Source organism: Bos indicus, chromosome 23 (genome assembly GCF_029378745.1).
Source record: "Bos indicus isolate NIAB-ARS_2022 breed Sahiwal x Tharparkar chromosome 23, NIAB-ARS_B.indTharparkar_mat_pri_1.0, whole genome shotgun sequence".
In the NCBI taxonomy this organism is placed as follows: Eukaryota; Metazoa; Chordata; class Mammalia; order Artiodactyla; family Bovidae; genus Bos; species Bos indicus.
The window spans coordinates 22,795,548-22,867,636 of record NC_091782.1 but is presented as its reverse complement, the minus strand read 5'-3'; positions in this window follow the sequence as shown (position 1 = coordinate 22,867,636).

Sequence of the window (72,089 nt, the reverse complement as noted above, 5' to 3'; positions counted from 1 at the left end):
AAATCATTGCAGATGGTGACTTCAGCCATGAAATTAAAAGATGCTTGCTCCTTGGAAGAAAAGCTATGACAAACCTATACAGCATATTAAAAAGCAGAGACATTCCTTTACTTGCAAAGGTCCATCTAGTCAAAGCTACGGTTTTTCCAGTAGTCATGTATGGATGTGAGAGTTGGACTATAAAGAAGGTTGAACGCCAAAGAATTGATGCTTTTGAATTGTGATATTGGAGAAGACTCTTGAGAGACCCTTGGACTGCAAGGAGATTCAACCAGTCAATCCTAAAGGAAATGAGTACTGAATATTCATTGGAAGGACTGATGCTGAAGCTGAAACTCCAATACTTTGGCCACCTGATGCGAAGAACTGACCCATTGGAAAAGACCTTTGATGCTGGGAAAGATTGAAGGCAGGAGGAGAAGGGGAAAACAGAGGAAGAGATGGCTGAATGGTATCACCATCTCAATGGACATGAGTTTGAACAAGCTCTGGGAGATGGTTAAGGACAGGGAAGCCTGGCGTGCTGCAGTCCATGGGGTAACAAAGAGTCGGACATAACGGAGGGACTGAACAACAACAATGGAAGCTTAAATTTGTAAAAGATTTTTCTGTGTCTATTGTGTGGTAGTATAGTTTTTCTTTTATGACCTGTAATGTGACAAAATCCATTTGCCAATTGCTAAATGCTGAACCAGTTTTACATTCCTGTGATTGATCCCACTTGGTCCTATAGTATTATCCTTTTTAAATATTGCTGAATCTGATCTGCTAACAATCAGTTAATATTTTTTACATCTGTGCTCATAATCAATACTGAACATTAGTTTTCATTCTTTTGTATTAGGATATTTGTAGCCTCAAAAAAGAAGTTGAAAAATATTTTCCCCTAATCTCTTTTCAATAAGTATCTGTGTTTAATCCATTTTGTGCTTTTCTTATGTGTTTGGCAGAATTTGCCTATAAAGCCATCTATGTCTAAGAATTTCTTTTTAGGAAAATTCGTAACCACAAATTCTACTCTGTAAAATTTACTGCGCTGTTTTGACTATATACTTTTTCTTGAGTAAATATTTTTTGCTTCTCCCAAAGAATTTTTTGTCTTATATGTTATTAAATTTATTGCATAGTTAAAAATATTTTTAATGTCTATTGGATCTGTAGTGACTGCTAGTTTTTCATTCCTGCAATTGGTGATTTATGTCCTCCCTCTTGGATTTTCTTTATCAGTCTAACTAGTGGTTAATTGATTTTAAGAATATTTTCAAATAATCTCTTTTCAGTTTAATTTTTTCTACTGTTTTTCTGTTTTATATCTTTAGTTTGTCATTATTCTTATGATTTCTTCTTTCTCCTTGCTTTGGATTTGATTTTCTCTTCTTTATTTAGAATTAAAATTTGAATTTTATGTCATTGATTTATGACATCTCTTCTTTGCTAATATTAATATTTAATATGGATAATTCCACTCACTATAGTGTGGTAAGCTCAGTAGAGCCTATATTTTCCACTAATTACATCTAAAACTCTGGAAAAATATCAACAGCAACTATTTAAGGAATACTGGAAAGTAAATAAAAATGATAAGGAGGTGAGTTTCCTTTGTATTTTCTTATTCCTCTCACAGCCCACACTTAAAAGAGGGACCAAGTCATGTGACTGTAGGAAAATGGTGGCATTGGCAGCTAAACTCCAACAGAATCCCTGTTTGGGATTCCCTGGGCATTGAAATCACAGAAATATGAAATCCAAGTGTTGTCATGATATCAATGAGTATATGTGCGTGTAACTGTGTGTGCTGAGGAGTATGATAATGATTAAGGTAATATCATTTACCACCAATATCATGGACTTCACTAGGTCAACTAGGCACTAGATGTAAATGTAGACTGCAAATTAAAAAGTGTTTTTTTTTTTTTTAAAATGAGGACCACTTTAATAATGATTCTGTTGATGACGAAGACTGAGGACTTACACCTTGGGCAATTCTCTGATATAGAAATAGAAAATATGTCTCAATAACTCTGGAAAGGGAAAGGAGGTGGAGTAGGAGGATATGGAGCTCACCCACCACCATAAACATATCAGAAATACATCTACATGTGGAACAATCCTCACGGAAAAGACTTGTGCAACCAAGGCTGTAGGAAAGATCCATACAGAATCAGGTAGGAAGAGAAGAGAAACAATCAGATTGGGACCTCCACCCCAGAGAGAAACCTCAGAAGAATATGTTGGGCACCCCATACTTGGTGTCCAACACCAGGAAAATAAGTCCTCATAAGTGGTTTGAAAACCAGTGTAGGAACTTCCTTGACAGTCCAGTGGTTGGGGCTTTGCCTTCCAGTGAAGGGGTTGTGGTTTTGAACCATGGTCAGGGAGATAAGAATCTCCTCAAAACATAAAACAGAAGCAGTTTTGTAACAAATTCAATGAAGACTTGAAAATGGTCCATAAAAGAGTCTTTAAAAAAAGAAAACCAGTGGAACTAACAGGAAGGCTGTAAGAAGCACAGACTCTGTTCATGAAGAGCGTGCACACACTTTCGCACTCCCACACGAGGCAAAGGCAGGAGATTCAAACTCCCTCCGGCTCCAGAAAGTTTCCTGAGACCACCCTACTGCATGCCCAGCCTGACCAGTGTCTGCTCTTTCCCCACTTGTTCCACAGAGCAGCTTCGCAGTAGGGTAAGTGAACATCCAATGAAATAAATAATATTAGTTATCATATTAGAAAACATGATAACCTGCTGGGGAACAATTAATTTATGTATTGTAGTAAAAAAGCATGACTCTTTGAATAAGTGGAAGATTTGGAGCACAGTGAATGCAAGCATTTTAGTATATTTAATAAAATATAATTTGGGAATTTGTTTCCTTAGTGATAACAAATCCTTATTTCCCTTGTGAAATAATGATACGTACTGTATAATTGACATTGCATCCAACTTAAGTTAGCAGAAATTCCAAAAATTATTTATCCATTCATATTTATAAACTTCATCCAAGCAATAAAACAGCCCATATGGCATCCCAAAAGGACCTTGAAATGACAGTGAGACTACAAACAGAACAGATTAAGTTTGCATGTATTTATTTGCACAGTTTTAGCCTTTGTTGAGAAAAAGATTAGCTTCATGAAACATTCTTTTATCATAGTTAGCAACTGAAAGATGAAGTTGAATTGCTAGCAATTATGTAAAGCCTGGGCTTTCCTGATGGCTCAGTGGTAAAGAATCCACCTGCTATGCAGGAGATGCAAGAGACATGGGTTCAATCCCCGGGTCAGGAAAGATCTCCTGGAGAAGGAAATGACAATGTACTTCAGAATTCTTGCTGGGAAAACCCAAGGAGAGAGGAGTCTGCTAGGCTACATTCCACGAGGTCACAGAGTCGACACAACTGAGCATCTGAGCATGTATATACAGCCCATCCTATGAAATATAGGCCTATTTCATAAAATTTATGGATCCAAAGTAGAATCTCAAATTATAAACAAACAAGTTAACTATACTCTCTAACTTAACATTTTGTCTGTGTGCATTTGCCTTTAATCTGATCATCAACATAATCATTTATTTTTTTATTTTACAGAGGTCTAGTGTGATTGCCTTAGGAAGCATAATTACAAACAAAGCTAGTGGAGGTGACGGAATTCTAACTGAACTATTTCAAGTCCTAAAAGATGATGCTATTAAAGTGCTTCATTCAATATGTCAGCAAATCTAAAAAACTCAGCGATGGCCACAGGACTGGAAATGGTCAATTTTCATTCCAAGCCCAAAGAAGGGCAATGCCAAAGAATGTTCAAACTACCGTAAAATTGCCCTCATTTCACATGCTAGTAAGATTATGTTCAAAATTGTTCAAGCTAGCCTTCAGTTCAGTTCAGTTGCTCAGTCGTGTCTGACTCTTTGCGATCCCATGAATCGCAGCACGCCAGGCCTCCCTGTCCATCACCAACTCCCGGAGTTCACTCAGACTCATGTCCATCGAGTCAGTGATGCCATCCAGCCATCTCATCCTCTGTCGTCCCCTTCTCCTCCTGCCCCCAATCCCTCCCAGCATCAGAGTCTTTTCCAATGAGTCAACTCTTCGCATGAGGTGGCCAAAGGACTGGAGTTTCAGCTTTAGCATCATTCCTTCCAAAGAAATCCCAGGGCTGATCTCCTTCAGAGTGGACTGGTTGGATCTTCTTGTAGTCCAAGGGACTCTCAAGAGTCTTCCCCAACACCACACTTTAAAAGCATCAATTCTTCGGCGCTCAGCCTTCTTCACAGTCCAACTCTCACATCCATACATGACCACAGGAAAAACCATAGCCTTGACTAGATGAACCTTTGTTGGCAAAGTAATGTCTCTGCTTTTGAATATGCTATCTAGGTTGGTCATAACTTTCCTTCCAAGGAGTAAGCGTCTTTTAATTTCATGGCTGCAATCACCATCTGCAGTGATGACACTGTTTCCGCTGCTTCCCCATCTATTTCCCATGAAGTGATGGGACCAGATGCCATGATCTTCATTTTCTGAATGTTGAGCTTTAAGCCAACTTTTTCACTCTCCTCTTTCACTTTCATCAAGAGGCTCTTTAGTTCCTCTTCACTTTCTGCCATAAGGGTGATGTCATCTGCATATCTGAGGTTATTGGTATTTCTCCAGGCAATCTTGATTCCACCTTGTGTTTTTTCCAGTCCAGCGTTTCTCATGATGTACTCTGCATAGAAGTTAAATAAGCGGGGTGACAATATACAGCCTTGACATACTCCTTTTCCTATTTGGAACCAGTCTGTTGTTCCATGTCCAGTTCTAACAGTTGCTTCCTGACCTGCATATAGATTTCTCAAGATGCAGGTCAGGTGGTCTGGTATTCCCATCTCTTTCAGGATTTTCCACAGTTTATTGTGATCCACACAGTCAAAGGCTTTGGCATAGTCAATAAAGCAGAAATAGATGTTTTTTGGAACTCTCTTGCTTTTTCCATGATTTTCAGCAGTACATGAACTGAGAACTTCCAGATATACAAGCTGGGTTTAGAAAAGACAGAGGAACTGGAAGTCAAATTGCCAACATTTGTTGGATCATAGCAAGAGAATTCCAGAAAAACATCTACTTCTGCTTCATTAACTATGCTAAAGCCTTTGACTGTAGATCACAACAAACTGGAAAATTTTTTAAAAGATGGGACTACCATACCATCTTACCTATCTCCTGAGAAACCTGAATGCAGGTCAAGAAGCAACAGTTAGAACCGGACATGGAACAACAGACTGGTTCCAAATTGGGAAAGGAGTACAAGGTTGCATATTATCACCCTGTTTATTTTACTTATATGCAGAGTACATCATATGAAATGATAGGCTGGAGAAATCACAAATTGGAATCAACATTGCTGGGAGAAATATTGACAACTTCAGATATGCAGATGATACCACTCTACTGGCAGAAAGTGAAGAGGAACTAAAGAGCCTCTTGATGAAGGTGAAAGAAGTGAAAAAGCTGGCTTAAAACTCAACATTCAAAAAATGAAGATAACAGCATCTGATCCCATCACTTCATGGCAAATAAATGGGGGAAAAATAGAAACAGTGACAGATTTTATTTATTTTTTAATTCCAAAATCACTGCTGACAGTAATTGCAGCCATGAAATTAAAAGATGCTTGTTCCTTGGAAGGAAAGCTATGACAAACCTAACAGTGTATTAAAAAGCAGACACATCTCTTTGCTGACAAAGGTCTGTATAGTGAAAGCTATGATTTTTCCAGTAGTCATGTACGGATGTGAGAGTTGGACCATGAAGAAGGCTGGGCACCCAAGAATTGATGCTTTCAAATTGTGGTGCTGAAGAATACTCTTGAGAGTCCGTAGGACTGCAAGGAGATCCAACCAGTCCATCCTAAAGGAAATCAGTCCTGAACGTTCATTGGAAGGACTGATGCTGAAGCTGAAATTCCAATACTTTGGTCACGTGATCAGTCAGTTCAGTTCAGTTCAGTCACTCAGTCATGTCTGACTCTTTTCGACCCCATGAATCATAGCACACCAGGCCTCCCTGTCCATCACCAACTCCCGGAGTTCACTCAGACTCACGTCCATCGAGTCAGTGATGCCATCCAGCCATCTCATCCTCTGTCGTCCCCTTCTCCTCCTGCCCCCAATCCCTCCCAGCATCAGAGTCTTTTCCAATGAGTCAACTCTTCACATGAGGTGGCCAAAGGACTGGAGTTTCAGCTTTAGCATCATTCCTTCCAAAGAAATCCCAGGGCTGATCTCCTTCAGAATGGACTGGTTGGATCTCCTTGCAGTCCAAGGGACTCTCAAGTGTCTTCTCCAACACCACACTTCAAAAGCATCAATTCTTCGGCGCTCAGCCTTCTTCACAGTCCAACTCTCACATCCATACATGACCACTGGAAAAACCATAGCCTTGACTAGATGAACCTTTGTTGGCAAAGTAATGTCTCTGCTTTTGAATATGCTATCTAGGTTGGTCATAACTTTCCTTCCAAGGAGTAAATATTTTTTGATTTCATGTCTGCAGACACCATCTGCAGTGATTTTGGAGCCCCAAAAAATAAAGTCTGACACTGTTTCCCCATCTATTTGCCATGAAGTGATGGGACCGGATGCCATGATCTTCGTTTTCTGAATGTTGAGCTTTAAGCCAACTTTCTCACTCTCCACTTTCACTTTCATCATGTGATACAAAGAGTCAATTCATTGGAAAAGACCCTGATGCTTGGAAGGCTTGGAAGGCAGAAGAAGAAGGGGATGATGGAGAACATGATGGGTGGATGGCATCACCAACTTAATGGACATGAGTTTTAGAAAATTCTGGGAAATTGTGAAGAACAGGAAAGCCTGGTGTGCTGCAGTCCATGGAGTTGCAAAGAGTCAGGTACAACTTAGTGACTGAACAACAACGAACTTTGATTGAAAACTAATCATAAGTTTGATTTATAACTGACTTTAAATCACAAAATTATATATAATCAACTAAATAATCATGTGAAGATGATGGAACAGATATTACTGTTTCTGTTTTTCTTATGTGAACACTGGAACTCAGAAATATTTACTGATTTGTGCAAGAGTGGACAGTCAACTTTGGGTAGAGTCCAAATTCCATTCCATGACTTCTAATTTCAACTCCTCCATTCTTTTCATTCTCAATCTCCCACCAAAGCTGAATATTTATTCTTGCTCATCAATCTATTTGTCCCGGCCACTTTTCCTTCAATATCCAGTGAACCAAATACAACTTTTCTCAAGCCCAGGCTGATATCTTTCCTTCTCTCAACAAAAAATACTCTACCACCTGCCTGCTGAAGAAGATCCAGAATACCAAGCAAATCTCCATGCATTTGTCCTGCCATAAATCATCTGAACCACTCACCCTTTCCTTTTTCAGCTTCAGAACAAATAGTGTACCTTCTCCTGCTCAAGGCTGATCTTTCCACTTGCATCTTTAATATCATCTTCCCTCCTCCTCTTTGGGACAACCTGACATTGCTGTTGTTCTATTTTGTCCGTCTGTACTGGATTCTCTTCCATATAAAAAAAGGTGATGTGAGAGTCAAGAAAAATGGAAAAGAGTCCTACATTGGCTCTACCTACCAACTTGTGCTTATCTTTTCTGTAAAATACATGTTTCAGGAGAGAAATAATCTCAATTCCTCTACCCCTCCATCTTTATTTATACTTCAGGTCGCAACACTTAGGTACCACTTCAGTGAGTTCCTAATTGCCTGTCAAAGGCTGTTCTTCACCCCTTTTTACTCAAATCGTCTGCCAGCATTTGACACTTTATAATTTTCTGTCTCTTAAACTCTCCTCTGTGAGTTCACCTCACTTTCTGATTGTTGGTGCTTCCAGAACTTTGTGCTTGACTCTCTTCTATTTTCATGTAATATATTCTCTCTAAATCATTTCTTCCATTTGTATGTCAACAGCTACCATCTATAGATCAGTATCTCAGTGGCAGAAATACTTCACTAAAGTTCATGATCCCTCTGACCTACATAAATACTTAGATACAGATGCCACTTAGATACAGATGTACAGCTGGGTTCCACCTTTCTCAACTGTGTGAAAAGCACTGCCATCGCCATGTGGCCTTTTTTTCCTACATGCTCTCTTCTCTTACAATGACCTTCCCATGGCTCCGACACTTCTTTACTTCTATCTGCCTAAAAAATGCCTACTTGGCCTTTTTGGACATGCATGTAGCTTGTGTGATCTCTGTTCCCCAACCAGGGATTGATCCAGGGCCATGGCAGCGAAATTGCATAGAGTCCTAATCACCAAACTATCCCACTACTTGACTTTTAAATTTCAACGAGGAGTCATCTTTCCAGTGAAATCTTTCTTTGTTTCCACAGAATTTTTGTGCCCACATCTATCTTGGGTCCTATTATACTTTACTTTTTTTCTCATATTACCAGATTATAAGTCTTTCAAGGTCAAAGCTCACATATCATTTAGTGTTTCATTCCCAACATCCTTAGGCTTCCCTGGTGACTCAGATAGTAAAGAATCTGCCTGCAATGAGGGAGACCTGGGTTCAATCCCTGGGTCAGGAAGATCCCCTGGAGAAGGCAATGGCCATCCACTCAGTATTCTTACTGGAGAAATCTGTGGACAGAGGAGCCTGGTGAGCTATAGTGCATGGAGTTGCAAAGAGTCAGACACAACTGAGCAATTAATGCTTTTACTTTCCCAACATCTAGCAAAGTACATAGTAAAAATTAAACACTATTTGTTATATGAATGTTTTCCTATAACTTTTTCTGGCACAATAGTATGGACTCTCTAATAGAAATTGAGTAAAAGTGTTTATGTGGTTAATTCTGATCTCTCTATATAGTCCCTTTTGCATCCATTTTATCCCACGTAAAATTGCATGAAGATTTTTATCTATCCACAATATAGGAAAGAGTCCAGGAATGTGACAATGTTAAAAATAATATCAAAAACTACTAATTAATACGAATTACCTACAATATGTTAAAACAGTAAATATGAAAATTTCACAAATCCTGCCATTTCTAATTACATAGGATGATTAGAATTACAGGCAAAACTAGGGAGATGTTTCTTCTCCATCATTACTTAGCATAATTCAGCACTGTGTGTATATACCTTTACCTACTTTCTTTTCCAAGAGCAGTTTATGGGAAAAAAAGACCAGTAAAAAGAATCAATTCAGCAATCCTTGTGGGCAAAGAAGACCCACAAGGAAGATATAGATTTGTTTGATTTTCTCATCTTCTAATATATTGCTTGTTAACTCAATACATATGATGATTTTTTTTTATTGAGACTATCTAAAACACCACCATCAGTTATTATTTTCTAATCATTTGCAATTTTTTTTAAACTGAGTATAATCAATAATTATCTAGGGAATATGTTTATTCTCTTTAATGCTATATTTATCCATATATTTTTTACTTCATGTTTAAAAGTATAAAGTCATAGTACACTTAAAAGTCTATCCTTTAAGTGCTATTAATCCATTTTTTAATGAGATGACTCAATTTATTTATGGCTGTGTGATTTTGATATCTAGGAGACACTGGCATTTATTTGTGACCAGATATGGACTTACAAGGTTGGATTAACCTTGTGCTTGCCTCTTCATTACTAAAAGTCCTCATTTTTAGATAATTTACCATGCTGCTAGTTCTAACTCTAGTTGAGTGAGGATGCTTTAGGTGAAGGGGGAAAAGTGCACTGAAATGTCAAAGTTCAGCAGTTTTCTTGGTCTTGTGATTCATTCCCTAAGTGAATTTGCTGGATGTTGCTGCCCTGGAAGCAGAAATCTGATTCATAGGAAGAACATCATATAACTTGTGACATTTCTCTACTTTGAAGTACTGCCACTTTGAATCAGAAAATACTTTTTCCCATTTTTCAATCATCATTTGTTTGATGCCTATACATTAAAGTTGGTTTGAAATTTTTTATATTTATTTATTATTCTTATTTGCTATTTGTCTTTTCCAGGATGAAAAGTAGTATCAGAAGTTACAGAATATATTTAAGTGAAAAATTAAGGTCATCTCTTAATTTAAGAGAGTAAATGACCAAAATTATGTGTCACTATTTCGTAGCTTTTTAATTTTATAAATATTTGGTGTCCCTACCAATCTTGCTAAAGTCGGTCCGACTCTGCAACCCCATGGACTGCAGCATGCCAGGGCTCCCTGTCCATCACCAACTCCCGGAGTTTACTCAAGCTCATGTCCATTGAGTTGGATGGTAATGCCATCCAACTATTTCATTCTCTTGTCCAACTATTTCATTCTGTTGTCCCCTTCTCCTTCCACCTTCAATTTTTCCCATCATCAAGGTCTTTTCAATGAGTCAGTTCTTCACATCAGGTGGCCAAAATATTGGAGTTTCAGCTTTAGAAACAGTCTTTCCAATGAATATTCAGGACTGATTTCCTTTAGGATGGAATGGTTGGATCTCCTTGCAGTCCAAGGGTCTCTCAAGAGTCTCCTCCAACACCGCAGTTCAAAAGCATCAAAAGCATATTTCTTCATAGTCCAACTCTTACATCCATACATGGCTACTGGAAAAAATATAGCTTTGACTAGACAGACCTTTGTTGGCAAAGTAATGTCTCTGCTTTTTAATATGCTATCTAGGTTGGTCATAATTTTTCTTCCAAGGAGTGTCTTTTAATTTCATGGCTGCAGTCACCATCTGCAGTGATTTTGGAGCCCAGAAAAATAAAGTCTGACACTGTTTCCACTGTTTCCCCATCTATTTGCCATGAAGTGATGGGACCAGGTGCCATGATCTTAGTTATGTGTACTATTCCTAATGTATTCTGATAAGAATTACATTTATATATGTCCGTGGATGCAGTCCATGGGGTCACTGAACAACGGACATGACTGAGCGACTTCACTTTCACTTTTCACTTTCATGCATTGGAGAAGGAAATGGCAACCCACGCCAGTGTTCTTGCCTGGAGAATCCCAGGGACAGGGGATCCTGGTGGGCTGCCGTCTATGGGGTCACACAGAGTTGGACACAACTGAAGTGACTTAGCATGTCCACATTACCTATTTTTTTTTCAGGTGAACAAAGCATGTGTGATTTAAATACATATAAATACTATTTACTGAAATGGAAAGACTTTAATCGGCTTGATTGTTTTAGATGAAAGTCACAGGTTACCAGAGAAGGCAATGGCAACCCACTCCGGTGTTCTTGCCTGGAGAATCCCAGGGACAGGGGAGCCTGGTGGGCTGCCGTCTCTGGGGTCGCACAAAGTCAGGCACGACTGAAGCGACTTAGCAGCAGCAACAGCTGGATGGCATCACCAACTCAATGGATGTGAGTTTGAGTGAACTCCGGGAGTGGGTGATGGACAGGGAGGCCTGGTGTGCTGCAATTCATGGGATCACAAAGAGTCGGACACGACTGAGCGACTGAACTGAACTGAACTGAACAGGTTACCTTATTCAAATTGCCTAACTAACACATAGATATGGAACCTAGAAAGATGGTACTGATGAACCTGTTTGCAGGGCAGCAATGGAGACGCAGACAGAGAGAACAGACTTGTGGACCCAGAGTGGGAGGGCGGGGGTGGGCTGAGTTGAGAGAGGAGTATGGAAACATATATGTTACCATATATAAAACAGATAGCCAGTGAGAATTTGCTGTGAGAATAGCTCAAACCCAGTGTTCTGCAACAACCTAGAGGAATAGGATGGGGTGGGAAATGGGAGAGAGGTTCAGGAGGGAGGGTACATATGTTTACCTGTGGCTAATTCATGTTGATGTATGGCAGAAACCAGCACGGTATTCTAAAGCAAATATTTTGCTATACATTTTTTTTAAGGCAAAAAAAGAATGTTACCAAAAATCTGGTTTCTTTCTATCTCTACTCTCTTTTAACTCTGGCTTATTCTAGTGGTGGTTAATCTTGGGAGGCAAAGGTAATGATCAGAAATTCCCAGGATGATGTTTCCTGGTTCATAATTGGCAGGGAAGAGAATGATGGTGTGTTTCCCAGCATTCCAGTGAAATAACAGGAAAAGACTGACTCAAAAGACGTAGGTCCTAGTCTTACATTCAAAATTGGATATACTGCTCTAGAGATAATATGGGGAGTTGGTTAGTTTACGCTTGTATTGCTCCATTCCTGAGGCAATAACTGGCCAAGGCATGAGACCGAATAATCAAACTTCATCATTGAAAATAAAAGGCATTATCAGTTTCATAAAAGTCTCATGGCTGATAATTGGGCTTAAAGTTATCTTTAAAACAATCAAATCAGAACACTGATTACCGAGAGAAGATTCAAATAAATGGTGACCTCACAGATGCCTAACATTGTTTATTCTTGAACATGTTTTAACTTGAAAATAGAAATGATTTGATATTTCCATGATTTTTTAAATGAGTTACATCCAAATAGGGTATGTCAATCCTAAAAAAATATACTCGTATGCTCATCCAGTTATCCAAAAGAGGCATAATTGCTATGTAGACTGACAGAATTTCACTTAAGAAAGCAGAAGGTAATTGAGAAATGCCCTGCTGTTTTCTTAATTGTAATTGTCATGCAAAGCCCTCAGAAATAACTGAAATTTAGCAACTCATTCTAATTTTTAAGAGTTCAAATTTCTTAATGATGGTGATGACAGATATCAACCTGAGGGGAGTTTTTTAATGTAATTTGAAATTCACTTTCTATTTTGAGCAGCTTTACAATGTAATAATACCTGTATGCACAAAATTTTATTATAAATAACTACATATGCCAGCAAATTTGGAAAACTCAGCAGTGGCCACAGGACTGGAAAAGGTCAGTTTTCAACCCAGTGCCAAAGAAAAGCAATGTTCAAACTACCGCACAATTGAACTCATCTCACATGCTAGCAAAGTAATGCCCCAAATTCTCCAAGCCGGGCTTCAATAGTACATGAACTGTGAATTTCCAGATGTTCAAGCTGGATTTAGAAAAGGCAGAGGAACAAGAGATCAAATTGCCAACATCTTTTGGATCATCAAAAGAGCAAGACAGTTCCAAAAAAACATCTATTTCTGCTTTACTGACTATGCCAAGGCCTTTGACTGTGTGGATCACAATAAACTGTGGAAAATTCGGAAAGAGATGGGAATAACAGACCACTGACATGCCTCTTGAGAAACCTCTATGCAGGTCAGGAAGCAACAGTTGGAACTGGACATGGAACAACAGACTGGTTCCAAATAGGAAAAGGAGTATTCAAGGCTGTATATTGTCACCTTGCTTATTTAACTTCTATGCAGAGTACATCATACCAAATGCTGGGCTGGATGAAGCACAAGCTGGAATCAAGATTGCCAGGAGAAATAGCAATAACCTAAGAAAAGAATCGCCAGTCCAGGTTCAATGCAAGATACAGGGTGCTTGGGGCTGGTGCACTGGGATGACCCAGAGGGATGGTACGGGGAGGGAGGTCTGAGGGGGGTTCAGGATGGGGAACACGTGTACACCCGTGGTGGATTCATGTTGATGTATGGCAAAACCAATACAATATTGTAAAGTAATTAGCCTCCAATTAAAATAAATAAATTTAAATTAAAAAAAAAAAGAAATAGAGAGTAACCTTGTCTTGAGAAGAAATTGCTGCTCAGCTTTAGATGTGGTAGAGTAGAAAGAAAAAAATCTGCCTGACTCTGACTTATAAAAAAGAATGAAATTTTGCCATTTGCAACAGTATGGATAAACTTGGATGGTATCACTCTTAGTGAAATAAGTCAGGAAGAGAAAGACATATACTTTATGATTACACTGATATTGTGATATCATATGTGGACTCTAAAAAGTAAAACAAACTAGTGAATGTAGCAAGAAAGAAATACACTCACAGGTAATAGAGAACAAACTAGTGGTTCACTACTGGGGAGAGGGAAGGGGGAAGGGGGAAGATAAAGGCCGGGGATTAAGAGGTGCAAACTACCATGTGTAAAATAAATAAGCTACAGCACCGGGAATATAGCGAATATCCTCTAGTGCCTATAAATGGAGTATAACATTTCAAAATTGTAAATCACTATGTTCAATACCTGAAGCTTATATAATATTGTAAATCAACTATATTTTAATTAAAAAAAAAACCTGCCTGGAAAAAATTTTAAAAAAATTAAAAAGCAGAGATATTACTGAGCCAGCAACGGTCTGTGTAGTCAAAACTATAGTTTTTCCAGTTGTCATGTATAGATGTGAGGGCTGGACTAAAGAAAGCTGAGCACTTGAAGAACTGATGCTTTTGAACTGTGGTATTGGAGAAGACTCCTGAGAGTCCCTTGGACTGCAAGGGGATCCAACCAGTCAATCCTAAAGGAAATCAGGCCTGAATATTCATTGGAAGGACTGAGGCTGAAGCTGAAACTTCAATACTTTGGCCACCTGATATGGAGAACTGACTCATTTGAAAAGACCCTGATGCTGGGAAGGATTGAGGGCAGGAGGAGAAGGGGATGACTGAAGATGAGATGGTTGGATGGCACCACTGACTCAATGGACATGAATTTGAGTGAGCTCCAGAAGATGGTGATGGACAGAGAAGCCTGGCATGCTGCAGTCCATGGGGTCGCCGAGTTGGACATGACTGAGAGCCTGAACTGAACTGACATATACATGAAACAACTCATATATGTATGTGAAACTATCTGCACAGTCATTTCTCAGGGATGATAGTCAATGATAGCTAATGTTTCCAAAGTTCCAGTCTATTACATGTCTGCATAGAAACTTTTGCTTCTCCAATTCAATGTAGCATGAATAGAAAAAAAAAATTTTCTCAGTTTCTTGTGTTATCTCCTGGATTTTCCAGAGGATAAATAATAGAAAACTTTAGATTAAAAATAAGTCATAAAATTAGCCTAATAAAGCACCAAGAATATATAATAAACATTGATTGGATTTATGTGTACATGGGTGCTTGAACTGGGTTTTTGTTTAATGATATCTATTTATGACTAAGTGACTATTTATGAAATTTAAAATGAGTACAGTTATATATAAAATACCAAGTGTGTAAAGAATAATTTTAAGCCCCTTAAATTCTACCACACAGCAGAGGTCTGTTAAATATTGTATTATCTCTTCTTTCCTCGTGTCGTCTATTTTATCTGGATGGACTGAGTGATGGAAAAACATGTAAAGGTATACTAAGCCTGGTTATGTGAAGTAAGGAGTTGCCTTAAGGAAAGTACTGGAGATGTATTTTTCTAGCCTCAGAACTTCACCGGTCACCCACTTGGCACACCTAGTCACACTTGGCATCCATGGCTGCAGACACCGAATTTCAATTCTCTGCTGATTCCCAATAAACCCATCTTTTCCAGAGAAATATCTAGCAGTCTTTTGGTTGCAAATCAACAGTTCTAACCTGAAGTGTACCTGAGCTGAAATGAGGAGAGGAATTGGTGGCAAGTCAAGTTCAGAATTCTGTTTACTGATTGGACAGGACACCCAAAGTATTAATGAAGAAGGGCTGTGTGTGCAAACTGAAGAAACTTCAGATTGAGTAACATGTCATAGCCCTGATGATATTTTATCCAGTGGCTGCGAAAAATCTTTCTTGTTGAATAAAATGTAAAGGAATGACAGAAACATTAAAATGACTGTTTCATTCTGATCACAGTTTTTTAATAACCATCTTATGGCTGGACCAGCCCTTGATTCTCATAATGACGGCAAGATGCCCTCAGCAATAAGCATAAGGAAACTTTGAAAAAAACAAAAAGAACATTTTTCACTCACAGTTCCCGGTAAGCACACGGATACACCTGGGGCCAACCAACAAGATCACCGGTAGAGAAGAGAAACCATGTGCCTGGGATTCTTCTTTTATTGGGGTCAAAGAGTAGGGGAGTAGGGTTTTGTGGGCTTGCTCTTAATTAGTGAATTTAAAGCATAAATGCAAGAACTTAAAGCATTTAAGAGAAAAGCAAGTGACCCAAATGTCCAGTTATCTAAATCAATCAGGTTCTCTAAAACAAAGGAGCCTCACAGGGGAGGCAGGGGCTGCACAGCTTGGCTCTTTATCCAGTTGTAAGCTGGCAACATGTTTATTCCAGATAGCCGCCTTTGAAATGGATGCCTCTGCAATCAAAGCTTAAGGCATACTTTGCATTACAATAAGACCACTGTCAGGGCTTACTCTACAATGGCATATTTATGGCATAACATATAAATGCATTATGTAGATGTTAATGCTAGTGCTCAGTTGTGTCTGACTCTTGGCAGCCCCATGGACTGTAGCACACCAGGCTCCTCTCTGCCCACGGAATTTTCCAGGCAAGAATACTGGAGAGGGGTACCATTTCCTACCCCAAGGGATCTTCCCGATCCAGGAATGGAACGTGTGTCTCTTGCGTCACCTGGGAAGCCCCTACATAGAAGCTAGAAGGAAAGAAATTATGGTGTTAAATATTCTTTTTTGAATATGGGATTACGGGTGATTATATTTTTACCTCTATTTTCCAAATTGTAATTAGAGAGGTTTTTTTTTTTCAGCCACACAATTGTATCTTAAAACTGAAATTTTTAAGGTCTACATCAATTTATTTTTTCTATGCATAATAATCTGAGGGGTCATCATATTTATAATAACAAAGTTTTTATCTGAAAATATAAGTTCTTTGATACCAGAAGACTAAGTTCTAAAATGAATTATACTGCCCTTAATAACTGCATGACCCTGGGGAACACAAAATTGCTTTAATCATTATTTTTCTAATTGTAATTGTTAATAACATAGTAATTATATTGATAAAAAAATAAGATTTGAGAATATGTTTGCTTATTAATTCATACATACAGATATATTTTTGCTTTATGATTATATACAAAATCATATATGATGAACTTCCCTGGTAGCTCAATTGGTAAAGAAATCGCCTGCAATGTGGGAGACCTGGGTTCGATCCCTGGGATGGGAAGATCCCCTGGAGGAGGGCATGGCAACCCATTCCAGCATCCCTCTCTGGAGAATCCCATGTACAGAGAAGCCTGAAGGGCTACAGTCCATAGGGTCTCAAAGAGTCGGACACGACTGAGCGACTTTCACTCACTCACATATGATATGCTTATATTTCCAGTAGCAATAGTTTTATCAATATATCTTCAGTTCAGTTCATGAAGAAAAGAATCCAGTTGTTCATAACATAGCTCTCTGTATATAGGAAGCAATCAACTTCAAGACTGATATTTTTGATACTTTATACCTAGCAAAAATGATAATGTGTAGTAAAACAAAGGTATACGTAGTATTTAATTTTTATGACCACTGTACCCACATTTATTAAGTGACAGCAATGTGCACTTAGGTAGAAAAAGTTGTTCCTGTCTCTACAATATGAAAGAGGAGAAATTTAGTACATTCAAAACAGATTCATTCCTTTGTCATCATTCAGATTTTTAGTCATTTAATGTCTAATGGTTTCCCTATTAAGTATATTAAAGTTCTCTTTGTTAATCAATATTGATGAATACCATTCATCTACATTATAAAGATGAAATCTGCACTTACAATTTGCCTCAGTCTTTCCCTCAAGCTTTCTTGTAGTAGGTATAGTACAATTTTCAAAGTAAAATATAATTGTGTTTTATTTTTGTTCTATAACTAAAATAAAATCTGACTTCATTTTACAATGCTTCTATAAATAGGAACACTATTAATATGTATAAGATTATAATTTTGTAACCATTTTCATAGGCGCTTCCCTGGTAACTCAGTTGGTAAAGAATTCATAGTATGAATAACTGTGCCTGTAGAAAGAAGAGATTGGAGCTACAGATAAAGACAGGGTTTCCTCTCTCCAAATAATTATTTTATTAGAGACTATTTCCTGAATCCAAAACAAATACCATTTAAATTCCTTACATTTGATTAAATGGTTAAAAGTAGACTGCATATGGCTTTTTTTAATAGCTAGAATATATATTCATGCTTTTTTTTTTTTCCCCAGAGAATGTTCAGGAGAGGTTTTTGGAGTACTCACATGCTAGTCTCTCTCTTACTCTCTCTCTATTTCTTTGTTCTCTCCTGCTAACATGTAGAAGTTTTACTGTACGGAACACTCTGGGATTAAAGTCATTGCTCCATTGTCTTCTAGTATCCAGTGCTACTGCAGAGAAGTTTGACACTAGCTGTACTTTTCTCATTGAATGGTATACTATGCCTTGATCCTCTCCCCTTGCAACCATGGAATCTTCATTTTCATTCCATAATTTAGAAATTTTATGATGATATTTCTAAGAGTAAATCTTGAGCTTTTTTGTTTTTTGGTTCTTTTTTGCTTTTTTTCCCCTTAAGACTAAATTTCTCTCTTAAAAAATTAGAATTTCTTCTCTGCAGAATTTTATTCTAGCATTTCTTAACTGTTTTTATCACCTATTTTTTTTCCTATTATCTTTCTCAAATGTCTCTTCTATGAGATTTCTACTTATTTTTGTTCTTGTATTTTCTCTTTATTTGCCTTTTTTCTTGTTGGTCATTAACATATTTTTTACAGTTATGTGCTCTTATTTTTCCAGTCACTTTTTTTTCTCAAATCAGTTCCTTCTTTTATAGACTCACTGTTCTCTAAAATTTCCCTAAAGATACCAATTTTTATGCTTTTCTTCTTTTACATTAATTTTCATGTTCTTCAGGTGTTAGCATTTATTTGTTATTTCTCTGGGCTACTTGCTTTCATCAATGTCTAATGATCTTTTCAGTTAATATGTATATGTATTAATGACTAAAAGACTATGCTGGTAAATACAGCTGTTGGGTTTTTCTCTAAAAATTCACTCACCAGTCCCTTCACCTCCAAGTGTTGTATGAGTCATTGTAGTAAAGGGGGTTTAAGTGTTTTTAAGAAATTTGAAGTCAGCTCCTGACCAGTTCCAGGTGGCTAAGACTTGGAACCACCAACCCTAAACCTATGTCTGCACAGTTGTCTGATAAATGACATTTAGCTGTCAGAAGGTGGGAAACTCCACCCTCATATCATGCCAAATGCCTCCATTTTTGAACATGCACCCCGTGAAGAACAATGTAACCCAGATACACCTGCCCAGCACACTGCTTAGTTCACCTTGCCCTGCCTTCAACCACCTTTCCCTGCACCTAAGACCACCCTACTTCTTTATTTCATTAATATCTCAACCTCTCACATTCAGGCAGGCAGATCTGAGGTTTGTTCTCCAGTCTCCTCACTTGGCTGCCTTGTCAGTAAAATCTCTCTCTAGGCTGCAAACCCTGGCTTCTCAGCATTTGGCTTGCCACAGGCTGAGCAAAGAAACTGGTTCAGTAATAATCTTAACCAAAGGTTTTAGAGACCCATCCTAGATTTTGTCTTTGCAATGAAGCCCTTTCTTACTTTGAGAATCTTAAAGAGAAAGTTATGAGAAAGACTTATTTTCAAGCCCAAGTTCTGTCTTCTTTATATGTCCTCTAAAGTTTTGCTGAAAACAGAACAATTCCTTTTTTTAGCTCTCCTCTGCTCTCATTTTATCATAGACATTGAGGAAAGTCAGAAGACACTTTGCAAATTCTGCCTAAAAATCTCCTTAGTTAAATTCATCCGTTCACTAGATACAGTTTCTATTTTCCATGTTACTGCAAACAAACTTTCTATCACAGTGGAACAAGTGTCCTTTCCCCTCCATCCCGCAATAGCGTTTCTACACTTTTAAGGCTTCCCTGACAGTCTCTTTGAAAATCATCTATCTTCCCACAATCATTCCGAGGCCTTTTAGGCTTTCACTAACATTGTCCTCAAAGTCATTCTGGCCTCTACCTGTCACATCTCTCCAGTGGGACATGTTTCAGATTTCATTACAATAGTAGTTTACTTCTGCTGCTGCGGCTGCTGCTAAGTCACTTCAGTCGTGTCCGACTCTGCGTGACCCCATAGACGGCAGCCCACCAGGCTCCCCTGTCCCTGGGATTCTCCAGGCAAGAACACTGGAGTGGGTTGCCATTGCCTTCTCTGAGTTTACTTTTAAATACCCTAATTTTTTTCAAAAATTACTCCAAAATATAGTGAAAGTCAATCAGTTGTGTCCAACTCTTTGCCACCCCATGGACTATACAGTCCATGAATTCTTCAGGCCAAAACACTGAAGTGAATAGCCTTTCCCTTCTCCAGGGGATCTTCCCAACCCAGGGATCAAACCCAGGTACCCTGCATTGCAGGCAGATTCTTTACCGGTTGAGTTACCAGGAAAGCCTAGTGAAACAATACAGACATTTATTAAATTATCCCCTTTCTACTGATCAGGAATTTAGATAGGGATCAGTAGAAATAATTCTGTTTCCCACTATCAGCTGGAAGACTCTTCTGAAGGCTCATTCACTCAAGTCTGGCAATTGACATTGTGTTTTGAATGGGGTCCCAGCCCCCCTCCAACTTGGGTCTCTCCATGTGGGCCATTGTGAACTTCTCCCCAGCTTGATGACTAAGCTCTATGTGTGAGAAGGGGAAAGAGGGAGACAATGAATGTGGTCTAGGGGGAAGTCCTAACATTTCATGATCTAACCTTAGAAGTCAGGCACTGTCACTTCAGCTACATTTTAGTTGCTGAGACTTAAAAAATACTGTTCAGGTTCAAGGGCAAGAAAAAGAGGTCTCTTCCACTTCAGGAGATCAATGATGATCTAAAGGAGCATGTGAGACTAGAAATATTACCATGACTATCTTCAGAAAATAAAATGTGCCACATTTGGGTCGAATCTAGGCACTACTTTCCTCTATGGTGAAAGGCAGTAAGAGAGTGGGCAGCAAAAAAATGTATTCTACAGTCTAGGACCTTGGAATAAGAGCATCTTAGCAAAAAGTTCTCTTTCTCTCTTTGTATCATTCTTTGTACCTCTAAAATGGTTCATTACATCTCTGGAATCTCCAAGATTTAGAGTGTGTGTGTGTGTGTGTGTGTGTGTGTGTGTTATTAGGGATACCTTCTGTCTTTTTGGTTTGTTTGTTTCATATGTCTTCTGTTGCCCTGAGTGATGAGCAGCCAGAGATCCTAGAAATGATCATTACGGGGATGACTATGGTTCTGTTTTGTATTTGGCCCAAAGTCTAATCCAAATAGAAGCTGACAGTAAATCAACAAGAAAAGGAGACCTGGAACACTTCCCTCTGTGTAAGAGTGCTGACTCATTTCCTCATCACATTAGAGGATGGATTACAGTGAAGGCTCCTATAGTGACAAAGAGGATAAGACTATGTGCTAATGGGCCTTTTTGGACTCTGTTTTCTCTGATTCAGCAACATTTCATGGCTAAAGCAGCATAGATATTGATTTATTTGTCCATCTAGCTATATAACTATAATACAAGTGAATACAGTATTTTTTTTTTCCTGATAGACCTTAAATAATCATAATGAGGATATAATAGTATAATTTACATAATTGGAAAGAGGAGAAGTTTTTTACAAAAGAGAAGATGATTGTATCATATCTTACAACACAGCAAGAAAAAGTTTATACTTATTCAGTTTGATCTGGTGATTTTTATTACTATGTCAAAAATTATATCAAAGTCTTTTGAATATAGATCTTTATATTATGTAACGCATTTATAAAGTAGTGAAATTTAATAGTGGATCTATATGAAGACTCTGGGGCACTGCTTAAATTCCATGAAGCTAGTATTAAGCAACTGGAAAAGACATGTAATCTAATTCAGAGAGTAAATGTTAAGCCACCTCTATGTGTTGGTCACAGTAAGGAATTCTAAGATATCTCTCTGATACCCACCAGGGTTCTTGGCCTTCCTCAATCAATAGAAATTGACTAAGGTCTAGACAAGAAATTCAGCAAGACTTTACTGGGGACCCTGCTGCAAGAGAGGGGAGTGAGAACAAGATCCATGTTCCCTTGCTCACTCTCAAAGGTGTGAAGAGCTGGCTCCTTCTGTGGGGTGAAGGTAGAGTTGTTCCCTGTATTCAGGCCAGAGGGTTGGTTTAAGTGTTTTGCCCAGCTCTTTGTGGTGCTGAGTGCAGAGGGCATGCTCAGCACCGTACTTTGACTCTTGACCCTTGGCAGTTACTGCTTCTGGGTCTTTTTGCAATCTGCAATCTTTTGTCCAGAATTTGCCCCGACTCTGAACATATTTACATTTGGTCCCATATAGTTTCTTTGTATTTTGTTGCGAGAGAGGTTTATCCAGGTGTAATCATTGCTGTACTTCAGCAAAGGGTCCCAGGTCTCAGCTTGTCTCATCTCCTTCAAATAGATTAAACATGCAAATAATTCAAAAACTATTGTCCACCTGCTGACCTTGATAGATTCAGCACAGAGCTAGGCAGTCAATATTCAGAAAAGACTTCCCTTGTCCTTCAGAGATTTTATCATTTATTTAGAAGATCACTAAGAATAATAAAACAAAACAAATAAAAACATTAATATGTAAGATAAACATTTTAAAAAATAAACCACTAATATTAGATTTATGAACTAGAAACACAATTATATTTCTCAATGAAAAAGGAACAGGGATTACTGTAGGGTGAGGTATTTGAAAAGGAGAGAATTTTAAAGTCTCAGAGAGAGTAGGGTTTCCTCGGGGGCAGGAGGAGAGCAAAAATGAGATGTGGGGGGAATGTGCGAGAACACAGCACAAGCGCAAGTGCCAAGCTGGAGTGAGGATGAACGTAACATCTGTAGCCAGCAGCAAAGAAGGACTCTTGATATGAATAAATTGCTATTATTTATAAGCAGCCTGGTGGGTGACAGAGAACTATGGAAACCTGAGGACTCGGGGCTCTGGGGCTCATCCCCGCCTCTGCCCACCGCACTGGTGTCTTCCCTGTGCAACAAAGACAGCTACCAATGTCCAACCTGTGGTCGTAGAAATTAAACCACACAATGCCAAAGTCTGCACAGAGACCTTAAGTGGTAAAACAGCATCTGTTTTCTATTCAGTATCTCAATGTATTGTGGGTAACGGAGCTGCAACAGTCACATAAGCCTTCAGCAGGCAGCCGGCTGCTGCAAACGCAGTATCGACACCAGTGACTTGATGCCTGAAGTAGGAGAGACAGGTTGGCTTTGCTTCAGGAGTTTCCTGACACAGTGGGTTGTGTTCTCTTTGAAACATGGCTAAGGCATTGAGCCTAACGGAATGTATACGAAACGAGAGTGGAAGGTGGTGGAAAGATCACAGAGTCTGGAAAAGGATGAATTGGTTCAAATATTGGCTTCATTGCCCTCACAAAATGTGTCTTAGGCAAGTCACATAAAGCCTCTGGATCCCAAAGGTAAGAATAAAACTTGTCCTTTTTACCTTATAAGTTTACTGTGAATGTCATAACTTGCAAGGAAAGAAACTATAGAAATGACAAAGCACTGTACCAACCTTAATTTTGCTCATTTTCCTATGGATAAATGAGACCCAAGTTTCCTTCATTAAATTCCTGTCCATGTGTATTCTTCTGTCATACTTTAAGATATATTACTTGCATATGTACTTGAGCTCATTCCTACTCTTCTATCATACCTTAAGATACATTACTTGTTAAGTATATTTAAGCTTATTCCCTTTCTATAATTCCCAGATACACTTAGGTGCCAATTCCTAGGGATTCTTTAGCCTTAAGACTAAAACTGAACAAAAATTCGATTAGTATCTAAGAATCAGGGAATAATTGAAAAAACATATTTTTGATTTGCAGTAAATCTCAAGGGAAATTTGTTCAAGTCTATTTCACTCTGCACAATAAGAACACAGAATTCAATGGGATTTTCAGAAATATTTAACTCTAAATTGTTCCTACTGAGCATCGCTATTCTATAAACATTATCTGCATTTGAGCAATTGTCAGAGAATGTTTAGGTCAATGGGTAGTTTTGGTTTCTTTCTTTTTTACTATTCTTAATTTGCCAAGTTTCTTCCTTAGCTCTCCCAGAAATAAATAGGAAGCTTTCTTTCTTTGAGTCTTAATTCCATGCTGCAGCCAATTTGACTCAACCACAGCTATGCTAAAAGTCAAGCCCTAATTGTCCTAATCACAAACTTTCCCCAAAATAGCCTATAAAAAAACTACTCCTCTGTTAATTCTTAGTCACCCGCTCATAGTTACTGTAGAGGGATATTGGCTTATCTCATTAACACACATTCAGGCAAACACAACACGGCCCCTTTTGGGCTTATCTGTCATTTCCTCGTGCTTGTTCTCTGCCAGCAGGAGGACCATGCGTAAATGCCAGCATATGTTCTGAGCATCTCTGTAGATCACAGCTGTATACGACACTATCTCCTCTTTACTGGGTCAGAACACCGTGGAACAAATATATCTTTAGCAGCTAAGTGTTTTCATTGTTATTGCCACATACTAAAGCACACATATCTACAACACAGCGAACCGACCATTTATAATTGAGTGAATAAAAAGCAGCTGAAAGCCAAAAGCTGGAGAATGAATTAAAATAGTACCATGGAGAAAGGCATTGTAACCCACTCCAGTATTCTTGCCTGGATAATTCCATGGACAGACTATCCTGGCGGGCTACGATCCATGGAATTGCAAAGAGTCAGACACAACTGGGCGACTAACACAGCAACAAATAGAAATAAAATGCAGACATCTAGCCTCTCAAATAGTTGATTTTGAAGTTCAAGAGCCCGCTTAATGATTGTATTTATGTTTGTATATAGCAGATGGCTGGGAACACACAGTGTCCATTTAATCTTTAAAGCATTTTGAAAATAGTAGGCAACTAATGGTGTTCTCCTAATCAAGGCATGTCCTCCATATGTCATCCAGAATCTGTTTACTCACTACTATTATTGTCTCCGTTCATGTTGAACTAGTTTATTACATTTCTCTTTTCTTTTTATATGATTATGGTAATATTACTTAATTTGCTTAATGTGGTGCCAGTGTCTTATGGGCTGGGGGACAATCAGAGTGGTCAAGTAGTCCTGAACATCTTAGAAGAGAGACCCTCCACTCTTTGACCCTGAGGACTCTAAGGGAAAGCAGACTGAATGTGAGATTCTACCCTCTACCCACTCTGGCCCTGCAGCATGGCATGCAGGATCTTACTTCCCTGTCCAGGGATTAAAGCCATGCCCCCATCATCGGAAGTGTGGCGTCTTAACCACTGGACAACTAGGGAAGTCCCTGAATGCTAGATCTCTGAAAATGCTCCCAGCATTACAAGGCAGAAGCTTTTCACAGAGAGAAGGGTAGTGATATTAGTCTTCATTATCAGTCACCTTTAGCAATGATTCTGTGAAAACTATTTCTATGGGGGTCAATGTACGAAATGTTAGGCTGTATCTAAGAAGAATTGCTCACAGTTCTGGGAGAAAATTGACTGTAGCCACAATGCTTAGGCTTAATGAATTAGGATGAGGGTTGAACAATTAGCTAGAGATGACTGGAAGATAGAGCCACCATAACTAATCAACAGGGGACAGGAAAACCAAATCAGTCCAAAAGCTATCAGAAATATTCATACTAAAAAGGCATTTCCATTCAACTTCACTGAATTACGGCCATGACTTTCAAGAGAGTTTGATTGCTTCGTCTTCCAAGAGAAGAGTCATAAAAAAGCATCTAGTGACAAGAAGGTACCCCTGAACTCCAGTCCTTTTATAGCAACTGAAGTTGTCTCCGTATTTAGAGAATGGAAAAGAAATTTCCAGCACTGTCAAATTTGGATTTTGGGGGCCTACATACACCCTTTAAAACTCAAATTTACTTTTGAGTTTTAGTTAGGACTCATTCCTATACTTAGTCATAAATATTTATTGGGCATCCACTACAAGTCAGACACAGCCTAGAATATATCAATGAACATCACAAAGAATCTTAGTCAGGGAATCTCTAGACAAGTGAAAAACTGTTCCATAAATAGGAAGAAGTAGAGTTCATAAAGGCTAGCAGCATTTTTCACATTCATTTAGCTGGTAAGAAGTCAAGCCAGGATTTGAATCCATAATGACAGCCTATATTTCCTACTGAGCTAATATACTGGTAGAGTTGAGACTACATATCTAAACTAAGTACACACAAACTCACTGGCAATTTCCTACACAGAATCTATGTCTTTTATACCATATGAATATAACATTTAAAAAAAGTTTATTCCCAGAAAATTCTCATGTAACATCATGGCAAAATAATAATAATAGTAACTTTGCTTCAATAAAAATGGATAGAACTGGGACATCCATGGAGGTCCAGTGATTAAGAATCCGCACTTCCACTAAAGGGGCCATAGGTTCCATCTATGGTTGGGGAACTAAAATCCCATATACCTGCACGGTACAGCCAAAAATGAATGAATACAATTTAAAACTAAAATAAAATTCAGTTTAAAAAATTAAGAATAAATGAAAATAGGGTGATATCAATAGTGATAAATGTTCTGAAGACAGTTAAAGTAATGTGGAGAAACAAAAAGAATGGCTTGAAGAATTTAGAGACAATGATCAAAGATGACAATATCCAAAAAGTACAAGATATTCCTACTTAGCAAGGAATTATCCCACCTAAAATACTAACCTTTCCCTAGTTGAGAATCATGGATCTGTAATGTCAGAAATGGCCTTTAGCACACCTCGACCTAAATTCAGGTTTTCAGACTCCCCAAAATACCAGAACAAAGAGAAATGTCAAAAACAATTACTTTGGGACTAACCTGAGAAGCTGAGGTGGATTTATCACTTTTGCAAATGTTTTTTTTTTTTGTGTGTGTGTGTAATAAAGTTTTATTAAAGTATAAAGGAGATAGAGAAAGCTTCTGACTTAGGCATCAGAAGGGGGTAGAAAGAGTACCCGCTTGCTAGTGTTAACAATGAAGTTACATACTCTCCAGTGAATCCAAAGAATGTCTGGAGGTTGTAAAGACCTCATCAGACCTACTCCCATAATTTACATTTTAAGATAACAGAATTAGCCAGAAGGTTTAATCCAAAGTCTGTCCTTAATCCAGAGACTGTCCTCAGGCAGGGTACATTATTGTTATATAATCCTAAGGAATGTGGAGAAAGAAAAAAATTTGTCCTTTCTTCCTCCTTGAGAATTCCAGACCCCTCTCTCCTTGGGGACCCCTAGACTCCCTATCAACCTGCCTAGGAAATGACTCTCTCATTCCCCCCTTTTCTTTTAGGAGAATTATGTTGCCTAGGGAAAAGGGGCGTCATTCTCATTCCATAACTACTTCCGAGCTGACAAGCGGCGTTGTCCCTAAATTGGTGAGGCAACTTATTCTCCTAATCCTCATATTGAGGATATCTGATCCAGGGGCCCCAAATAGTAGCTGGAGGAAGCTACAGCAGTGGCAGGAGTTTGAGCAACCATCTGTAACTTAAAAGCTTTCATGCGGCTAGAAACAAATTCAGTTATACAATTACAGATGCAGGGAGCAAACAGCAAGAACAAAACAACCAGAATCAAAATTAAAAGTCACATTATGTCCATAGTTAAAGTACAAAGTGTTGCACCAGTCCATTTTAGGGTTGGTAGATGTCATCAGATGAAGAAGAGGCATCACATGTGATTGTTGTCGAAGGTATTCACAGACTTGGAGAAAGTCTTTTCCTTGAAGTGGGGATGTCCACCACGGGAAGCCTTCCACTGACGAAGAGGGGAGCGCTCCGCAGACCCAGCAGTTAGACCGATTGTGGAATGCAGCATAAGAGTGAGCCCAGGACAGGAAGACATTGTCTTGAGGATCCAACAGCAGACTCACGATTTTTGGAGTCAGCAGAAGTAGACTCACATAGATTATCAGGCCCATCCACTGCCCTTTGCTTAACTCTAGAGTTCGGGTCAGAGCCACAAGCTCCGCTAACTGAGCACTGGTTCCCTGGGGGAGAGATTTTGCTTCTAAAACCTGTTCAGCAGTCACCACGGCGTAACCTGCTTTACGCTTTCCATCCTGAACAAAACAACTGCCATCTGTAAATATTTCCATGTCAGGATTGTCTAATGGGATATCCTTTAGATCCTCCCGAGCTGCATAGTTTAAAGTTAGGAATTGAGAACAATCGTGATCAGGTGTTTGATTTTCCTTCTCAGGAAGGAAAGTGCCAGGATTTAAATTTCCACAAACTTTAAGCTTAGCTTCTGGTCCTTCTAACAACAATGACTGATACTTAAGAAGCCTACTGTCTGTCATCCAAATATTAACCTTAGAATTTAAGATTCCACTCACATCATGAGAAGCCAGTACAGTAAGGTTTCGTCCATTAATTATTTTTAAAGCTTCAGGTGCTAATAAAGCCGCTGCCCCAATTACTCTTAGGCAGTGGGGCCACCCACGTGAACTTTTGCAAATGTTAATTACCAAGTCCATGGACACTTAGCTGAAAATGAGAAACTAGGTTGGTTTGGTGTGTTTAGAAAATAACTGTGCTCCCTAGTTTAGGCTCTGCTTTGTGTGTGCATGTGTCTGTGTATATGTGTGCACATGTGTTTGTGCACATGAGAGGGAGTGAAAGAGAAAGAGAGTAACAGATTGAAAGAGAAAGACATTAAATATGTGAGAGCATTTTTTAACTTTCCCTTATTTATTCTCCACTCCTATTATATCCAATTCTGTCAAGAAGAGTGAAATGACAGGAACTCATCCCCACGAACCTTTGAAATGGACTGAGGATATTACTCTGCTAAATAAATTAGCAGAGTATAATAATGATAAATTATCATAATAAATTATATTGTTTATTATTAATATATAATATATTAGTATTATATAATAAATAATAAATTAGGTATTTTTGTAGACCTCACTGATGATCACCACTATTTATTTTGCTCTTCCTACTGGGCATAGAGAAAACTATCAGTTCAGTTCAGTTCAGTCTCTCAGTTGTGTCAGACTCTTTGAGACCCCGTGGACCACAGCACACCAGGTCTTCCTGTCTATCACCAACTCCTGGAGCTTACCCCAAATCATGTCCATTGAGTTAGTGATGCCATCCAACCATCTCATCTTCTGTCATCCCCTTCTCCTCCTGCCTTCAATCTTTCCCAGCATCAGGGTCTTTTCAAGTGAGTCAGCTCTTTGCTTCAGGTGACCAAAGTATTGGAGTTTCAGCTTCAATATCAGTCCTTCCAAACACTCAGGACCGATCTCCTTTAGGATGGACTGGTTGAATCTCCTTGCAGTCTAAGGGACTCTCAATAGTCTCCTCCAACACTACAGTGCAAAAGCATCAATTCTTCAGTGTTCAGCTTTCTTTATAGTCCAGCTCTCACATCCATACATGACTACTGGAACAACCATAGACTTGGCTAGATGGACCTTTGTTGGCAAAGTAACGTCTCTGCTTTTTAATATGCTATCTAGGTTGGTCATAATTTTCCTTCCAAGGAGTAAGTGTCTTTTAATTTCATGGCTGCAATCACCATCTGCAGTGATTTTGGAGCCCCCAAAAATAAAGTCTGACACTGTTTCCACTGTTTCCCCATCTATTTCCCATGAAGCTATCGGACCAGAGGCCATGATCTTCGTTTTCTGAATGTTGAGCTTTAAGCCAACTTTTTCACTCTCTTCTCTTTCACTTTCATCAAGAGGCTCTTTAGTTCCTCTTCACTTTCTGCCATAAGGGTGGTGTCATCTGCATATCTGAGGTTACTGATATTTCTCCCGGCAATCTTGATTCCAGCTGTGCTTCCTCCAGCCCAGCATTTCTCATGATATACTCTGCATATAAGTTAAATAAGCAGGGTGACAATATACAGCCTTGACATACTCCTTTTCCTATTTGGAACCAGTCTGTTCCTTGTCTAGTTCTAACTGTTGCTTCCTGACCTGCATACAGATTTCTCAAGATGCAGGTCAGGTGGTCTGGTATTCCCATCTCTTGAAGAATTTTCCACAGTTTGTTGTGATCCACACAGTCAAAGGCTTTGGCATAGTCAGTAAAGCAGAAGTAGATGTTTTTCTGGAACTCTCTTGCTTTTTCGATGATCCAGCGGATGTTGGCAATTTGATCTCTGGTTCTTCTGCCTTTTCTAAAATCAGCCTGAACTTCTGGAAATTCACAGTTCATGTATTGCTGAAGCCTGACTTGGAGAATTTTGAGCATTACTATACTAGAGTGTGAGATGAGTACAATTGTGCGGTAGTTTGAGTATTCTTTGGCACTGCCTTTCTTTGGGATTGGAAGGAAAACTGACTATTCTTTTTAATTAAGCTGATGCATATACAAAACTCAGCATTTAAATAATCATTCTTTTTGTTATGTCAGAATAATTGTTCTGCTTTCTTTTATTATGAAGTAAGTTAGTATACTAACCATGAACAGAGTCTCAGACTGTATATCATACCACTTATGATTCAGTTCTTCGAAATTCAGTGAAATGGAGCTCAGGTTTTAGAGTGTGTGCCATCTGATATAATTATGTAATGCTTTGTTAAATTATAGAACTATAAGCATTAACTTACACCCATTCTGACACTGTAATAGCACTGCCTATCTAATTTATATCAAGTTTAATAATGGCCCCCACGAACAGACTATATCTTGAACTATTATAGTAGAATGTATATACCCAAGCTTTTTATTTCCATTATCAGTGATGGGGTTTTAATGAGATTGACAGATTTAGTCAAATGAAATCTAACTGTATATATTCCTGTCTTCACCTTAGCCAGAAACTCAAAATGCAGGTGTCCTGTCATTTGGAGTCAGAAAGAATTAATAACTATGTGGAAAATCTTTCATTTTTACCTGAAAAATGTCTCCACCGAAAGCTCTATGAATGCTGAATCAGTAGAAGGCCTGGGTTTTAGCATAAATGGAGTAAATTATTTATCAAGCAATGTCATGCCAGGGCATAGTCTTAGTTTTTATCTCCCTCCAGAACATTGTAGAGGCAAGGACTTCGTGCAGGAAGGTTATTTGAGATGTGATCCCAAGAAAAGTGAAAATGAGGAAGAGAAAGAGAGAGAGAGAAGGCAAGAAGTGGTACATTACAAGGTTTCCACTGTAGGTAATGAGTCCTTCATCCTTCCAGGACTGAGAATTGTACAGAACACCATGTAGAATTGTTCACCTGGCCAATAGTAGCCTGTAACATTTATCTTATGTCTGATCCTCAGTTGTTCAAAGATCACTTTTGGGAGCATTAACAACTTTGCACTTCTGGAATTTTCTGGCATATAAGAGCAGCGATATCCCATGGTATCAGAAAAGATCCAGACACAAATGTTTGGCCCCTCAGAGGGGCGAGGCTGAGCTAAACTGACTGCCAACTGGAGAACTTGTTTGCGGCCTCTCTTGCATGGTGCTCTCAGGGCAGTTAGATTCCCTACATGCCTTCTCAGGACTCTCAGAAAGAGTAAACTCAGAGGCCTGGGTGGAATCTGGAACCCCTTAAAGCCTGACCTCAGCAGTACAAGAATATCACTTCTGTCACATACTATTAGTCAAGCATGTCTCTAAGCCGGCCCAGATACAAAGAAATGAAAATTAGACTCAACTTCTTAATGCAAAAACTAGCAAAGAATTTACAGCCATGTTTGACCTACCAGAGTTGTGATGCTAGATCTTGAATTTAGATCAATGTTTTTAATGAGTTTTAAAGAGAGCTGTAAAGTTTTGCTTCACTGCATTAAAATCTCTTTTCTTAAAAGAAAGGAAACTAAATCCCAGTTTACATGCCCACACAGGAGGGAAGGATGACTGGAGACTAAATAAAACACAGAATTCAGAACTAGATGGAATTTCAGTCAAAATTTACCATACTTACTATCACTGAAACTAATTTGCTAAGTTTAGACCTTGAAGTAATTAACATCATATCATGAGTAGCCCTTTTTGACAAGATTCATTATATGAAAACAACTATTCTAACTAAAAGACTTGTAAAACTTTCTAGCAAGAATTTTGTCACATCTAGAGTCACACATTAGCTGATGTTTTAACTATATAAGTTATTGAGTATATGTTTAAAGCTGTTTTGTTTTAAGAAAAGCATCCTTTGCTGAATTAGTTGCAATGGAATCTTTCTATGTCTACAATTTCCCAGTTAACAGTCAACAAAGTCAACCTCTGTAGAAGCAGCATCCTCTCAGGTTTACTGTTGAAGTTGATACTATTTGTAACTTTTAGAGGAAAGTCATAGACTCCTGTCTTCCATTTCCCTTGAGTTATACAGGAATGAACTCAGCATCTGTGTGCTTACTTGGATTGCAATGAGTTCCAGAGGCTGGTGTGTTTGCCTTAGCACTCCCAAAAGCACAACTTGAACAAAGATAACAGTCACAGACTCAGCAGATTGAGTAGAAAACAACTGCATTGGTAACCCTGGGACACTTCTACCCTACCCACTGCCAATTTTCTCTGATGGTTGAATTAACAAGAGAGCAGCTCTCCCTTTATGGATACCAATGGAGAGGTCTGGATTCTCCCTTTCACTCTGATGCTCTGGTCTCAGAGGGCTAGCCATGAAACCACCAACCAAATGCTAAATGAGAAGGATTGAACTCTGAACCCAAGGTCAAGGTTTTAATGCAAAAACAATTTGATTATTGATCCAGGGGATGCTCCCATTCAGTGCTCCTTTTATCCGTTTTAGAGCCTCACCTCACCAGAGGTATCAGTACTGTTCAGCCTTATTTGCCAGCTTGCGTTCTCATGTGAAAGTCTAATACATCACAAGAATTTGTAAAATTTTCTCTTCTCTCTAAATATTCCCCACCAGTCTAAAATGACTACCATGTTAATAATCCTAAAGGAAAATTAAAGTTTTAAAAAGGGAGAAGCACGATAGCCTAGAATTTTGTGTGCTAATTCATAACCTCATGCTCCGTGTCCTAGGTCGTTTCACTAACTCCAGCCCCTCCTAACTGTTACCACTTTCTGGTCTGCTGCCTCATCTTTAACATAAGAGACCCTTCTAAAAACCATCTTCAGAAAGTCATCCTTCATTCCCCAACAAAGATGGTGGTTTCTAGCTTCTCTGGAGCTCCATCATGAAGTATTTGTACATTCCTTGTATCAAGTATTTTTGTCTGTTTTGTAGTATGGACATTTTGAGTTATTCTCCCTTTCTTTACCACTGCATGCACTCTTTGAACAAATGTTTTATTTTAAAGTGACGGTCTTTTTTACTAGATAGTTTCATTTGAAAGATAATCAGTGCCCTTAGTGAGGAATATAAGTAGAATGAAAAACATATATAATGAAATTAAAAGCTGCTCCAAGTTACCTCCATCGAAGCAACAATTAACAGTCTCTTGCTTCTGCACCCAAGAAACTGCACTGCATATACAAATATATGTTTTCATCTTCATATCATTTATATAAAGATAGACTGTCTTCAGTGCCATAGGTTTTTCTTTTCTAGTTAACAATTTATAATCCCTAGTTTCTTTCACACCAGTGCATAGTGAATCATTTAGTTATTTTAAACAGATGTATAATATGTCATTGTATGAATGTATTATAAATTATTTAAACCCTTTCTGTTAACCACATTTATATTCTTTCCTGCCTTTTGTCATTAATTGTAATAAAGTAATAAAAGTAACTTCATACATATTTATGTGCATATGTGAGTACATCTGTAATAAAATTTCCTAGAAGAGATATTTACAGGTAAACATATATTGCCAAATTGCCTTCCAAAGAAAGTGAATCATTTTGCATTAAAGATCCATAATCCCTTATCCATCCTTCATTAAGAATTTTAAAGGAAAAGACAATAGAATGACACATTTGATAGACTGCAAAAAATGTGCAAAAAATTTAAAACTTATCCCACGGTTGTATAGTATATCCTTTTTCCTGCTCTGACTCTGAGATTGTCTATATAACTTTGTGGGGGAAGGGAACATCAGAAATACTGGCAGAAGCAAAGGTCTGAAAAAATTTTTCACCGTGAAGTCCTGATTCTCTTGCTGTTCTTGGAAACCACGGCCCCATGTGAAAAAGCTCATACTAACAAGAGGATGATGAAATAGTGCATGGAAAGAGGCTAGATTTCCCAGCGGAGGCCCTTTCAAACCAACCATGCCCACCACATATAAGTGCAAGTCCAGCAAGAGTTCAGCCATATTACCAAGTCACAGACAACTTCTCTTCTTAAGCAACTCCCAGTTATCATTTATTTAAAATTTATATTACCTTATAGATACATAGACTTCTCTATGATATTTTTCTCAATCCAAATCATTTCAGGGAGTAAGAACGATTTTTTTCAAGTATTTATATTGAACCATAAACTATCTTAGGTAGATCATGAAAACACACACACACACACACACACACAAATATATTTATCTTCTCTCTGTGTAAGTTTCAGTACTCACAAATTCTGAAATACCACTGTGTGACTTTCTTATTTTTAACTAACCTTATGAGGAAAGCTTTATTTTCTCAAAATATCTAAAACTTGTTTTTCTAAATTGGGTAAACACCATTGAATTCACACACATTAGTGAAGTAATGCTCAAAATTCTCCAAACCAGGCTTCACCAGTACGTGAACTGTGAATTTCCAGATGTTCAAGCTGAATTTAGAAAAGGCAGAGGAACCAAGATCAAATTGCCAGCATCCATTGGATTATCAAAAAAGCAAGAGAGTTCCAGAAAAACATCCGTTTCTGTTTTATTGACTATGCCAAAGCCTTTGACTGTGTGGATCACAACAAACTGTGGAAAATTCTTCAAGAGATGGGAATACCAGACCACCTGACCTGCCTCTTGAGAAATCTGTATGCAGGTCAGGAAGCAACAGTTAGAACTGGACATGGAACAACAGACTGGTTCCAAATAGGAAAAAAAGTATGTCAAGGCTGTATATTGTCACCCTATTTATTTAACATACATGCAGAGTATATCATGAGAAACACTGGGCTGGAGGAAGCACAAGCTGGAATCAAGATTGCCAGGAGAAATATCAATAACCTCAGATATGCAGATGACACCACCCTTATGGCAGAAAGTGAAGAGGAACTAAAGAGCCTCTTGATGAAAATGAAAAAGGAGAGTGAAAAAGTTGGCTTAAAATTCAACATACAGAAAACTAAGATCATGGCCTCTGGTCCCATCACTTCATGGCAAATGGATGAGGAAACAGTGGAAACAGTAATAGACTTAATTTTGGGGGGCTCCAAAATCACTGCAGATGGTGACTGCGGCCATAAAATTAAAAGACATTTACTCCTTGGAAGGAAAGTTAGACCAACCTAGACAGCATATTAAAAAGCAGAGACAGTACTGTGCCAAAAAAGGTCCATCTAGTCAAAGCTATCATTTTTCCAGTAGTCATGTATGGATGTGAGAGTTGCACTATAAAGAAAGCTGAGTGCCAAAGAATTGATATTTTTGAACTGTGGTGTTGGAGAAGACTCCTGAGAGTCCCTTGGACTGCAAGGAGATCCAACCAGTCCATCCTAAAGGAAATCAGCCCTGAATACTCATTAGAAGGACTGATGTTGAAGCTGAAGCTCCAATACTTTGGCTACCTGATGCGAAGAACTGACTCATTTGAAAAGACCCTGATGCTGGGAAAGATTGCGGGAAGGAGGAGAAGGGAACGACAGAGGATGAGATGGTTGGATGGCATCATTGACTCGATGGACATGGGTTTGGGTGGACTCCAGGAGTTGGTGATGGACAGAGAAGCCTGGCGTGCTGCGGTTCATGGGGTCGCAAAGACTTGGACACAACTGAGCGACTGAACTGAACTGAACTGAAATAAATAGCACCTGTATTCTTCACCTACTTCTGACAACTTGAGACATTAGGCCAAAGGATCAGGCAGATAGTAACATTGTATACTTCTGCTTCTGTCTGAAATGGAATAACAGGTACTGAATTTGCCTTCCCATCTTAAACTACTATAAAACTTGACAATGTATGAAGGCCATACTGTTCATTCATTGAATATTGAACAGTTAGCATGTGACTCCTGGGATAAGAAAAATAAAATGGATCCTCTGAAATGACCAGCATATTTCCCTGAAGCTATTTTCCAGATTACAGTACAGGCAGAAGAAATACAAGCAGAGTCTTGCAATCTGATAAAGTTGAGGAGATGGAGATGAGAGTTGGAGGGGGCTATAAATTTTAGCAAAAAACAAAACAGAGAAAAGAGAGAGAGAGGTAACTGTTTATAGAAAGAGTTCCAGAAATCTGCAGAAGATTCCCCTTGTGTTTTTGCCCCAGTGCTGATTGACCCCAAATGAAAAGTAACTGCCTAAGTTTGAAAGAAATCTGTGAAAGAAGTATTCAGAATAGTTCATAGACTACTAAAGTGAGAGATGTGCAACTTTTCCTTTCACTTTAAAACTTAGAAGCCATTGTATGGTTATTAGTTGGCCTAATTTCAATATTGCCATGTCTCAGAGAATAGAAAGGCCCAAGGAGACTGAAATAAACTGGGAAGTGACCCACTGATAGAGCAAACAGAACACACACAACATTTATCCATCAAGCTCACTGTCTTATATGGGGATAGTTTGTGATGCCCCAAAACAGTTATGATAGCAACATCAAAGAATACTGATTGCACATTACCATAAAAAATAATAATAAAAAAAACTTGAGATATTGCAAAAATTACCAAAGTGTGACACAGAGACATGAAATGAGCAAATGCTGTTAGACAAATGGCCTCAGCAGGCTTTTTTGAAAAAATTATTTATTTTTTTAATCGAAGGATAATTGCTTTACAGAATTTTATTGTTTTCTATCAAACATCAACATGAATCAGCAGGCTTTCTTAATGTGCACTGCCACAAACTTTCAATTTGTTAAAAAAAGGAGTATCTCCAAAGCACAATAATGATATAACGTGCAATAAAATGAGGTATGCTTGTATCTTATGCTGTTTTATGTTTCTCTGCTCTCCTAGATCCTAAACCTCTCTGCCTTTCTTTTCTAACTATTAAACTTTTGTAATGTGGCTTAGGTTACATAATTTTTTACTTCCCTAGAAATATCTTCATCTCTTCTTTCTTCTCACTTGTTGTAGCTTTGTCTGCACATTGAACTAAGAAATCGACACTAATTTTGGCACCTGTTAAATAACTTAAAGTGTTCCAAAATGAAAACAAAAGATTAACATCACTCTTTATCAACATTTTCCAAAGAACTTTGGAAGAAATGTAAGTTGAATGACGCAGTAACTTTAAAGATGTATGTAAATTATTTATATATAATACACCCAGCAGAATCATGAAGACACCTAGTCTCGATTTGAATCGTACCCTCAGAGTTCACCCAAGCAAAACCATCTTCTCCAAAAGAGTTCTGAACCAACAACAAGCCCAAAATGGAAGAACTTTTTAAGGTAGCCTAAACCTTACAGAAAGCTGAAAGTACTTAACCAGGTACAGAAATCAAAGTGGTATCATCTTAGATGATTTGTCCCAACAAGCTGGCAAGAGAGCTCTTAGAAATTCATTTTGTAGCCACTTAATGCTCTGACATTTTCTATTTTGCTTTTGCAAAACACTGAAGTTGTTTTTCTTTTTTCCTCTTCAGAGCTAAAGAAGTGTGAAATGCTAGTTTGGAGAATTGCTGAGAACAGCCCAATAGCCCTGCCAAATGAACATCTTGGGGAATATAACTTCTGTTCATTAGAGCAAGGCTTGCTGTTAGGAAGCCTGCTCACCTGCTGGAGGAGGAGAGAGTATTAGGCAGGCAGATGTTAGTGCTTCTTCAAGTGGCAAATGCAACAGCCAATTCTAAGGGCTGGAGCATTAGCTAAAGAATGGTCTTGAAGGACAATGAACTTGTTGACCTACTTTGGAGTTTTTTGATGTTCTCAAGGCTTAAGCCTTTTTTCTGTGAGGTGAAAAGGGGAAAAAAAGTCATGTCTAGTATTTTTCCATACATGTGAACCAGCAAATGTGTTTTTTCTATCAATATTATTTTACTCCTTGTCTTTCCCATTTCCAATTTCACCCCTTTTGAAATTATTTTAATGTATTTATTAATAACAGAGGGTCTTTCTTGAGTCTTCACTCTCATAGGGACTGGAATTTTTAGCATTGTCAAACATTTGAGAATTATTTTAAGAGAAAGTTAGTGGTAGTGACACTTGCATTTTAGCTATGGTGTTGCCTAAGAAGAAGAAGATATTTCAAGTTACTGTACCTCAACTTGTTTTGTAATCAGCCTTAATCAATAAAATCTGGAATCCCACCATGATATTTATTTATTTATTCAACAATTTTTTTAGTCTGTTACAAAAATTAACAGTGTTCTAAGCACCAAAAATTTATTCACTGGGCAAATAGGGGAAAGGACTAGAGAGATAAGAAGCATAAAAAAATAATGATATTATATAGTTCAATAGGAAGTGATAAATTTTAAAGTAAAATAGAGAATTTGAAAGAATTGTGGGAAAGTTTCCAGTAGTAAATGCATGGACACCCTAGGTAGGACTGATGTAAGGAAAGATTTGAAAGAGCAGAAGCGACAAGTCCCATGGATTTCTGAGCAAAAGACATTTCAAGCAGAGAACAGAAGTGCAAAGCTCCATGACTGAAATGTTCCTGGTAAGCTCAAGAAGCAGTCAAGTAGAACAGAGCAAGATGTAAAATAATTGCAACAAATTATGTCAAGATGCAATCCCATTATTGTGATTCCACATTTAATTGGAAGAAAGTGGCATGCCATTAGAGGTTTTTGAGGAGGGATATGACATAAATTTTAATGGCATGTTTTCAAAATAGACTCTATGGAGACAAGAGAGGGATTAGGAAGGTCAGCTGACAATTTGTCACAATAATTAATGACATAGATGATGGTGCTTGGAAGTATGGTGATTAGTTAATCATTCTGGATATATTTGAAAGGTAGAGTTAATGAATAATAAAGAGAATTTAGCATGTGGACCAAAGAAAGGAAAGCTTTTGGCTAGGGTACTGTAGGGTGGAGTTGCTAGAAATTAAAATAGGAAGTTATAAATAAAACAGTATCAAGGAATAAGATGACAAGGCTTGGTTTTAAACACATTAAGTTTGAGATGTCTAGATGTCTCCAGAATTTCTATTAGAAACAAGTGGAGATAACATCAGATAGGCAGTTGGATTTAGAAAGTATAGATTCAGAAGAGAATTTCACCAAGACTGATGAAATAAACTTGTAACTCATCAGCAAGAGATAAAATTTATGGAGATTAAACAGGTCCCCAAAGGGGCTATAATTGAAAACTGGAGAGAAGTAGTTCAAAAACTGAATCTTAAGGGTCTTCAGTCTTAACAGAGATCGAGGCCATAGATCAGATGGATAGGAAGGAAATGAAGAGACTATGGCTATTTAGAACTCAGGTAACAAACGTGCTTACTGATGGAAGGAATACTCAAAGGTGTTAAAGGTTGTGTTTAGGCCAAACAGATGAGGACTGAAAATTGACTCCGATTCAGTAGTGGGAAATACTGGTGAGCTGGAATAAACAAAAAGTCCCACATCGCTATGCAAGTCTTTTATATGCTTATAGGTGTTCTTTCATGATAAGTACAAAAAAATGTAGCAGTATTTTTGGGAATGTATTTTATTGCTATGACTAATTGCTGAAAAAGATCTTTTATTTCAATTAGACTATTGATGTATTCTATGTTCAAGAGGATAAAAATACTGTACTTCACACAAAGACATGGGCTTGAATCTTCATCCTTAAATGTATTAGTTTAGTCAAATAAATTATTTAACCATCTAGAGACCCAGTTTTAACTGTGAATGAAAATAGTAATACCCAGTTTATGGGGCTGCTATAAAAAAACTAGGTGTATACCTTTCACAGATTTAGCAAATATTAAAGTAATCTATAGTAAACCAAACTGATCACATAGATCACAGCCTTGTCTAACTCAAAGAAACTCTCAGTCATGCCATGTAGGGCCACCCAAGACGGACAGGTCATGGTGAAGAGTTCTGACAAAACGTGTTCCACTGGAGAAAGGAATGGCAAACTACTCCAGTATTCTTGCCTTAAGAACCTCATGAACAATATGAAAAGGCAAAAAGATATGACACTGAAAGATGAATTCTCCAGGTCGATAGGTGCCCAATATGTTCTTGGAGAAGAGTGGAGAAATAACTCCTGAAAGAATGAAGAGGCAGAGCCAAAGTGAAAACAATGCCCAGCTGTGGATGTGACTGGTGATGGAAGTAAAGTCCAATGCTGTAGAAAAATACATTGTATAGGAACCTGGAATGTCAGGTCCAAGAAACAAGGTAAATTGGAAGTGGTCAAACAGGAGATGGCAAGAGTGAACATCGACATTTTAGGAATCAGTGAACTAAAATGGACCAGAATGGGCAGATTTAACTCAGATGACCATTATATCTACTACTGTGAGCAAGAATCCCTTAGAAGAAATGGAGTTGCCATCATAGTCAACAAAGAGTCCAAAATGCAGTGTTACGGTGCAATCTTTAAAATGACACAATGATCGTTGTTTATTTCCAAGAAACCACCCAATATACAGCAATCCAAATCAATGCCCCAACAACTAACGCTGAAGAAGCTGAACTTGAATGGTTCTATGATGACCTACAGGACTTTCTAGAACTGACTCCAAAACAGATGTTCTTTTCATCATAAGAGACTGGAATGCAAAAGTAGGAAGTCAAGAGATACGTGGAGTAACAGGCAAGTTTGGCCTTGGAGTACAAAATGAAACAGGGCAAAGGCTAACAGAGTTTTGCAAAGAGAACACACCCTCTTCCAACAACACAGGAGAAAACTGCACACGTGGACATCACCACAAGATCAAAAATGAAATCAGATTGATTATATTCTTTGCAGCCAAAGATGGAGAAGCTCTACACAGTCCACAAAAACAAGACCAGGAGCTGAATGTGGCTCAGATCATGAACTCCTTATTGCCAAATTCAGACTTATATTGAAGGAAGTAGGGAAAACCACTAGTCTATTCAAATATGACCTAAACTAAATCCCTTACAGTTATACAGTGGAAGGGACAAATAGTTTTGAGGGGTTAAATCTGATAGACAGAGTGCCTGAAGAACTACGGATGAAGGTTCATGGCAATGTACAGGAGGCGGTGACCAAGACCATCCCCAAGAAAAAGAAGTGCAAAAAGGCAAAATGGTTGTCAGAGGAGGCCTTACAAATAGTTGAGAAAAGAAGAGAAGCTAAAGGCAAAGGAGAAAATGAAAGATATTCCCATTTGAATGCAGAGTTCCAAAGAATTCCAAGGAGAGGTAAGAAAGCCTTCTTTAGTAATGAATACAAAGAACTGGAGGAAAACAATAGAATTGGAAAGACTAGAGAATGCTTCAAGAAAATTAGAGATACCAAGGGAATATTTCATGCAAAGATGGGCACAATAAAGGACAGAAATGGTATGGACCTACTAGAAGCAGAAGATATTAAGAAGATGTAGCAAGAATACACAGAAGAATTATACAAAAAAGATCTTCATGACAAGATAACCACGATGGTAGTTATCTGCCACTCACCTAGTGCCAGACATCTTGGAATGCAAAATCAAGTGGGTCTTAGGAAGCATCACTATGAAAAAAGCTAGTGGAGGTGATGTAATTCAGCTGAGTTGTATCAAATCCTAAAAGATGATGCTGTGAAAGTGCTGGACTCAATATGCCAGCAAATTTGGCAAACTCACCAGTGGACACTGGACTGGAAAAGGTCAGCTTTTATTTCAATCCCAAAGAAAGGCAACGTCAAAGAATGTTTAAACTATTTGCACAATTGCACTCATCTCACACCCTAGCAGAATAATGCTCAAAATTCTCCAAGCTAGGTTCCAATAGTACAGGAACTGAGAACTTCCAGATGTTCAAGCTGGATTTAGAAAAGACACAGGAATCAGAGTCAAATTACCATCTGTTGCATCATAGAAAAAGCAAATAATTCCAGGAAAACATCTGCTTCTTCTTCATTGACTATGCCAAAGCCTTTGACTGTGTGGATCACAACAAACTGTGGAAAATTCTTCAAGAGATGGGAATACCAGGCCACCTTACTTCCCTCCTGAGAAACCTGTCTGCAGGTCAAGAAGCAACAGTTAGAACTGGACATGGAACAACAGACTGGTTCCAAATTGGGAAAGGAGTATGTCAAGGCTATATATTGTCACCCTGCTTATTTAACTTCTATGCAGAGTACATCATGCCAAATGCTGGGCTGGATGAAGCATAAGCTGGAATCAAGATTGCTGGGAGAAATACCAATAACCTCAGATAGGCAGATGATAGCACCCTTATGGCAGAAATCAAAGAAGAACTAAAGAGCGTCTTAATGAAAGTGAAAGAGGAGAGTGAAAAAGTTGCTGTAAAACTGAACGTGCAGAAAACTAGGATCATGGCATCTGGTCCCATCACTTCATGGCAAATAAATGGGGAAACAATGGAAACAGTGACATATTTCATTTTCCTGGGCACCAAAATCACTGCAGATGGTGATTACAGCCATGAAATTAAAAGATGCTTGCTCCTTGGAAGGAAAGTTATGACCAACCTAGACAGCGTATTAAAAAGCAGAGACATTATTTGCCAACAAAGGTCCATCTAGTCAAGGCTATGGTTTTTCCTGTGGTCATGTATGGATGTGAGAGTTGGACTGTGAAGAAGGCTGAGTGCCAAAGAATTGATGCTTTTGAACTGTGGTGTTGGAGAAGACTCTTGAGAGTCCCTTGGACTGCAAGGAGATCCAACCAGTCCATCCTAAAGGAAATCAGTCCTGGGTGTTCTTTGGAGGGACTGCTGTTCAAGCTGAAACTCCAATACTTTGGCCACCTGATTCAGAGAGCTGACTCATTTGAAAAGACCTTCATGCTGGGAAAGATTGAAGCCTGGAGGAGAAGGGGACGACAGAGGATGAGATGGTTGGATGGCATCACCGACACAATGGACATGGGTTTGGGTGGACTTTGGGAGTTGGTGATGGACAGGGTGGCCTGGCGTGCTTCAGTTCATGGGGTCACAGAGTTGGACACAACTGAGCGACTGAACTGAACTGAACTGAACTACATTGATAAAGAAACTGAAGCTTAGGCAAGGTAAGATACATATTCGTTACAATGATTCCAAAGTTAAGTGGTGAATTCAATATTTGATTCCTTTTCTCCCTTAATTTCATAATTTTCATACTATTCATGGGGTTCTCAAGGCAAGAATGCTGAAGTGGTTTATTTTCTTGGGCTCCAAAATCACTACAGATAGTGACTGTAACCATGAAATTAAAAAATGCCTGCTCCTTGGAAGAGAAGCTATGACAAACCTAGACAGCATATTAAAAGGCAGAGACATTACTTTGCCAACAAAAGTCTGTCCAGTCAAAGCCATGGTTTTTCCAGCAGTAATATATGGATGCGAAAGCTGCTCATTGAAGAAGGCTGAGAGCTAAAGAATTGATGCTTTTGAACTGTGGTGTTGGAGAAGACTCCTGAGAGCCTCTTGGACTGCAAAGAGATCAAACCAGTCAATCCTAAAGGAAATCAATAATGAATATTCATTAGAAGGACTGATGCTGAAGCTGCAATACTTTGGTCACCTAATGTGAAGAGACGGCTCATTGAAAAGACCCTGATGTAGGGAAAGATTGAAGGCAGGAGGAGAAGGGGATGACAGAGGACAAGATGGTTGAATGGCATCACCAGATGGATGGACATGATTTTGATCAAGGTCTGGGAGTTGGTGATGGACAGGGAAGCCTGGCATGCTGCAGTCCATGGGGTCACAAGAAGTCAGACACGACTGAGCTACTGAACAACAACTCACTTAATTTCACTCATTGATAATGTCAAAAGACCCAATAAACACTATGTATCTATTAGGCTATGGGATTTTTAACTGTTCGTGTATGTTTAAAATACAAATTTTTGAATGTGCTACCTGTCTGAATTTTTTTCCAACCTCTACCTGAGTTAAAATTCAAACAGGATCAATTGTTTTCTTTTAAAAACATTTTTAGACATAGAGACTGATCATGACAAATATAGAGATACAGATAGGTGATCTAAATATAACTAGAAAAAAGGCAGATTGCACTACTAATAAATCCCTTTGATTAATTATGTATAAACAGAAAAAATGGAGCAATAATGTATAAGACTAGAAAAGAATAAGCAATAAGCTAGAGTATTAGCAGGAGCACTATAGGAATTAAGAATGTTAAGTAAGGGATGCAGTATTTAGGGAATAAGATGTAACTGAGTGAAGCAATTTAGCCTTAAATAATAATTTGAGTGATGACCAATTTAACGTCCCAAGTGAAAACACCACAGGAATAAGGTTGGTTGCTCTCTGAACTGAATCCTACATTACATAAAATACAAGCCTCTGTTGACTTCAAGATTCCAGAAATTTCCAACATCTGAAAACACATCAACTCTTCATGTCCAAGTAGCTATTTTTATTCAATATTTGCTATCATGGAAGTAACCCAAAGGATATTGAGTATTATTTGATAGTTGAGAAAGATTATAACATCACTAATTACAGCTCTAATCCAGTTATTTTATTTAAATAAGAAGTGTGTACACTTTTTATGATGACATTTATTTATGAAAATAAGAGCAGAGTGAAAGTGAAAACTGTTAGGATGCTGTAGTCCAAGTCTTGTAGGAAACTAGAATATGTTAGAGAGCATAATGTAGAGCTTAAAAATTCAACTTGTGCAAGATATCCAAAACCAGTCTCACAGCAGAGAAATATAGCTTTAGATGCCAGCAAAATATTTAATTAAAATAAACTGGCTATATGTTTAATCACATGAGAGTTGGACTGTGAAGAAAGCTGAGCGCTGAAGAATTGATGCTTTTAAACTGTGGTGTTGAAGACTCTTGAGAGTTCCTTGGACTGCAAGGAGATCCAACCAGTCCATTCTGAAGGAGATCAGCCCTGGGTTTTCTTTGAAAGGAATGATGCTAAAGCTGAAACTCCAGTACTTTGGCCACCTCATGCAAAGAGTTGACTCACTGGAAAAGACTCTGATGCTGGGAGGGATTGGGGGCAGGAGGAGAAGGGAATGACAGAGGATGAGATGGCTGGATGGCATCACTGACTCAATGGATGTGAGTCTGAGCAAACTCTGGGAGTTGGTGATGGACAGGGAGGCCTGGCGTGCTGTGATTCATGGGGTCGCAAACAGTCAGACACAGCTGAGCAACTGAACTGAACTGAAGTTCTTCTAAAAACTTCTCTTTTTCTATTTTCAAGATAATCTCCTAGATCCATTCTTTTTTTTTTTTTTTAATTGGAGTGTAGTTGCTTTACCATGTTGTATTTCTGCTGTACAGCAAAGTGAATCAGCTGTATGTTTACAGATACTCCATCTTTTTTAGATATCCTTTCCATTTAGGTCACCACAGAGCACTGAGTAGAGTTCCCCTGTGCTATACAATATGTTTTCCCTAGTTATCAATTTTATGGTTTCTTTACTATAGGAAAATTTTACGAAACCTGCAAGTTGAATGTTTTAAGGAGTATGTTGTTGTTGTTTAGTCACTAAGTTGTGTCCAACTCTTTGCAAACCCATGAATTGTAGCCCACCAGGCTCCTCTGTCCATGGGATTTTCCAGAAAGACTACTGGAGTGGGTTGCCATTTTCTTCTTCAGGGGATCTTTCTGACCCAGGGATTGAACCTGTGTCTCCTGAATTGGCGAGCTTTTAAAGAATATACTGTTCATCAGATTTGTGTGAGTTTCTAGGTGTGTCTCCTGAATGCTACATCACTCACTGGATTACAAGTGGAAATCACTGAGTTAGCAGCTGTACTGATGGTGAATGGCAATGGTAATGGTAGAAATACTAATACTTGTAATTATAGTCTACAAGCCAGACACTGTTTTAAAATCTTAACATTTCTTAATTCATGCTGCCCTTGCAAACAACCCTATGATATGTGAACTCTAGTATTTTTGTTTGTTTGAAGAAACTGAAGCATACATAATGAATAATTTGTCTAGGTTCTCATCACTTGTTAGTGAAAGAACTGGGTTTCAAATCTTGGTTCTCAAGATCCTAGTCTCATATATTTTACATTGGAATATGAATTGCTATAAATTTATTTTAAAAAATATATTTTGTACCTTCAAATGGGCTCAGTTCCATCAATAAGTATGCATTGTAGGGACAGGTCTGGGCTTCCTCAGTGGCTCAGTGGTAAAGAAACTGCCTGCAATGCAGGAGACACAGGAGACACGGATTTGATCCTTGGGTCGGGTAGTTCTCTGGAGGAGGGCATGGCAACCCACTCTAGTATTCTTGCCTGGAGAATCCCATGGACAGAGGACCCTGGTGGGCTACAGTCCGTAGAGTTGCAAAGAGTCGGACACAACAAGCAACTGAGCACGCACAAATAGGGACATGACCAATTAAAAAAAAAAAAAAAATTTGCACCGATCCGCAAATCACTACCAACATTTTTCTGACCGTTAGCATATTTTTATTAATCATGTGGTCTAATAAAGAGGCAAAATCTCTAGGTACATAATCAGGTAAAGCTCATGTGGTCACCTTGATGTGATTAACATAATATACAGATAATTTTTCAATTTGTAATTGTGATGAATTATATTAGCATTTGGGGGACTGAGTAATTTCTTTTTTTTTTCTCCTAGAACAAGTCTTATGTGTTAGCAGAACAATATTTTTGTCACATCGTTTGATTCTATTTGCTGTGATTTTATTCAGATTTTTCTTCTTTTACAGTAATTCTAATCAAGGCTATGGTTTTTCCAGTGGTCACGTATGGATATGAGAGTTGGACTGTGAAGAAAGCTGAGCACCAAAGAATTGATGCTTTTGAACTGTGGTGTTGGAGAAGACTCTTGAGAGTCCCTTGGACTGCAAGGAGATCCAACCAGTCCATTCTGAAGGAGATCAGCCCTGGGATTTCTTTGGAAGGAATGATGCTAAAGCTGAAACTCCAGTACTTTGGCCACCTCATGCAAAAGTTGACTCATTGGAAAAGACTCTGATGCTGGGAGGGATTGGGGGCAGGAGGAGAAGGGGACGACAGAGGATGAGATGGCTGGATGGCATCACTGACTCAATGGACGTGAGTCTGAGTGAACTCCAGGAGTTGGTGATGGACAGGGAGGCCTGGCGTGCTGCGATTCATGGGGTTGCAAAGAGTCGGACATGACTGAGTGACTGAACTGAACTGAACTGAACTGAATAGTAATTTTTTATTGTGAACTTATTATATGACATTATCAGATTTTGTATCGTGTATTCTAGTTTTATAATATGATTTAAAATGTACTTATTTTCTGTAATAAAAATATACATTCTTTAAAATCAGGTGGAACTCATATATGACCATTCTGATTCTAGTGTTTTCTTTTATCTTTTACAATAAAGATCTTTAATCATCTTTATATTCCCCTATGAAATAACCGAAATTTTTTGTTTGCTACTTGTTCTAGGGTTTAACATTATGTTAATTCACATCTTTGCTAGAAAGATAATCCACTTTTTTAGTGTTTCAAATTTGCTGCTATAGAGTTGCAAGTAGCACTAATTTGCTTTTTCAATGTCTCTTTGCATGCATAATGTTATTTTGCTCTTTTAAAACATTTTTAAAAATTGAGAAATATTCATTCATCCTTACCAATGATCTAAAAACAGTTTGACAAAATTCAGCCTGTTAGTCTAAGTAACACATGAGTAGATAGAATTAGAATGTTTAACATATTCATAAATGCAATTTAGTAGATGTAATGACGTCTATTTAAAAACAACTGCAAATATTTCAAAATCCAAAGAAATATTATTTCAGGAAAAATTAAAAGTTAAGTTTATCATTACACACTGTTGTTACTTAACATTGCACTGGAGTTTTCAGTGAGAACACTAAAGTAAACATCTGGAACATACAAGAAACAATAGTTAGCTATCTTTGAATTGATCAAATGATGGTATATGTAGAAAACCCAACAGAACTTGTCAAACGCATTTTTTTATCTATCTGTATATTTATCTGCCTATGTATCAATGAGTGAATGTTTTACAATGGAAATTGCAAAGCATTCTAGTCATAAAATGGACAATTATAAAATAAGCAATATTGAATTTAACAAGAAAGGCATTCAATTTACATCAAGAATATAAGAGTTTATTTCAAGGAACCTAGAACAAGAAATGAGTTAAATGGAAAGTTAATATGCTCTCAGGTTCTAAGACCTAAAACACAACTTTGAAGAGCCAATTCTAATATAATAAAATTATAAATCCATCAGAGTTTCCAAAATTATTTTAATGCAATTCCTAATTTATCCAAAGCCAAATGGGTTATTTTTTTGCTGTGAAATGATTTAAAGTTCATATAGAAAAACTTTCCAAGAAAAGCACAGAAATGTATAAAAATGGAGACTATGTGTGTGAACTTATTTATTTACTATAAAAACAAACATTAAAGCTATGAAAATTAAATTGACATGGTATTAGCCTAGAAGTACAAGGGAAAAATTGAAATAAGATTTCAGGAATAGATTATGTGTATGCGACAGTAATCCATGTTAAGGAGGTCATTTTAATTTAGTCAGGAAAGGAACAATTATTATTATGACATAATTGGCTATGTGTACAGAAGAAAACAGAGTCAGAACCTGTACCAGATAGAAATGTTTTTGGACACAAATACAGAAAAACCTCATATGTAGTTGTTAATCTGAATCATGTAGCAAGAGGTTTAATGTCAGTAGTACAGGCTGGAGCAGATGCTTTGGAATGTCATAGAAACACAGTCTCCTAGCTTTCTGTTCTTCCAAGTTTGCTAGGGAAATTTACATGAGTATATTCATGGTTACAAAATGGCTACTGCAACTCTAGGCATCCAGGCATGATAAGAGAGCACACAAAACTATAAACGTCTTTCCCCTAGCTAGGTCTTGCCATTTTTGTAAAGGTAGCTGTGCCTTCCTAGTTGTGTGCTTGAATCTGTTTGGTCAGAAGTTGAGTTTTCTGGTTTCAAGGAAATTTGCTAAAATATTCTATGCTGCGCTTTCCAGCCACTATTATGAAAATAAGCCTTGAGGAAAGCAGTTGAGCAAGGAAGATGAATAAGAAAACTTTCAGACTCTGAAACTAGTAATATCACTAATTTATCTCACGGTCAAAATAATATATTCCAGATATGAAGTGAAAATGAAAGTCACTCAGTCGTGTCTGACTCTTTGCAACCCCATGGACTATACAGTCTATGGAATTCTCCAGGCCAGAATACTGAAGTGGGTAGCCTTTCCCTTCTCCAGGAGATCTTCCCAACCCAAGGATCAAACCCAGGTCTCCCTCATTGCAGGTGGATTCTTTACCAGCTGAGCCATAAGGGAAGCCCAAGAATACTGGAGTGGGTAGCCTGTTTCTTCTCCAGTGGATCTTCTTAAGCTCAAAATAATATATTCCAGATATACTAAGTACTTAAATGTAAACTATAGAAACCTATGGGCTTCCCTGGTGGCTCAGTGAGACCCGGGTTCAATCCCTGGGTTGGGAAGATTTCCTGGAGAAGGAAATGGCTACCCACTCCAGTGTTCTTGCCTAGAGAACTCCTTGGACAGAGGAGCCTGGCAGGCTACAGTCCATGGGGTCACAAAGAATTGGACACGGCTGAGTGACTAACACTTTCATTTTTTTTTTCCATAGAAAATCTATATAACAAATAACCAATCTATAACAAATCTAACTAGATATGAAACATCTAGATATGGAAAGTAATTCTAAATCAAAAGCTAGAGGCTAAGAAAGAAAATCTTATCAGACAATATAATAGTTAAAACATTTTAATTCATAGAAAATGTCATCACATTACATTAGAAACAAAAATTTAATGAAACTGGAGGTCAAAATTTATATTCAAAATGTACTCAGAATAGCACCATTACGTTGAGAAGAAAATAAGAATCCATCAGAGAAGTAAGAAATAAATATATAAATTGTAAAAAATTTAAAATGTTTTCCCTTCACTACGCTTAGCCACCAATGTAATTTTCTTTCTGTTGCCTTCCTTCATCTCTTAATGAAGGTGTCTGGAATAAATGTGGCCATGCCATTTACATTTACCCACTTCTAACTCAGGAAATGGCAACTCCCTCCAGTATTCTTGCCTGGAAAATCCTACGAACAGAGGAGCTTGGTGGGCTGCAGTCCACAGGGTCACAAAGAGTCGGACACGACTGAGCTTGCACACTCACTTCTAACTCTAAATTTCATTCACGCAGTTCAGTTTCCATATCACTCTACCCTAAACTGCTCTTTCAAAGACAACCACTGACCTGCCGTGCCATGTGCATGTTAAATCGCTTCAGTTGTATTCAACTCTCTGTAACCCTATGGATTGTGCAGCCTGCCAGGCTTCTCTGTCCATAAGATTCTCCAGGCAAGAATATTGGAGTGGGTTGCCATGCCTTCCTCCAGGGGATCTGCCCAACCCAGGGACTGAACCCATGTCTCCTTAGGCTCCTGCACTGACAGGCAGGTTCTTTACTACTGAGCCACCTGTGAAGAAAGAATAATATGCTGCTTTACTTAACAGTATGACTTTCCTAGATAAAAGATATAGCCCATAAGAGCAGGAAATATTTCCATCTTATTTTCCATTGCATTCTCAGCATCTAGGTGTACTTGGCTCATAGTCACTCAATGTGTGCATGCATGCTAAGTCACTTCAGTTATGTTCAACTCTTTGGGACCCTATAGACCATAACCCACCAGGCTCCTCTGTCCATGGGATTCTCCAGGCAAGAATACCGGAATGGGTTGCCATGCCTTCCTCCAGGGGATCTTCCCAACTCAGGGATAGAACCTGCATCTTTTATGTCTCCTGCATTGGCAGGCAGGTTCTTAGCCACTAGCACCACCTGGGAAGCCCTAGTCACTCAATAATATCAGTTAAATGAAGTTCCATAATTTAATGAACTCATGAACTGATCTGACCTGATTGTTGGTATGATCTCAAATGGCCAGTCTTTGACTTCATGAGCTCTGTTGTAATTTCCATAATCTATTCTAGTGACTCACAACTTGGCAATAACATAGCAAACATTTAAGGGGGGGGGGGAGGGAGAGGGACATGAATTTAACTGCTTGTACTGTAAAAAAATTTAACCAGAACAGTATCAGGTAATTTCTGATGGATCAGGTTTCCACTGAGAGAATAAAAATCCCCACTGCTGAAGAAATCCTGACCAATATTGCTAATTGTAGTTAAAGACATTTCTATCAAAAGAAAGGAGATGAGGATATATTCTGCTATAAACAAGCAAAGAAGGACTAGAGAACGGATTCCTCAATAAATCTTTTGTCTGTTCTCCGGAAATTCCCCTGTGATTGAGGTCAAATTAACGATTCAGGAGAAGCAAAATTTCCCAAGATGCAAAGGAGGATTTCCAGCCAAGATTATATTTTTGAAGTTTGGCAAGAAGGAATCTATGCTTGTTTTATTAAGCTTAGCAGAAGTATTTCAAATTCTCAAATATATTTCTACCTGTTTTTTCCCTAAATCCTAATACTTTTCCATTACTGTGATTTTTCTTCCTATTTACATATCCTCTCTACTGACTGCAGCGGCCTATTCCTACATTTCCCAAATTTCACTTCTGTCTACAGCCCTACATGTACACAGGTCTTTACCTTTTCATTGTCCCTGTTCATCTATTTCCCATGTGTACACATTCCCATGCATTTTCTTGTATTTCTTTCCTGTCAGCCTTTCCTTTTGAATACTGGTGAAACCATCTAATGGCAAAGAATTACAGAAATATATATGGGGGAAAGGACATAAAATAAATATCATGTTTGTCGTTGTTGTTTAGTCTCTAAGTTGTGTCTGACTCTTCTGTGATTTTTGCCCACCAGGACCATTGCCCACCGGGCTCCTCTGTCCATGGGATTTTCCAGGCAAGAATATTGGAGTGGGTTGCCATGCTCTCCTCCAGGGGATCTGCGCAACCCAGAGATTGAACCCAATTCTCCTGTATTGGCATGTGACTCCTTTACCACTGAGCCACCTGGAAAGCCCCAAACATCATGTTTAGGATAACATTTTTATGCCTCACACCTATCCTCAATTGCTTTGTAACATAATAATCTCAAGTAGAATTAAAAATTTTATTGTTTGTGCTCATTTTATTTTTCTCATGTTTTTATTCTGTTTTAATTTTTAAAAGTACCAGTACTTCTGAAATACTTAAGTATATGACCCCCATTCCCCCTGTACATTTCTCAGCATATCTGAGAAAATACTGCTAGAAAACAGTATCTAAATACTTTAGAAAACAAAGACTATCAGAGAAGGTAAAATTAGAATAACTTTAGAATAATTTTATAGCTCATATGATGAAATGATCCAGCAGAAGAAGACTAAGATGACCTTTTAAAAGCTTTTTTCAAAACCAAGTGTTTTGAAATCCAAACATATTTAAATGATCTTTCCCCAAAAGTTCAGAAATCAAAGTTACAGTCAAAGGTTTTGTGTAAGCAAACTCTGTAAGATCCATGGAATAGTTGGAGAGTCTCCTTTAAATGAACTTGATGAAAAGAAAAGGCAGAGTGATGTTTCATATATTTTTATTGCACGAATCTTTATAACAAGACTGAAGTCTATGAGGAGTAATAAAAGCTGAAACATGTAAAATATTATTATGATAGAAGATGCAATATTGCTAAAGGAAATGACTTTCTTGGCACTCTACCCTGTAAGCAACTTTTTCCCCTTTACAGATCCGTATTTTTAATATGCAAAATTGTCTTGCCTTCCATTAAACTTTAATAATTCTCTGCTGTTAACATCTGTCACCAAAAAATTTCGTGGAGTTAAAACAAAAATCAAAGGTTTGTTTCATTGCTGAAGCCAATTCATGTCAGTTTTCTTTGCCTTTCAAGCATCTGAAAGTCAAGTGCACAATTTTCTTTGAATTTAGTGAAGTTTGTTCTCAAATGTTATTTTGATAAATTTCCAGAGAAATCACAGGAGATAACATAGAATTACAAAAGAATGCAAGTAACCTCAAAGACTTTCTTAGTTGAACATATTAAGTACATGGGAGCATATTGAACATACTAAGTAATTACTTGTATCATGATAACTTTATTAATCATCTTTAATCTTTTAGTATATATTTGATTATGAATTAATATCATTGTTAATGATTTCTATTGGGTGGATTTATCTTTTAGAATTTATCAATGATGTGAGAATTAATCATGTGCATCTCTGTTGATATAACTCTACAGATAATACATTTGTGTCTATAGCATCATACAATCTTTGGACCCCTTTGTCACTCAAACTTCTGATAGTTCAGGGAAGCATAAAATACAAAATAGAAGACCACAGAACAGCAATCAACTGACAAAGCACTATCTCATCACATATGTAAGCTATTTCATTTGGCCTTCACAATTCATGGTATTCATGGTATGAACATGCTACTTGCCAAGTGGGGTACAGAGCATACTGGAATGAGAACACAAAGTCATATACCTTGGTTTTATTTTTAACTCAAAAATTTTCTAAATAAATTATATGAAATTATAAATGAGTTTTTGAGCAAATCACCTAACTTCTCTAGATCTGAATTTTCTTCCCTGTAAATTGAGAGGGTTGAATCGGGTCACTGGTTTTCATAAATGGCTAGATATTAAAACCACATGAGTCTCTTTAAAAAATTAGTCAAGTACAGATCCCATCCCCAAAGATTTTGGAATAACTGATCTGGGATAAAGACCAAGCATTTTTTGAAAATGCTCAGGTGGTTTTTAATGTGTAGTCTGAGTTGAAAACTACAGAATTAGATGAAAGTGTTAGTTGCTCAGTAGTGTCTGACTGTGCGACCCCATGGATTATAGCCCGCCATGCTCCTCTGTCCATGGGGATTCTCCAGGCAAGAATACCGGAGTAGGTTGCCATGTCCTCTTCCAGGGGATCTTCCTGACCCAGGAATCAAACCTGGGTCTCCTGTATTACAGGCAGATTCTTTACCATCTGAGCCACTGACAAACTCACTGAATTAGATACTAACATCTCTTCAAATTCTAAGAATATTTTTTCTTATTGAAAGTTTAAAATACATTGCCTTTTTCAACTTACATATTCAATGTTAAAATAAGCCTTTTTAACCACTTCATGAGACAAAACAGAACAGCATAGAAAAATATAGATTGTAGTTTCTTTATGTTTGTATATATATGAGATAGTGGGTGTTCATTAAACATATTTTGATAATTTCATGATGCATATAAGTCAAATCATTATGTTGCATACCCTAAACTTATAAAGTGCTTTATGTGAATTATATCTCAATAAAAATAGAATAAAAACTGAGAAATATAGGTCATAAAATATACATAAGAGAAACAAGTTATTTTATACATCAATATATATTTAGTAAGCTTTACTATGTAAAGTATAATTTACTTATTTTTGATGGTTCATATCTGTCTCAGGCTGAGTGTATGCAGAGGGCAATACTTGAATACAATAGTCAAACACTATACTGACATATGTCTGTCTGCATTTAAGCACCTGAAATACTTCCATACAAAGGACTTAAGGAGATTTCGCAAAAATGGATATCTGAATTGTCAATAAACACTTAAAAAGGCTTAACTTCACTAGTAAAATGCAAATTAAAACCTCAATGAGATATCACTATATATCTATCAGAACACTTAAGAAACAAAAAGATACTGAATTTAAAACATCGTGGAATAACGCAGTAACTCTCTACCAGTTAGCAGGTGATTTGGTACAATTTTAGCAAACTCTTTGGCAGCATCTACTACAGAAAAACATATGTGTACAGTTCTGTCTGGACATTCGATTATATCCTATGAAATTGCCAATATTCCATTTAACTGTTCATGATTCACAAAAGTGACAATTTCCTATGAGTCATATACCCAAAAGAAATGCTTCCATATACCTACTGATTGTGATTTTTAGAATGTTTTAAGAGGTCCTTTTCATAATGGTACCAACTGGAGACTAATGCAATATTCAACAGAGTCCAGTGTGGTCTGTTCATACAGTTTACTATAAAGCAGTGAGAATATATGGTTTACAACTATGCCCAAGCGTATGGATAAACCTAACAAAGATACTTTGATGAAAGAAGTCAGTTGGTAAGAAACACTGTATGATTGCGATTTTATAAAGTATGACAATAGACAAAACTAACCTATATGTTAGAAGTCTGGAGACTTGTTACCTTTGTTTAGGTTGGGCAGTAACAAGGAGATCACAAGAGTATTCCTGGTGTGGATGATAATCTGTCCATCTGGCACTCAGTTCAGTTTGTGAAGATTTTGTGATCTGTATATTAATATATGCAAATTTTAATGTGAATATTATACTTCACTAGTTAAAGTAATAATACTGTCCCCATGCTATGAAGGTACATTTTGAAAATAAGTTCAAAAATAGAGAAAAAGTTGGCTTATTGGGAGAATGTACAGATTATTGAGAACTGCTTATGGGAAAGCAATCCTCAAAGCTCCCCTGTGTTTGTGAACCAGGACACAAAGTTTTCCTCAAGGAAGTGCTAGATGCTGAGGAATCACGATGATGATGATCCTGAAAGCAACAACTCAACAATACAGATGATCAAAAAAGACTCTCTTTTGCCCTATTTCCTACAGTTTTGACATCAAGTGATGTCTGTGAAGACTGTTATGTTAGATATTTGCAAATGTAAATTGTAAGACCAATTAGGCAAAGCAACAATAATTCAAAGGTGCTCATAAACTTCAGCATTATGGTTTCCTTTACCCAATAAAATGAAAGTGGATTTTTTTTTTAATCATTTTATATCTTGTGTAGAGTGCTTTTATGATATTAGTCACCAGCCTATAAAAGTCTTCTCACTCCTATGGAGGGACCTAATATAATTTTTTTTCTTACCTCTTGGCTTGCTTTGATAATCTTAGTGACACTTGAGGACATTTAATATTTTTGACTTTACTTACTTGCATGTAAATTCAATTTACTTTATCCAAACTTACTTCTCTTTGGTAGTTATAATCCAGTTGTTCATCCTTTTTTAGGAGCGATAATAAATATCTTTTCCTTAGAGTAATACATTACTTTTATTCAGACACAGCTGTGCAGTCAAATAATTGTTCCATTTTTTCTAATTGAAATTTAGGGGCATCATTGTTTTTTCCCACATTTTATCCAGGTAAGGAAATACTACTGGCAATGTGTTTATAAGTAATGATGAACATTGAAACACTACCAGAAATCCTAAAACTACAAATTGATTTAAAATAAGTATTACACTTAAAAAGGGAATTAAATTTTCTCTCAGTTAGAATCAGGCTTCACATCTCAAATCTATGCTTGAACATTGGATTCAGAACTCAGGAATGGTTGGACTTAGTTCATATTTTAATAGATGGCAATAAGAGATAGCAATGATAATAACTCACCTTTGTTTAGCAGTTTATCGATTTAGAGGCTGAGTGTCAGAAAGCTAAGTAATTTATCCAAGATCATAAATTTAGCACATAGCCAAGCTGGGACTAAAGAACAAATTTCAAGATTGTTTGCTTAGTATTCGTTTCACTACACTCGAGCTTCATTTTCAAGACAAATTGACCAAAATATTTGTTCTAATTTAACTCAGATGAAAAAGAAAAAAATGCAAGTCAGGGACAGTTTGTCTAAAGAGAAGTTGCACATCTAACAAAAATCAGTTTGCAGAATATCTAGGTAACAATAGAAGAATGTAAAACTCAGGAAGGTAATTTGAGAGCTAGTGCTACTAAGGCATGGGTTTGTGCCTGGACTTGTTCCAGGGCTCAAGTTCTTTGGACCCCCTATCCCACATGAACTAGAGAAACACAGGCTATTCTTAGAGAGGGAAACTTGGCACTTCAGTCATACTCCCTTAGCCAGCTGGAGTGAGAGGGGAACACCAGGACCAAAACTAAACAAGTGGGAAGTCTTGTGAGACAACCACAACAATTTAAGGTTTATAATTTCAGGGAGTATGGGGCAATCTACTGAATGTACAATAATAGATGACACTAAAAGTAATACTGCACATATACTTTTCCTTTAACTTAAAGGCTAACCCCTAAAGAGATATTATTTAGGCATTTGGAATTAGCAAATATATCTGTATAATTTATATCCATATTGATATACTTATCTAAATACATATATCATCAGTATCTTCCTATATCTAGTGTCACATGGGAAGCCCTATATCTGGATAGATATATAGATACTCAAATGAAAATTTGAATAATATTCAAGACACTCATGTAAGCAGGAATGATCACAGCATTTTTATTGACTCAAACTCCATCTGCTTCTGAGGCCTCATCACATCCCTCTGTGCTCAGTTACTTCAATTGTATCTGACTCTGTGCAACATTATGGACTGTAGGCCCCCAGGCTCCTCTGTCCATGGAATTCTCCAGGCAAGAATACTAGAGCAAGTTGCCATTTCCTTCACCAGAGAATCTTCCCAACCCAGGGATTGAACCCAGGTCTTCTATATCTCTTGCATTGGCAGGTAGGTTCTTTACCATTAGCACCACCACTGAAATCTAAAGAGAATGGAGAACTTTTTAAAAATGAGCCGTACAAAAAATATATTGGAGAGGGAAAACAATCATCTTTCAAATTGCTAGGACATCTGAGATGGTGGGAAATTCAGTCTTTGACAGCGAGAACTCTGCAGGGTTTACACAGAGCATCTTTTCCAGTGCCACCCTCAATCCCGACTGGGTCTTCAGTCCATACTGATTACTGGGAACTCTTTTTGCCCGGGTCAGATGTTTTATGCACAGGAATCATTTCTGAGTGTGGTCTGAAGACAGGTTTGAACGCTGTTTTTCCTTACCACCCATGCGAAGCTCAGTTGGTAAAGCATCTGCCTGCAATGTGGGAGACCTGGGTTCAGTTCCTGGGTTGGGAAGTTCCCCTGGAGAAGGAAATAGAAACCCACTCCAGTATTCTAGTCTGGAGAATCCCATGGACAGAGGAGCCTGGAAGGCTACAGTTCATGGCATCACAAGAGTCAGACACGACTGAGCGCTATCTTTCTTTCTTTCCCTTACAGGACCACAAGACACTTGACTTCTGAAGTCCACTAAGGGTACAAGGCTCCAGCTGGCGAGCAGAAGTGGAAGATGTGGGAAGGGAAGGGGTCACTATCTCTTGTGCCTTCTGACCCTCCGAGTTTGAGGAAAAATGTATCCTTTCATTTCTGTTGCCAGCATTTCATCACCATTTCTCTTGGGTTAATTATTAAAGCAAAACAAAACCACCCTAAAAAGTATAGGGTTCCACAAAACAGGCAGAAACTCAAGTGTTCCGAATCAGTCTCTATATTTCATTTCACATCTCCAAACTCTGCTGAGACAAGCAGCCCCTAACGACTGGCTACTTTTGGGTGAAGGGTAAAGATGTAAGAACACAGAAATAAAGAAACCCTCATGAGATTCTGAATAGATTTCTCGTCACGTGTAAAGCTATAAATACACAGGGTATTCCTTTGGATTAGCAAAACCAGTCTCCTATTGTGCTTAAAGAAAGCTTGGTATGCACCAATAACCCAGATACTTATCCTTCCATGATTATATTGCATTTACCCTTACTGTTGTTGTTGTTCAAGTTTCAGTTTGTTTGGGCTTGGTTTGGTTTGTTGTTCAGTAGCTAAGTTGTGTCTGACTCTTTGAGACCCCGTGGACTGCAGCATGCCAGGCTTTCCTGTCCCTCACTACGTCCCTGAGTTTACTCAAACTCATGTCCCTTGAGCCAGTGATGCCATCCAACCATCCCATGCTGTTGCTACCTTCTCCTCTTGGTTTGGTTTAGATCAGATGATTTTCTTAGCTAATGCAGCCCTGGGATAGCACTTAAGATCACTCAGGGTTTGTTTTCAGGGAGGAGAGAGACAGTAATCTGTATGTATTGCTGAGAATTCTTTCTCAGAAGAGCTCTGTTGTAAGTGTCTAGAGCTCTAAGCTGTACAAACTTGAAGAAATCCTGAATCTAAGATCTGATTAGCTTCAGAAGTGGCATGGTGGCTCTTTTTGCTGGCTCTGGTATCTTCCATATCTAAAGATTCTTAATTGGTATTTGGTTTATCCATGCCCTCCAAGTAAAGAAACTCCATTACAGCAGTTTTTGAGAAACAAGTAATGAAGCTGTACTGCTGCTGCTGCTGCTGCTAAGTCACTTCAGCGACCCCATAGACGGCAGCCTACCAGGCTCCCCTGTCCGTGGGATTCTCCAGGCAAGAACACTGGAGTGGGTTGCCATTTCCTTCTCCAATGCATGAAAGTGAAACGTGAAAGTGAAGTCGCTCAGTTGTATCTGACTCTTAGCGACCCCATGGACTGCAGCCTACCAGGCTCCTCTGCCCATGGGAGTTTCCAGGCAAGAGTACTGGAGTGGGTTGCCATTGCCTTCTCTGAATGAAGCTATACAAGGTCATTCAAATTTCTCAAAGTAAAATTTGAATATAAATAACAATTTTTGGAATAAGTTTAATTGTATTTAATATTGTAGAATAGTGATTTATTTTAATAAAAATATATTTCTCCATGAAATTCATATTTAGGAGACACTCTTCCCTTTTTGAAGTTTTCTACTTGCAAAATTGAGTAGCTACTTTCCAATTTTTCATTGCAAAAGCAGTGATACCTTCATGAATTTAAGTGTAAATTATCACTCATGTACACTTAAAATCTTAGGTACACTTAAAATCTTAAATAAACTTCTGGCTAAATTCTATTTTCACTGTCCTGTGAATGCTAATAAGCTACTAACATGTGTTACCAGTTTCATCACAAAATAAATAACTATACTTGAAAAAGAAAATTTTAATCATGCAATGAGTTTCCTAATGGAATTGGCATCTTTAAACTTTTGGAATCAGATCTCTTGTTCATGTGTCCGTGTTAAGTCACTTCAGTCATGTCTGACTTTTTGTGACCCCATGGACTAACGCCATCAGGCTCTTCTGTCCATGGGATTCTCCAGGCAAGAATAACAGAGTGGGTTGTCATGTCCTTCTCCAGGGGCTCTTCCAAACCCAGGGATCGATAAAACTGGCATCTCTTATATCTCCTGAATTGGCAGATGAGTTCTTTAACACTGGCACCATCTGGGAAGTTCTATTCTTGTTCATAAGAGTTTAATTATTCTGTATTATCAGATTTGTGTTGAGCAATGTACTATTTGCAATCTAAAAATCTGCTTCTTACCTCTGTCCTCTATGTTATGATAATTCCACTGAATCTCGAAATTGTGTGTCTAAGCAACCACCTCATAAAGGTATTGATACCCGATAAAGATAGCATTTGAAAACTTCCTCAGGAAAACTTTTGAGCAAACAAGCCCAGGGACAGAAAATATAAATGGAGAATAAAACAAGGGGTCAGCTCCTGGAGACACAGGATACATATCTTAGGAATGAAGGAAGACGAAGATGTCTTTGAAGGAAAGATGGCGAGTAAGGTTATTCAGTTTTAAGTTTTGATTACCTTCAAATTGCCTAAGACAAATTCTTTAGAAATTACATAATTCTTCTAGATTGATATATCCAAACTATATTAGGTGATTAGCATATTTTCCAAATATAGAATTTTCTTGAGATTATGGTCTTCCACCTTTGATGGAAACAGCTTATATATTCAAAATGATGTCTTAATATGAAAATTATTTTTTATTATAAAAAGTAAGATAACCCTTTAAATAACCTGTTAAAGTAGCTATGATTTATGCTACATATACAGTATGATTTATCTCCCTAGAGTAGATATTTTTTTCCTATATAAGATATCACTAAGTTCTTTCTTCTTTTTAAATGTCCCTTCAATAGCTTAATTGTTATTTAGTCTTATAGGAGAATTCCAAAAATATTTTGTCATCTTTTCAATATTTTTGTGCCTCTGGGAAAACTACAGAAACCAAGATTAGAGAAATAAATCTTGTTTTTATAAATATCTAGAATAAATCTGTCATTTTGCTATGGCAACCATAACACCTCTACCTGTAGACATTCCCCTCTTTAAATCCAAAGAGAGTTTGAAATAAAAGACTTGTAAAAGCCACAGCTTCTGTTGTTTTCAGCTGCCTGAATTTCCCCTCATTTAATATAGGTAAATCTAACTCAGAAAAACCTTTTACAAAACTTTTGTAGGTCAGATTTCACCATACTCATCCCAATCCTTCAACCTTATTCCTTTCTCATCCTCTCACCTATCCACTCATATCTTCTGAAAAGGAGGTTCTATCTATTAAAGGAATGTTTCCCAACTTCAAGACTTACTATAAAGTTATAGTAGTCAGTACAGTATGCTACTGTGCTGTGCTTAGTCACTCAGTCACGTCAACTCTTTGTGATCCCTTGGATGGTAGCCCATCAGGTTCCTCTGTTTATGGGCATTCTCCAGACAAGAGTAATAGAGTGGATTGCCATGCCCTCTTTGAGGGGATCTTCCCAACCCAGGGATCAAACCCAGGTCTCTCACATTGCAAGCAGATTCTTTATCATCTGAGTCACCAGGGAAGCCCAAGTGAACTGGAGTGGGTGGCCTATCCCTTCTCCAGGGGATCTTTTCAACCCAGGAATTGAACCACAGCCCCCTGCATTGCAGGCAGATTCTTTACCTACTGAGCTACCAAGGAAGCCCCAATATAGTGTATTATTGACAAAATAGATGAATGGAACAGAATAGAGTCCAGACACAGATTCTATAAATACAATTAACTTATCTTTGACAAAAAAAGCAAAAGCAAAATAATGGAGCAAAGAGTTAGTCACTCAATCCTGTCTGACTTTTTGTGACCCCGTTGACTGTAGCCCACCAGGCTCCTCTGTCCATGGTATTCTCCAGGCAAGAATATTGGAGTGGATTTCCTTTCCCTTCTCCAGGGGATATTCCTGACCCAGGGATAGAACCTGGGTCTCCTACACTGCAAGCAGATTCTTTACCATCTGAGCTATCAGGGGAGCAAAGAGACTCTTTAGCAAATGGTTCTGGAACAACCAGACATCCACAAGCAAAAAGTGAATCTAAGCATAGACCTTGAAAAAGTGAAAGTGAAAGTGTTAATTGCTCAGTTGTGTCCAATTCTTTGCAACCTCATGGACTGTAGCCCACCAGGCTCATCAGTCCTGAAATTCTCCCTGCAAGAATACTGGAATGGATAGCCATTCCCTTCTCCAGGGCATATTCCCTACCTGGGGATCAAAGCCCGATCTCCAGCAGATCCTTTACCTTCTGACCATAGACTCTTCATAAAAATTAGATCATGATGGATCATAGGTCTATATGTAAAACACAAAACTATAAAAATCCCAGAAAATAACACAGAAATATGACCTTGGGTATGGTGATGGCTTTATAGATACAATCCATGAAAGAAATAACTGATAAACTGGACTTCATTAAAATTAAAAATGTCTTCTTGGGGAAAGATAATATTAAGAAAATTAAAAGACAAGCCAAAGATTGGGAGAAAATATTTGCAAAGGTGCATCTGATAAAGGATTGGTATCCAAAACTATAAAGAACTCTTAAAACTCAATAATAAGAAAATTACTACCTAGATTGCTGGTCTTCACTATTATGATTCAGAATTCTTAGGTAGGCTAACAAGAAACAAAGAAGTTTGACATCATCAGGAAATAATATAAAGCAAGTGATTAATGGTCCAGAGATAATTAAACCACATACACTTTAAAACAAAGATTACTTTTTAATCTTATAATATTCTAATCTGATTATATGAAAATGAAAAATTAAGAGACCATTTTGAGGATGTATAACAATTCACATGCAATTGTGCAAGGAACCTGAGCATAGACTAAGAAAAGGACTTTAGACTTTAGTTTTTTATCTGAGCCCTCTGTATGATTATGTATATTATTTTTTACCCTGTAAGGAGAAAAAGGTTATTACATTTGATAAAGGCAGCAAAAGCAAGTAAGCACAGGAAGGATTTTTTCCATTTTCATCAGTTGTACAGCTCTGGACTTAGGAGTTGAACTCCTCAAAGTAGAGAGCATTAATCTGGGTTCACCTGTTTACATATTATTAAAGTGAGTATTTTGATCCATGCTAAGCTGAAAAGAGAAGTGGTTTTATATTCTGAGAAAATAAGTCTTTTTTTCCTTTAAACTAGCTTTTGCCCTCAAATTTCTTTGATTTAGATGTCTTACTAAGGATTGTATTGAAACTTGGTTGAAAAACTTATCTTCCAGCTGAGTTAGCCAATATATATATAAAGGCTATAATGTCTTTCTAAGGGATTACATCAGAGAAGGCAATGGCACCCCACTCCAATACTCTTACCTAGAAAATCCCATGGACGGAGGATCCTGGCAGGCTGTAGTCAAGGGGGTCGCTAAGAATCGGACACGACTGAGCGACTTCACTTTCACTTTCCACTTTCCTGCATTGGAGAAGGAAATGGCAACCCACTCCAGTGTTCTTGCCTGGAGAATCCCAGGGATGGGGGAGCCTGGTGGGCTGCCATCTATGGGATCGCACAGAGTCGGACACGACTGAAGTGACTTAGCAGCAGCAAGGGATTATATAGATATATAAACACTTAGTAAAACATCTATTATGAACAATAAAATATTCAAAATCTTTTTTTCTGTTTCAAAAACATTTGAATATGTTTCTCTAACCAATACATTCTTAAATCTTATTTTAATTATTTCTACTAAGTATTTACAAACTGGAAATTTGTGTTTTTTCCTGCTGTAATGATGAACTACTGTCTTCTTGAATAAGAATCCAGTATTTAACCGTTCTGTATGGGCTCGAAGTTTCCTTATGTTGTACTTTAAGAAAGAGCTTGAAAGAGGCCAGAGAGCCGCTGGTCCCATCTTGGCAGTGGGTATTGCTGCAATGATCTCAATGTCCTTCAGCTTCTACTGCCAAAGAATGATGTAATCCATTTGATGCCATCATTTGGCCTTGGGGGCATCCAAGAAGATGCCCTGAGTACACTACTTAACAGACATTTAAAGTTGGTTAAGATGATTATTGCTGGCTTGCCCAGTTCTTCATGATCTAACTCTAGTTTAACTGGAAGTGCTATCAATGAAGAGAAAATTGAAACCTAGATAACTTTTAGAGTCAAACAATGTTGCAAGGAATCTAGCTAGATTCTGTTATAATATGCACCTTTCCTCCAAACATTTTTGTTGTAGTAGGTATCCATTTGCTAGAGACTTGTTTTTCTGTCTAAAAAGCTGGGATACAGTCAAAAAGTCATCAGTCTCCTTAGATATACCTATGAATTTTTACAGAGTGACTTAGCCAGCACTTTTGGGAGAAACATTAAAATGGCAGTCAGACTTCTATGCTTTGTCTTGGCTATACTATAAATTAGTTCTCCACTACGGCCTCATCTCTGGATTTTGTTCTTATTTTGCTGTTTTCTTCTCTGTAAATTAAGAAAATTCCCTCAAGGTCTTTTCTGCCTCCAAAAATTCTGCAAGTTTATGACTGGCTATAAAATCAATACTTAGATGAGCTATCTTGATAAAATGAGGCTATTAAAAATATAGGCATATTCAACATATTTTTAATTTTTCAACATTACTGCTCCAGCATCAATTTCAAGAAGATCAGAGACCAAAATAATGAATTTTAATGCTTACTATCACATAAATCCTCATCTTGTATCAAGGCAACTTTTGAATGTGTGTTAGTTAAGGTTTTTTGGTTTCGAATAGCAGAAATCTGTTTGATCTAGTTTAGGCCAAAGGAGGACTTAAGATAGAGAAGCATATGCCAGCACACAATAGTAGGGAGCACCCTGGACCCTGGAAAGGAGTTGAAACACAGCCTGGACAAACATCAAGATATTTGTGACAGTCAATGTTTTTCCCTGTGTGGTCTGGCCTACAGATATTAGCTTAAAGAGTTCTTTTTCAGAAAAGCTTTGCTTTTGCCAACTTCCTCCAATCTAATAGATCTTCTCCTATTGCAATTCCTCATTTCAAATGTATTTTCTTTCTTGATACTTCATAGAATATCTTTTAGGCATTTACTATGTGGAGGCCTGTTCTTATTCACCTATTGTGTTTGTCTCACTTTCACGTATGGATTGTAATGATTAGATTTTTTGATGTTTCCCAAGCAGCTAGCACAATGTCCATGTAAAGCAGGTTCTCAGTAAGTGACCATTGAATGACTAGAGCCGTATGGTCCCTTTTAACTTTACTACTTTCTGTACTGCCAGCTTCATTCTCCCTCCCCTACCCCCCTTCTTTCTATGTATCAGATCAGATCAGATCAGTCGCTCAGTCGTGTCTGACTCTTTGCGACCCCATGAATCGCAGCACGCCAGGCCTCCCAGTCCATCACCAACTCCCGGAGTTCACTGAGACTCACGTCCATTGAGTCAGTGATGCCATCCAGCCACCTCATCCTCTGTTGTCCCCTTCTCCTCATGCCCCTAATCCCTCCCAGCATCAGAGTCTTCTCCAATGAGTCGACTCTTCGCATGAGGTGGCCAAAGTACTGGAGTTTCAGCTTTAGCATCATTCCTTCCAAAGAAATCCCAGGGCTGATCTCCTTCAGAATGGACTGGTTGGATCTCCTTGCAGTCCAAGGGACTCTCAAGAGTCTTCTCCAACACCACACTTCAAAAGCATCAATTCTTGGGCGCTCAGCCTTCTTCACAGTCCAACTCTCACATCCATACATGACCACAGGAAAAACCATAGCCTTGACTAGACGAACCTTTGTTGGCAAAGTAATGTCTCTGCTTTTGAATATGCTATCTTTATGTATACATATATACATGTTTGTCATAGTGATCACTGATCACCTTCCTATAAATCCTGATTTCAAATACCACGCTGGAGATCATCATGGTGTAATAATAAGATCTAAGGATAGGAAGTGGGCCATCTGTCTTCATACAAAAAATAATTAAAAATTTAAAAAGTCTCAGGACACAGTAAAGTAGAGATGCCAAGATTACAACATACAGCCTCCTACCCTAAGTAAAAGTGTAGTCTTAAAGAAGAGAGAGTACAGGATCACCTCATCTTTCTTGAATATAAAGAACATTGATTCAGATCAAGCAAAAGTTTTTAGTTTCTATTATGTTTTCAGCACTGGTGCTGGGTTTAGAAAGATGCAACAAGGTTTCTACCTTATAGAAACCTAGACTCTAACTCTGAAGCCAAGCTCAACATAGATTAGACAGTCATGAATTAAACAGAAAGATCACTTTCTTGCATCTAAATAATCATGATCTTTTTCCCTTTGGAAGATTTTTGATTTATAAAGACCAAGTCCTTGATAATATATACCAATTCTGTGGAAGTATGCAAATTGTACATATATATATATATATATACACATATATATGTGTGTGTATACTATATGAAATAATATTAATGAAAATAAAGTGAAAGTGAAGTCACTCAGTCTTGTCTGGCTCTTTGCGACCCCATGGACTGTAGCCTACCAGGCTCCTCTGTCCATGGGATTTTCTAAGCAAGAATACTGGATAGAGTGGATTGCCATTTCCTTCTCCAGGAGATCTTCCTGACCCAGGGATTGAACCTGGGTCTCCCGCATTGTAGGCACATGCTTTACCGTCTGAGCCACCAGGGAAGTCCTATATACAGTAAAATATTTGAAATTTTCAAAAGAATATATTGTTGACCTCTCTACGATCATTTTTTACCTGACATATATATAAGAAAGCAAGCTTAGAAGATTAAAAAATAGTAATTTTTTCTATTTCTTGGTTATGTAGGTTAGCCAGAGACTAATGAGGTACAAAAGATTGAAATAGAAACTACTTTTTTTAGATTATAACTTTTTTGTATAATTCAGTGTGAATTACTTGACAAAGAATTAACACTAGGCTATTTCTTCATTAGAAGAGATAGCTATTCCAAAGAGTAAGGCTAGAAACAGCACTTCCTGTCCTAATCTTTTTCAGAATAATTCTTACTTGCTAGCCCATCAAACATTATTGCCGTGAATTATATAATCATCTAAGAAAATGGTTTTGTGGAAAGCAATTTCTAATGATATTTGCTACAAGAATAAGCCATTATAAATAAAGACCACTAATAAAATAGTGTTTTTCATTTCTTCCTTTGTTGTCACAATGTTATTCACAGTCTTTCAATGCTTCTCCTAAAACTATGTTTAGCTACTTGTCATAATTAGTACTTGTTTTTTTTTTTTAGAGCCAATTAGCATAAGAAAATTTTTTATCAGCTTTCGGTAATCTTTGCCTTTGTTCCCATGGAACATTTCCCCATTATTTGTCTTTCAGCATGTGTACAATCAAAATATATAATAATGACATCTTTGAAAGAAATGAAAGGAAATAGTGAAAGTGAAAGTCACTCAATCGTGTCCAACTCTTTGTGACCCCATGGACTATACAGTCCGTGGAATTCTCTAGGCCAGAACACTGGAGTGGGTAGCCTATCCCTTCTCCAGCGGATTTTCCCGACCCAGGAATTGAACCAGGGTCTCCTGCATTGCAGATGGATTCTAAGACAAACTGAAAAAAGATGGAGAAATAAGTACTTGTAGGCATGTTGGCGTGAGATATAGCATAAATAACAAAATTGAAAACATTGACATCTTCATAGATTTACTTTAGATAGGTAACGATATGGATGTTCCTGGAGGACTTTGAATAAAATAAGTTAGACATAAGAAAGAAAAAAATTTGCATAATTTTACTTTTGTGGAATCTAAAAACACCAAATATATGGGACAGTTGCTACACTGGGCAGGATATAGAGGGACCACAGGCATAAATCATGACTGACCTAGAAAAACATATATAGTCGTCCTAATGATAATCATGGGAAAATACTGGCATGGAGTAGAGACTGGACTTATGAAATCAGGTCCAGTGCACAAAAGCTGGTAGAAGTTGACTTATATGTTGAGCAAAGCATTTAAGACACAAGGAAGAGAAGGTGGGGAAGGGTTATATTTCACTCCATTCAGCCTGCTATAATAGGATGCTAAAAGCTAGGTGGCTTATAAACAACAGAAATTTCTCAGAATTCTGGAGGCTGGAAGTCTAAGATCAAGGTGCTGGTAGATTAACAGGTCAGGACCTATTTCTACGTTCATCAATGGCTAAGTTCTCACTGTGTCCTCACGTGGCAGAAGAGGGCAGAACTCTCTGGGGCAATAATCCCATTCATGAGGGCTTCACCCTCTTGACCTAGTCATCTCCTGAAGGTCCCACTTACAAATACCATCACACTGGGAATTACATTTCAATGTGTGAATTGGGGGTTGGGAGGGAACATTTAGTCTAAAGCAGACACAGTGGAGTAGAAAATGTTAGTGCCCACAGAAAATATACCCTCATCCACCCATGCTTAATTTGTATGCAAAGTCACTTCCAGGGATTATACATTAGCCCCAGGATGGCAGGCCAGATTTGGTTCTGATACTCACTCTTGCCGAGATAAAAACAACCATCCTCTTTTCCATTTCCCTGGGAATACTTGAGAAGTTGGGAATCATTTTCAATAAACTCCTCAGAACACAAACCATCCTAATGTATGTTATCCCCTTTTCCTAGAAAAAAAGCTCATCCTACATATCTCAATATGGCTACCACAGGTCCAGTTGCTCTCTCTCTCTCACTTTCTAACAGAGGCTGCCCTTGGTGAACCAAAGACGATTTTTGGGTACTCAGGTATTGTCTGTGTTAAGAAGAGGACAAAAGCAAACAATTTAACCTCTAACGAGGTACCTTAACAAAAACATAGTCATTACAACTAGAGACTCAACATGAAGTTCAGCATATACAACGATTTCTGCTATTTCCTTATTCACAATCTCTTAATAATTAATTCATGTCCAGTCTAGCTCATGTGGATGCATTTCTCCAGCTTCTTTGTTTATTGTGCAAGTTAAATAAGAACCCATATTAAAACTATACAAGGAATATAAAAGAAACATAACTTTGTGCTGATGCAAGCACACATTTGCCAAGAGTACCTTCTGCCTTCTGGCACAGAACATCATTTTACTTTAGACAAATGAGTTCTTGTTTGACAAGAGTGAAACAAATGATCATAAATCAAATCAATGTGGGAAAAAAATTAGACTTCGGCTGAACTGTATTAAATTCTGCGGCCAAAAGTACCACTAGTGTTTTCCAACCCCCAGGGTGAGTCATTTAAAAAATGAGAGTTTTGGGCCCTAACAAGGAGTTAGGTAACCATCAAAGTTGAAAAGAACCTCAGAGAAAAATGAAGAGGCACAAAAGCCAAAGGCAGCTCCCCTAGAGCAGTTTCCCAAAGATATGCTAAGAGGGTATAAAAAGTGTTGGAGTAGGTCAAATGAAAGTGAAAGAGGAGAGTGGAAAACTTGGCTTAAAGCTCAACATTCAGAAAACTAAGATCATGGCATCTGGTCCCATCACTTCATGGGAAATAGATGGGGAAACAGTGGAAACAGTGTCAGACTTTATTTTTCTGGGCTCCAAAATCACTGCAGATGGTGATTACAGCCATGACATTAAAAGACGCTTACTCCTTGGAAGGAAAGTTCTGACCAACCTAGATAGCATATTCAAAAGCAGAGACATTACTGTGCCAACAAAGGTCCGTCTAGTCAAGGCTATGGTTTTTCCAGTGGTCATGTATGGATGTGAGAGTTGGACTGTGAAGAAGGCTGAACACCGAAGAATTGATGCTTTTGAACTGTGGTGTTGGAGAAGACTCTTGAGAGTCCCTTGGACTGCAAGGAGAGCCAACCAGTCCATCCTAAAGGAGATCAGTCCTGGATGTTCTTTGGAAAAAATGATGCTAAAGCTGAAACTCCAGTACTTTGGCCACCTCATGCGAAGAGTTGACTCATTGGAAAAGACTGATGCTGGGATGGATTGGGGGCAGGAGGAGAAGGGGATGACAGAGGATGAGATGGCTGGATGGTATCACCAATTCGATGGATGTGAGTCTGAGTGAACTCCGGGAGTTGGTGATGGACAGGGAGGCCTGGCGTGCTGCGATTCATGGGGTTGCAAAGAGTCGGACACGACTGAGCGACTGAACTGAACTGAAAATGGCATCTCTAACCAAATACATGCAATAACCCAAAGTAGAAGTCTCTTTGGATATGAGAGCCCATCGTGAGGGGATCTGGTCTAGGGAAGTTTGAGAAGGAAGATAAGCCTACAAAAGGGACATTAAGTTTCACTAATAAAAGCAAGAAAATGTAGAGACGTTGAAGAAAGACAGTGTTTCAAGGAGATGGAATAACAGTGAGTGCTGCTGTGATGTAAAGAAAGATGAGAGCAAAAAACCAAAAAAGTCCATTAGATTTAGCAAAATGAGATCCAAGTTGACTTAGTGAGACCCAATTAAGGCGCATGTATTTTCACTGTTTGATTTGATCTGAGAAGCTACACCCCATGCAAGTCACAAAGGACAGCAAGGAGTAGTTAGCAGGTATTGATTTTGTTTCCTTAAAGCTATCTTGGAATTCTGCTTCCTCCTCTAATCATGTCTGTGATTTTGCAGAAGTTTATAACCTCCTTGGTGGTGGTTTAGTAGCTCAGTCATGTCTAAGTCTTTAGACCCCACGGACTGTAGCCTGCCAGGCTCCTCTATCCATGGGATTTTTCAGGCAAGAATACTGGAGTGCGTTGCCATTTCCTTAAGCCTTCATTACTTTTATCTCCAAAGTGAGGGTAATACAAGCCCCACTTGTAACATTTATTGGGAATATTAAATTAGATGATACATGCGGTAGGTCAGGCACTGCCCCAAGACCAATGGTAAGAGCTAAATATAACAACTACACACAAACAATTTCAGATGAAGTTAGAAATTATCAAAATAATTGATTATCCATTTTGCATCTTTGACTTTAACAAGATGGCTATTTTAAAATATAGGTACTTCATCACATCATTATATTGAAGAGAAAGAAGGGAGGTAGTTTTGTAATTCTCTCTCACACAAATTAATTTAGGGGAAAAGAGGGGACTTCAGAGGAATAAATATTAAAAGAAATTTCAGAAGAATCACTCTTTTCCTTGAAGCAAAATTTCAGTATTTTCCCTCCGGCACATGCAAATTTCTACTTTCAGCACTAAGAAACAAAAGACTTTCCTGTATCAGATGCTAAACCCTTTGAGGTAGATGGAGACATGTGTGAACTGAAACAATCTTTGAACTTCCATTTGAAAGTAAAACCTTAATTTCAAATATTATAGTCTCTCCTGCATTTAGTATTATAAAAATATTGTCACTCTATAAAAGACTTTGAACTGACACTTCACAAAAGGTGATGACCAAAGAACAATAAACAAATAAAAATGTACTCATCAGGGAAATGCAAATTAAAACCACGGGGTACTACCACATACATATCAGAATAGCTTACATTTAAATAATGGAAAATACCAAGTGTTGCTGAGAATGTGCAGCATCTAGAACTCTGATATACTACTGGTAAGACTATCAATTGGTACAACCACTTTGTTATTATTTACTCAAGTAATCATATGATCCAGCAATTACTCTCCTTAGGTAATACCCAACAGAAATTCATATATACACTAACCAAAGGACACATGCTCTAATGTTTATAGTGGCACTATTTGTAATAGTCCTAATGGAATTAGAACAAATGTCCAACTCTGTGAATGGACCTCACAGACAATGCTGAGCCAAAGAAGCCAAACACAAAACAGAGTGTACAATACAACACAGTATGACTAAGTCGATAAAGTCTGCGCTGTGCTTAGTTGCTCAGTCATTAATGACTTTTTGCGACCCCATGCACTGTAGCCTGGCAGGCTCCTCTGTCCATGGGAATTCTCCAAGCAAGAATTTTAGAGTGGGCTGCTGTGCCCTCCTCCAGGGTATCTTCCCAACCCAGGGATTGAACCCAGGTCTCCCACATTGCAGGCAGATTCTTTACCATCCAAGCCACCAGGGAAGCCCAGATAAAGTCTAGAATGAATTAAAACTAATCTATATTTTAGAAGTCAGGGATAGTAGAATAGTATATTAGAAGGGAGATTCTGGGGCTTTGGCAATAATCTGTTTCTTAATCTGAGAGTTGATTTCAGGGATGTGTTCAGTTGTGAAAATTTGGCAAGACATACATTTACGATATGTGCATGTCTCTTTATGTATACTACATTTCAACTGCAA